This window comes from Urocitellus parryii, chromosome 1 (assembly GCF_045843805.1).
Source record: "Urocitellus parryii isolate mUroPar1 chromosome 1, mUroPar1.hap1, whole genome shotgun sequence".
Taxonomy (NCBI): Eukaryota; Metazoa; Chordata; class Mammalia; order Rodentia; family Sciuridae; genus Urocitellus; species Urocitellus parryii.
Genome location: NC_135531.1, coordinates 166,980,361 through 167,031,646, shown reverse-complemented (window position 1 = coordinate 167,031,646; position 51,286 = coordinate 166,980,361). Strand labels below are relative to the sequence as shown.

Below are 51,286 nucleotides of genomic sequence, written 5' to 3'. Positions count from 1 at the left end.
TTAGCTAGGCCACAAAGGAGCCAAAGTGCTCCTTTCACTGCAAAGATGAAAATTCTTGAATTAATTAGGAAAGACAAAATCAGATGCTGGAGTGGCTAAGATCTATGTGAATGCATAACTTGTGCTTAGTTGCAAAGAAGGAAGAGTTCTTTTCATTATTAGTTATTGTTCTTTATCACAATTACAGTGTTTATGAGCTGGACTTCATTGCAGGTGTATGACTGGGGGAAACAACCTGTGCAGGGGGTGGTCCAGTCTGCGGCTTCAGGCGGCATGGAGTCTGGGATGTGTTCCCTGAGGATGAGGCGCCGGTCAGGTCAGCTTTCCCCCATGGTGACATGCATTTAAAGGAGGGGAAAAGGGAAGGGAAAGAGAGAGGAAGGAAGGGGAGGGAGAGGGGTGCCGGGACCAGGGACCTGCGCCCTCCAACCAGGTCCCCTCCTGCACTTGCCAGCACCTCCCTGTAATGCCAGCAGCTACAAACCATCAACGGATCACTCCACGGTGAGGTCGGAGCCCTCACGATCCCACCACTTCCCAGGAGCCCACCTCTGCACAAGCCGCAGTGGGGACCAGCCTTCAATGTGCGTACCTTGGGGGACATTCCAGGTCCACACGCTGACACGGGCTACTGTGCATTCTCCAGGTCTCTCCTCAGGTCTCTCTTCAAAGTGCCTTGTGGAAACCCCACTTGGCCTTCTATCAGCTTAGACCCTGTCTCAGCCTGTAGCTCAGAACACACATCACAGGCTGAGGAAGTTGCCAGGGGCTTATTCAGCTCACGTTTATTTGGGCTGGTGTTTGGAGATCCAAGGAGGAGCGTCTACCTCTAGTGGGTGCCTTCTTGCTAATAGAGACCCAAGATGGTGCAGAAGGTTACACAAGATAATGTGTGTGGCTGTGTTGTCCCCTCTGATCTATCTCCCAGAGCCACCAGGCCTCCTCCTGGGGTGCCACTCTGATGACCTTGTCTGATCCTCTGGCCTCCCAAGGCTCCGCTTCTGAACACCACTGTCATTCAGTTTTCACCCTCTGAATACCTCCCAGCGGGGACTGAACTTGAGCCCAGGAGCCTTGGGGGACATGCAGTCCACGTCTGAGACTCAGCAGAGCCTGCGAAGCAGCCACGACCCTTGGGCAGCCCTCTCCTTGCTCAGGGTGAGTGGCACAGAATGAGGGGAGGAGGGCTGACCTTGGCCTCCACCTGCCCCCAGGTCCTTCCTGCTGGCTCTGAGACTCCTCTGTTCCTGGTCTGCACCTTGGATGCCATCCAGGGTCTGCCAACAAAGCCCTGCCACGTGGATGCCCCTTCAGACCAGGCGGCTGTGTGTCTCAGGTGGGCAGCCCTCGGTGCCACTGGAGGTCATGCCTGCTCCTCGGGTCTCCTGTGGTCACGCTCAGCTGCCTGGTTGCCCAGCCCGGCTCCACGGTGCTCAGCGCTTCCTCCAGGGCTCATCCCACAGGAGAAGCCTGCTCTCCTTCTGATTGCATGCAGGCTTAGCTGGAACCTGTTCTTCCTGGAGATGGGGACTGTGGAGGAAAAGATGGAAAGCTGAGTCACGGCTCCCACAGAGCTGAGAGAGCAGAGCAGTGGGCTCTTGGGATCTTGTAATTCTCTAAGCCGTGGACGGAGAGTCTTAGGACTGCAAGAAATGGGTTAGGGGTTGAAATGCACACACGTGTCACGGAGTTCTGGAGCTGTAGCCTGCGTCAGTGCCATGAGAACCTCCAATCAGTGGTGTGGTGTGGTGCTCTGGTTCCCTGGGTCAGTGTAAATGGGGTCCTTTGCTAGCCTGTCCTCGCAAAAATGGTAAGTTTTGCTCTGACCACGGCTGGCTAGGGTCATGTGTTCTGAGTAGCCGCCTGCTACTGGGCCAACACTGCCACCCTGTGGAGATGCTGGGAGTGAAGTGGCTTGGAAGGGACTCCATGTCCCTGTATCTGGAGGCAGTGTCCCTTTTGGGAACAATTGAGGACAGATTTGGTGACATTTCCTCCCCAGCCCTCAGCTTTGCTGTGGCCCGAGTGGGGTTTCACATGAGATGGGACAACTCATCTCCTGATAACGGTGGTGACCACCACAACTGCTTGCTGGATCCTGGGTTTCTTGTGACCCAGTGTAGGTCCCACCTGGGTGGTGGTACCACTACCCTTGAAGCATAAACTGGAGCTGGTACTCCACTCCTGGGCACGTATCCAAAGGAAACCAAATCAGCACATCACAGAGACACCAGAACTTCACGATCACTGCAGCACTGTTCACATTAGCCAAGACATGGACGCACCTGGGTTTCATCTAACAATGAGGATAGAGGAAATTGGTGCATAGTGTCAACAGAATGTCGCTCAGCCATGACAAAGGATGTCATCATGACAACCTGGTTGGACAGGGAGAACATCATGGGTACTGTCAGCTTTCATCACTGTGACAAACACCTGAGTGGACATCAAGGAAGAAAAGTTTATGTGGGCTCCAAGATTCAGAGGTTTCTGTCCATGGTTGGCTCAGCAGTTTGGGGCCCAAGGTGAGGTAGAACATCGTGGAGGGAGTATGTGGCAGAGAAGGATGCTCACTGCATGGCTGCAGGAAGCAGAACAAGAGCTCCCCAAACTCACTGAGCTCCGAATCCATACATGGTGGACCCACCTGGAGGCAGAGCCCTCATGACCCTGTTCCCTCCCGGAGCCCTGCTCTGAGTACTGCGGCACTGGACACCAGCCTTCAGCACCGGAGGCTCTGGGGGACGCTCCAGGTGTGAACTACATGCGTTAAACCATGTGAGCCAGACCTGGAAAGGCAGACATGGGACGTGCTCTCCCACACAGCAGCCGGGGGCGCTGAGCCCAGAGTGGAAGGGAACAGAGTGCCACCAGAGGCCGGCAGGGCTGGGCTGGGCACTGGAGGTGGCAATGGCAGGCTCAGGAGCACAGCCAGCAGGTAGATGATCTTGCATTCCAGGGGCTGCAGCTCAGGACGACCCCGAATGGGAGGGAGGAGCTCAGAGGTTCCAGGGAGTGTCGGACAGGGAGGTGCTGCTCTGCTGGCCTGGGTTGAAATACCGCACCACAGCCACAGTCAGCACAGTCACTATGTGTTAATTATAAGAAAAAGAGCACGGCTCAGGGTGGCTGAGAACAAGATGGTGGGGCTGCTGTCCAAGCACAGGCAGGGTGGCTCCAAGGCCACCCTCTGGTCCAGGATCAGGATTCTTGGGCTCTCTCAGCACCGGACACCCTCTCCTCTACTCTGGACCCCCTGGCCTCACTCTTGGTGCCTCCCATTGCCCTGAACTGCCCCACCTAGTGCAGGCTCAACTCTAGGAACGTTTTGGGGTTCCCTGGGCTTGGGATAAATGCTCTTGTGCCAGTAGATTTTGTGGGAATGTGGCCCTAGGGAACAGCAGAATGGGGAGCTATGGCAAGGAGAAGGGGACCCAGGGACTGTCTATTGGCCACCATCTTGCCTGGCCAAGGGGGACTGGGACATCACTCCCTCGGGCCTCTTTCCAGTCCCATGGACCAGCCATTCGCTGGCCAGGGGAGATGAGGTCTTGTGTGCAGGGCCAGGTCCCCATCCATCCACCCCTGTCACCCTGGTTCCCAGGAGAGGGAATGCTTTGTTTCCTACAAGGCCATGTGCTCTCCCAGTAACCCACCTCCCTGCACACCCCCTACTACAGTAGCCCCTGCTATCCTGCTTACTGAGGGAAACCGAGGCCCCCAGCTTCTGCTGTAGCAACCTGCAGACAAACCATCACCTCCCCTGCCTCAGAGGGTGAGAGTTCCCATTTGTCACCTGCCAGTCTGGCGGGTACAGAAGGTCTGGAAAGTCCTGCTCTCCCTAGGGCCCTCTGGTACCTGCTAAGAGCCTTCCTTGTCTCTCCTGAATCTTCTATCCAACTCTTGTGCCAGCACTTCCCCTTGGTCCCAAAGTCCTTGGGCTGTTTTAAATGGTGGTGTTTCTTTCCATCTCTGTGTCTTGTTACTAGTTCAGGTGGTCCCCAACAGCAGAGGCTCAACTTGGACTCCATGATGTATTTGTCAGGGTATTAAATGCATTTCCAGTTTATGAGACTTCAACTTGTGGTGGGTTTGTTGGGAGGCAACCCCATTACAAGTTGAGAAGCAGCTGTACTGACTTTGGTATATCCATCTTCTATCCTCCACCCTTCCTGAGTCCACTCACTCACTCCAGTGGATTGTTCTTTTTCATAGATTAGGTAGGATCTTTGCACAAAAATATGTGTCACCTGTAATCAAAGATAGGTTTTCCCTTCCCTTCCAGATCTGGAGAACTTTCTTTTTCATGTCTTATTGCACTGGTTAGGAACTCCAGAACAATGTGCAGTAAAATCTGTGAAGGTTGGATATCTTTGGCCTTGGATGAAGCTTGGTGGTACATGCTTGCCTAGCATACTTGGAGTGGGTTCCATGCCCAGGAGAGAGAGAGAGAGAGAGAGAGAGAGAGAGAGAGAGAGAGAGAGAGAGAGAACAAAAAAGAATGGCCATTGCTTTGTTCTTGACATTAGGGCACCAAGCGTGCAGTGTGTCATGAAGACATCAAGCCCTTCATCAGGCTGAGGAAGGTCCCTGCTATTCCTAGCTTGCTGAGAGTTTGTAACCAAATGTCAGAAATTGTCAAATGACTTTTCTGCATCTATTGAGACAATTTCATGGCTTTTGTTTTTAGTTTATTGATTTACTGTATCTATAGTCTCTCCATCATTCACCAACACACAACCTATGGTTCTATCATCTATTTAATCTGTCATCTGTCTCGATCATCTGTTTTTCCATCTGCCACATATCTATCCTATCTGAACTTTTATCTATCTACTCACCATCTTTTTGCTTATCTATCTAATCATCCATCTATCATCCATCTGCCATTGATAATATCCATCTGATTTACTATATCCCTCCCTGTAGCAGAATCCAAGTTTGATGAGGGCAAACCTCTTGCCTAGCTTCCTGTGTGCCCAGTACCTAGAACAGGTCACAGCCCTTAGTATTTAAGAAACATCTGTCACTAAAATGCACAAGTCTGTCTACATTGGCACCGCCCCACAGGCACTTCTATGGAGGCAGGAGTGCGGAAGCCACCCCTGATGGCTACAGGTGGCTCCTGTGATTGGGACCTCCGTGCTAGGTTCTAGTTCATCTTAGTCAATGTATGGGCAACGACTCCCCTTGGTTTCTGCTGTGGACGGCCTGGCCTCTAGCAGTATGGCCTGTCATATGTGCTCTGCCTCTAGACTGTCCCATCTGCACAGTCTGGGAAGCGCCACGCTCAGGGTGTTGGCCAGAGCCTGTGAGCCCCCTGCCCTTCCCAGGGTGTGCCTCCAGTTTCAACTTTCCTCCTTTGCCCAGTTGCTCTACCAGAATCTCAGAGCCACACCGCCTCCGCCTGGCCCACCTCTCACCACAGACCAGAGTCTGGGGTCAGCCCGGGCGTCCATACAGGTTTGGGTGGAGGAAGCACCTTCTAGTTCTTGTTTACTGAGGGATGTTTGATTTTGTCCAGTGATTTTTCTTCTTCAGTTGAAATGTTCAGTTTTCCATTCTTCATCTTGCTAACATGGTCTTAGGTTGATTGCTTTGGGTAAGAATAAATCCCACCTGAACAGGTGTAAATCCTTTTAATTGTTGCAGAATTCATTATGTTATCATTTAACTTTTTTTTTTTTCAGTACAAGAGATTGAATCAGGGGCACTGAGCTTCATCCCCAGCCATTTTAATTTTGAGACAGGTCTTGCTAATTTTGCCTAGGCTGGCCTCAAACCTGTGGTCCTCCTGCCTCAGCCTCCCAGTTGGTGGGACGACAGGTGTGGCCATCTCCCGTTTTTTGCACCAGTTTCCACAGGGATGTTGGTCTGTGGTTTTCCCTGCAGTGTCTTTGTTCAGCCCTCGTGTTGGGGTAATGCTGGCCTCATGAAATGAGCTGGCGGGTGTTCCCTCCCCTCGGTCTCCTGAAGGTCTGAGGGTGTGCTGCTGGCTCTCTTCAGAGTGTGTGGCAGTGCCCTTTGGTGAAGCCCTCCTGCCCTGGCTTCTTTGTGGGCAGGTTTGTGATGACTGACTCAGCCTCCTGCTGGCTACGCCCCTCACCCCTCAGGAGTCAGTGTCAGCGCTGGGTTTGTTTCTGGGAGCTTCTGTCTTGGCTGAGTTGTGCAGTTTCTGGGGAGAACCACTGGGAGTGCTCAGCTGCAGGCGAGATGAGCTGGGTTCAAAGGAGCTGGCTTCGGCAATAAAGTGAGAAAATAGCGAAGAAACCATGCAAAACATGAACGAGGAGGGGGGCTGGGATTGTGGCTCAGCGGTAGAGCACTCGCCTAGCAAGGGCGGGACCCGGGTTGGATCCTTAGCACCACATAAAAAATAAAGACATTGTGTTGTGTCCATCTACACCTAAAAAAAAAAATAAATAAATATAAAGAAAATTGTGAGCATTTAAAAAAAAAAAACAAAAACAGAAACGTGGGTTTCGAGGGTGAGACTGCTTCGCGACCTCAAGGGTCAGCTCCATGTTGGATAGCTCTAGACAGAGCAAGAGAGCAAGAGTGCACCTGGAATGCCCCACCCCTCCCCTATTTATTGGGGAAAAGACATTCGATAGAATATTCCAACCCAAAGAGGCAAGGGGTAGGGTTTTGAAGGGTGGAGTCCTGTGGTCAGCAGATTAATTGACTTCTTGGCAGGCCCTGCCCATCTCAGGTGCTGTGTAGGATCACAGGCAGAGCTAGAGGAGAGGAGACATGTGTCCACAGCCCAATCAGCATGCAATGCCAGACCTGTCCCCTCGTAGGCTCAAATGTGCACAGCTCACACACATAGCCCACGGATGGCTTGTGATGCTCAGCCTGGCAGTTCTGCAGTGTGTCACCTGCCAAGCCCACTCCGGTCCCAGGGACCCGGGTCCTCTTTCTGGCTGCAGCTCGTCACTTTCCCTGTCCTCTGCTCTACCTGACTGTCGCCTTTCCTCTTCCAGGCTCCCTGTCTCTGGTCAGATCTTCACTTTGCACCTTGTGGCCAGCTTGGGGTCCCTTGCTCTTCTTTCCCCACACTCCAGGCTGCGCGGGCAGCGTGACTGGACCCTCTGCCTGGCTTTGTGCTGGTGTCTGGAGCTGGGAGTTCTCTGCTGGTTTTCAGTGGGCTGCTGCCTTTCCATGTGTTTTGCTTCTGGTTTTGTATGCTTCAAGGTTTTTCCTGATTTCCCTCGTGATTTCTTCTTTGATCATTGGTTACCTGAGGGTGTTGATTAATTTCCATATATTTGCAAATTTCCCCATTTTCCTTCTATCATTGATTTATACTTTCATTGCACTGTGATCAGAAAAGTTGCTTTGTATGATTTAAATCTGTTCAGATTGACCCAGAACTGTTCCGCGGTTGAAGGATGATCCATGCTGGCGCCTGTTCTGCATGCCCCGGGCCCTGGGGCTGCTGCGGCTCTGTGCGGGGCTGGGTGAGGCCGCTCTGCTTAGGCTGTGTTCCAGATTCTCTGCTTCCTTCCCACTCTCCTCTCTGCGTTTTCTATCATCTTACAGTGGAGCACTGAAGTCTCCGGCTGTTACTGTAGAACTGATTCTCCTTCAATGCTGTCAACGTCTGCTTCACGCATGTCGGGGCTCCGCTGTTAGATGCATGTATTTTGCAACTGTTGCATTTCCTTACTGCTTAAGACTTTTATTATCAACATAGATTATTTTTGTCTGGCTCTTGTAAAGTCTATTTAGAGTCTGCAGCTCTTTTGGTTACTGTTTAGATGGACTACCATTTTCCATTCTTTGATTTTCAACCTTTCTGCATCCTTCTATCCAATGTGTGCCTTATAGACAGTACACAGGTGGGTGCGGCTTTTTTTTTTTTTTTAATTAAATTCAGTTCACCAATCCCTACCTTTTCTTTTTGGTACCAGGAATTGAACCCAGGGTGCTTAATCACTGAGCCACATCCCCAGTCCTTTTTTATATTTTATTTAGAGACAGGGTCCCGCTGAGTTCCTTAGTGCCTTGCTAATCTTCTGAGGCTGGCTTTGAACTCTCGTTCCTCCTGCCCCAGCCTCCTGAGTTGTCTTTTAAGAAGACAGTTTCTGCACTTACAATGGATGTGATTAGTGATGGAAAGGATTTACTTCTGCCATCTGTCTATTGTTTTCTGTGTCTTCTGTGATTGTTATTCCTTAACTACTGTATTTTTTTTTATTTAGCTCATTTTTTTATAGTGTATAATTTTTGGTCTGATCTTTCCTTTTCTGTGTATTTTTTTTTTCTTTTTCGGGGAGTGGCTGGGTGGGGTGCAGGGGATCAACCCTGGCCTATGCATGCTTGGTGAGTGCTCCAGGCTGAGCTGTCCCCAGCCCTGTCCTAGGTTTTCCTCTCAGTGGTTCCCTTGGGGCATTGGCTGGCAGCGAGCCCGGCTCATGTGGAGGTGAGATCAGTCCAGGAGGGAGCCAGGCTCTGCCCAGGCTCTCCACATAGCTTCTGGTCCTTGTGAAGTTCTTGCTTCTTTCTGGGTGCTTGAGCCTAGGCTCTTCTGAGAACCTGGCTTCCTAAGGATGTTCGCCAGCTCCTGTCCCCGGGCCTACTGTGCTCTGCGGGTCTCCACCACCACCTGGTGCCTGCGGCTCGTCTGCTCTGAGGTAACAAAGCCTGCTGCTTGTCCAGCCTGTGTTCTGGACAGTGAGCACCTGCGTCCGTCCTCAGTGCCCCAGACAGGTCAGGACCAATGGGCACAGTTGTGTGCAGATGAGGGTGCTGCTAGGTTGGTGGGGCCAAGCCCCTGCTGGCCACGTGGGGTCCCTCCTCTGGCTGCTGTGCCGGGGAGAGGGCAGCAGCAGGCAGGCTGACATCCCACGCCAGGTGCTCTTTCCCCACCTCGGCCTCCCTGGCTGCTGCAAACCAGCCACTGTCTGACCGCCTTTGCCTGATTCTGAGGTTTCTGTGAGATACCAGGACTGCTGGCTCCTCTGTTTCCCTCTCAGGTTGGTCTTTCCTGTGTTTTTTTTCCTCTGGCAGTTTATTGGCCTTGAATATGTGGGTTTATATTTGTCATAAAATTTGGAAAAATTCAGCCATTCTTCCCCTTTAAACCTTCCCTACTCCTCTCCTGTGGGGACACCAGCTCCTCATGTGTGAACTTGTTGCATGGCTCTCGGTGGCTCTCTCTGGTCTCTGCACTCTCTGAGGTCTCTGTGGCTCTCTGAGCTCTCTGTGGCTCTCTGGGTTCTCTATGGTCTCCGTAGTCTCTGTAGCTCTCTAGGGTCTCTGTGGTTCTCTGGGGTCTCTGTGGTCTCGGTGGCTCTCTGCACTCTTGGTGGCTCTCTATGGTCTCTGTGGCTCTCTGAGCTCTCTGTGGCTCTCTGCACTGTTTGTGGCTCTCTATGGTCTCTGTGGCTCTCTGAGCTCTCTGTGTCTCTCTGTGGTCTCTGTGGCTCTCCGTGGCCTGTGTGGCTCTCTGCACTCTGGGTGGCTCTCTGTGCTCTCGGGGGCTCTCTGGCTCTCTGTGGTCCCTGAGGCTCCCTCCTACTCTCACTCTTCTCAATGCGTTGTCTGGAGAGTTCCCATTGCTCTGCCCTCCAATCACTGGTTCTTTCTTCTTCAGTGTCTTAATTTACGGTTGATCCCATCCAGGGATCTTCTTTATCTCTATGATTTCCAATTGAGCCTTTAAAGGTATTTCCTAAGTCTCTCCTCAACGAGCTCTCGCTTTCCTCTGCTCTCTGGAGCCCATGGGGTATATTAAGAAAGTCAAGCTGATTAAGTCCACCACCTCTGTGTTTCTGGGCCGGGACTTTGGAACTGTGGTGTCTTGCATTCCTGGTCATATTTGATTGGATGTCAGATATTGGGCTTTTTATTTTGTGGGTGTTGGAATTTTGTTGTCTGTTTACAAGGCTTCAAGCTCTGAAACTGGCCACACATTGATCCTTTCAAAGGCTGCTTTTCATTATTGTCCTACAGGAGTGGTGGCACACATAAAAATTTAGTGACTGACAACTCTGTGCCCTGGGGACCTGTCCCCAGACTCCCAGTGTGACGATCTCCCACCTGGGTGTGGTGGTTAGTCCCAGGCCCTCTGTGCCCTGGGTGCCCTTCCCCAGACTCCCTGTGTGGTGGGCTCCCACCTGGATGTTGGTGGCTGGTCTCAGGCCCTCTGTGCCCTGGGTGCCCTCCCTCAGACTCCCTGTGTGGTGGGCTCCCACCTGGATGTTGGTGGCTGGTCTCAGGCCCTCTGTGCCCTGGGGGCCCTTCCCCAGACTCCCTGTGTGGTGGGCTCCCACCTGGGTGTTGGTGGCTGGTCTCAGGCCCTCTGTGCCCTGGGTGCCCTCCCCCAGACTCCCTGTGTGGTGGGCTCCCACCTGGATGTTGGTGGCTGGTCTCAGGCCCTCTGTGCCCTGGGTGCCCTCCCCCAGACTCCCTGTGTGGTGGGCTCCCACCTGGGTGTTGGTGGCTGGTCCCAGGCCATGAGCTCCATGGGCCTTCCTCCTGTCCCCTCCCAGTGTTTCTTAGGAGGGGACACAGGGAGGTCCTTGCCGATCCCCAGAGTGCTCTCCCCGTCCTCTCCGCGGGCAGCTTGGCCTCAGAGGAGTTGGCTCCAGCTGTCATAACAACATGCACAGCAGGGTAAAGGAAAGTCCGTGGTCCTTTTCAAGGTCCCAGGGTGCAGGTTTTGGGGCAGTCCTCCCAGGCCTCTCCTTTTTGCCTTCGGTCTTGCTGTGTCCCCCCGTGGCCTGCCTCTGTGTGTGTCCCTTGAATCTCCGTGTGTCCACATCTGATCTTGTTAGGACAGCAGTCCTATTTGATTAGGACCCGTCCTACTCTCCTGAGGTGCCTTGGTCACCTCTTCAGAGGCCCCATCACCAAATGCAGCCCCATCCCAAGTCCTGGGGTAGAGCCCAGCATGTGAGTCAGGGAACAACAGGACCCAAAGCAACCCCTTGTGCCCCAGAAATGCCTGACTCCCACCGTGGCTGGAGGAGCCTAGGCCCACCCACCCTCCCTTCTCTGGGCTGGCCATCCTGACTTCCCATCGCACAGGTCCAGTCTAGTTTCTTGGGTTGTGGGGAAGGAGGTGAGTCTGGTCCTGTCATTTTGTCTTGGCTGGATGTGGTCTCCCCAGTGTGGACGTTTGTCCCTGATTCCTGCCCCATCTTGCCCCAGCCCTGGCCAGCCCTGGCACTTCCCTCGACGTGGCCCAGAGAGCCCTCCTGTTCTTAGGTTGTAGCTGTCCCTGCCAACCAGCCACCCACGTCCCCTGCTTTGTCTATGCACATGGGCTTCCCCTGTCCCTCCGCCCTCATGGGCCTTCTTTATTTTTATAAATTCATCTTGATAAGCTCTTGGGAGGAAGAAGGGAGTCACGTGTGGGATCCCCAGCAGCTTTAGCTGAATGCGTCCGCCAGCCTCGAAGCAGCGAGCTTTGCTTGGACACACTGTTGGAAAGCAGGTGTCCTCGGGGAACGCTCTGGCGATGGCCTGGCCTGGCGTGCTCTTCGCATCTGTTATTTTTCTTTTCTTCTTTTTAAAAATTGTTTTTAAAGTTGGTGATAGACCTTTATTTTATTCATTTCTATGTGGTGCTGAGAATCAAACCCAGTGCCCCACCCGTGACAGGCAAGTGCACCACCACTGAGCCCCAGCCCCAGGCCCAGCGCACCTTTTACTTCTCCAGCATAAACACTTGGAGCCTTGGGAACACGTTGGGGTACGTGGCCTAAGAGATGGCGCCATCTTACTCTTCCTGTGCTTACAAAGAGCTTTCTTGCCCAGCAGTCAACTCAACAATTCTAGATTTTAGCCCCCTTAATGCACCCGAGAACTGTGTGCAGCGTAGGCTGGGAGCCTGCACTGAGGAGTCAGGAGGGCACTCGCTCTCTCCAGAACAGCTCAACGGGCACATCCGTGCTGAGTGTCCAAAGGTTTTTACTTGGCACATAATAGTGGCATGTGCTTTCCGGGTGCAATGTGAGGCGTCAACGCATGTGTGCAGTGTGCACTGATGGAATCAGGGAGGTTTGCACATGTGTCCCTTCTCTGTGCTGGGAGCACATGAAACCTGCTTTCCTCAACAGGCTACAGTCACCCCACTGTGCCACAGGCTGGGCTTGTGCCCGCCTAACTGCCTTCAAGCCTGGCAGGGCGCCTCTAACCCCTTCCCAGGCTCTGCTCACCTCTCTTCCTCCCTATTGCAGTTGTTGTTTTAGACAGTCTCACCTTGTTGCCCTCGGCCTCCCACCTGCTGGGCTTGGGGCTGGCCTCCCTGTTCCACTCTCCACCTCCCCAAGCTCATCACGCAAGCTGAGCACGTCTGCTTCCTTCCGCTCCTCAAATTGGGCCAAGGGCTGGATCCAAGTCCCTGGGAGAAGGCTCAGGTCTGGCTGGTGGGTTGAGGTCCTATCTGGCCCGGGAGGTGTCCCCCAGGACCTTGTTTCTCAGAGCCCGGGGCTCTGCCCTGAGCATGCTGGCAGCTCTGCTGCGGTATGTGGATGCCAGCACCCCCGCACTGAGGCCGTTCTGTGATCACTGCCCAGGCTCTCGGCTGGGGCTGGATGGGAGACGTGAATGCAGAGATGTGTGAACACTGATTGTGAGATGGCCTCACACTGCTTGGGGCTTGCTATGCATCTCTAGTGAGCTGCAGTCTATGTGGCTGTGGCTTTGGAGGCTGGCAGCCCAGGAGCTCAGCGCTGGCACCTGGAAATGGCATGTTGGAGACTGCAGTGTGCAGCTCCTCTTACGGGACTCCGCTCACCTCACCCTGAGCCTGAGCTCGATGCACTCAGAGGGAGCAGCCCACAAGGCTCAGTCACCTCCCGCAGGACCCTACAGATACCTGAACACATGACCTTGGGGATTAAGCTCCCAACACACAGATTCTCAGGGACACTCCTGAACCACAAAGACGTCTGTGTGTGGGTAGACGGGACCAAGGTGGATGTGAGGTGGCTGTGAAGTCCCTTGGGGTGGATCTGGAGCCCAAGTGTTCTCTAACGCTTTCTAGCCTCTGCCATGATGAGGGGCCTGGGAAGGAGAGGTGACTGTCTTCGGCTCTGTGTGGCACACACCCTGGCCAGCTAGGGGCAAGGAGCCTGGCAGGAGTCTCAGAGCCTCACCACTACCTCCCGGCGTGGACGCTAGGGGCACCACACCTTTCCTGCCCTGGCCGTGGTGTAGGTAGTGTTCCCACCAAGGTCCACGGCTGAAGGTTGGCCCCAGAGAGCTGTGGGACCTTTAGATGGCAGGGCTGGGGGGGAGGTCCTGAGGTGACTGTGGATGTGCCCTTGAAGGTTTCAGAGGCCCAGCCCTCTCCTGTCTCTCCTTTACTCCAGGCTCATGATATGAGCAGTTTTGATCTTTCTGCCTCACCCTCCTGCCAAGACGTCGTGCCTTTGCCAGAGTCCTGATCTTCACCTGGAAACTCCAAAACTGTGAGCCAAATACACCTTTCTTTTTGTGGGCTCGTGACCTCAGGCATTTCACTGTATGGGAAGCTGGCTGGCACAAGGGGCTCTGAGATGCACAGAGGTACAGGGTTTCCTCCATCCACACAGGAGGCAAAACCCACCTGGGCTCCCGACACATGTGATTCAAGTTCAGCAAGCTGGTGTAATCCAACAGAGGGGTTAGAGGTGGAGAGGCTGCTTACAGTCCCTTGGCTCAAGCCCCTGGCCTTCTCTTCCCCAGACCTTCGAGGATGAGCCTGCCAAACTCTGTGGGGAGCTGTAAGGCCAGGCCAGTCCTTCCCAGAGACATGCTGGTGACCTTAGCCAGGAGTTCGGCATCCATGCCAGCTGCCTTGGATTGGCAAACCTGTGGATATGGGCTGCCTCTGGGACCTGGAGGGACAGGGACTCAGGGCAGGGAGACCCTGGGGCAGGAATCTGAGCTCTGGAGGTCCACCAGGGAGCCTGCAGTCCAGGGGCATCAGGGCAGAAAGGTCCTCTTGGTTAGATGCTGGTCAGAGCTCCTTTGGGACAGAGGAGGGGCACACAGAGGTGCATCTCTTGGATGTGTGACCAGTGAGGGCAGGAAGGGCTGAAAACCCTGTGGGAAAGCCAGCAGCAGGCCCTGCACTCCCAGCCTGGTGCCTAGCCCCTACACCCAGCCCTGCCAGGAGAGGCCCTTCTTCCAGGCCCTGAGGATGTTCCGAGCACAGGTGTGGTGTCCTCCAGAGGAAGCTTCTGCCCTCTGCTGCCCTGTGGTTCCCACACTTCCAGGGTGCCCCTGAGAACAGCACCCGTTGTCAGTAGTGGGTAGACATAGGGAGGAAAAGAAGCTAGTTTAAAAACTATCTGGGAAGAAAATAAAAATAACAACCTTTTTCAAATCAGGCATTAATGTCCAATTACGGGGTGGAATCTTTCTGCTTCAATAGTCTAAAGCCAATTGGGTCTAAGATCCCAATTCAAGAAACTAGAAACATAGGAGAGGGAAACAGAGAGAGAAAGCAAGGAGAGGGAAGGAAATAAGAAGAGCAGAAATAGGTGAAAATAGGAAAATGATGGAGAAAAGTAATAAAAGAAAACCTGATGCTTCCAAAAATCAATGTGTGCAAACCTCTAGCAAGACCAGAAAGGGTGAAAAAGAAAAGACACAAGCTTCCAATGTCAGATGAAACAGGGAATATCTCTAAATTCCTTGAAGCCTCAAAAGAAAAATGAGATAGGAATACAATCACCCTCACACTTGTAGATTCAATGACTTGGAAGAAATGAACCAGTTCCCTCAAACCATAGACCACAAAAACTCACCCAAGATGTGAGCAGTCCCATCTCTTAAAAAAAAAAAAAAAAAAAAAAAAGAAGCTGATGTAAGTGAAAAGCTCTCAAGAAAGAAATATCCATGCTCAAACAGTTTCACTGGAGACTTCTAACAACCATTTAAAGAAGAAATAACACCAATTTAATACATGGACTCAAATAACAAAGATGCCAATTTAATACAATTTCTTCTAGAAAATAGAAGAGATGAGAATAGATCCCAACTCATTCCATGAAACTGTTATTACCCAGATACCCAAAACAAAGACAACACAAATACAATACAAATACAAAATCACAAAACTATAGACTAACATCCCATAGGAAATTAGAAGCAAGAAATGCTAAACAAAATATTAGCAAATTGAATCCAACAGTAGATAAAAAGAATTACATACCACAGCTAAGTAGGACTCACTTTGGTTTGGCAAGGATGGGCTCACATTTGAAAATCAATCAATGTCATCTATCATATCAACAGGCTAAGCAAGAAAGAGATATAGTAATATCAATTGATGCATAAATAGCATTTGGGAAAACCCATTAATGACAAAAATGCTCAGCAGACTATCAAAATAAGGGAATTTTCTCTAATGATAAGTACATCTGTGACCCCTAGCATCATATTTAATGGTGAAAAGAGGCACTTTCCCCAAAAGATCAGTAGGAAGACAAAGATATCAGCTCCTACCCACTCTGGAACCTCAACCTAGCACTGGGACTTCTAGCCAGTTAATAAGGCAAGAAAAGGGAATAGAAGGAACACAGAGAGGAAGAAATGCACACAGAGATAAGGAAGAAATAAAACTGTTCCTACTGCAGATGACTTGATTGTGTGTAGGAAAATTCCAATGGATCTCCCAAAGAAACTAAAACTAGTGAGTGAGTTCCACAGGACTGCAGGTACAAGGTTAGCATACATGCCAGGTGTGAGATATGCACCTGCAGGCCCAGCTGCTCAGAGGCTGAGGTGGGATGACCATTTGTGAATAGGAGTTTCAGGCCAGCCTGGGCAACACAGCAAGAGTCTTAAAAAAAAAAAAGAAAAGAAAGGAAAATTCAATAACATTTCTAGTTTTAAGTCTCATCAAATATGTATAGGATCTGTATGTTGGAATTACAAATGATACTGAAATAAGTCAAAGAAATCCTAAACTGATAGGTATACCATGTTCATGGACTCAAGTAGCAAAGATGCCAATTCTCCCCAAATTGATCTATAGGTTAATGGAATTCCTATCAAAATCTCAGCAAGTTTTTTCTATATAGGTACAGACAAACTTATTCTAAAATGTATATGGGAAGGCATGATCCTAAACTACCCAAAATAATCTGGAACAAAGAATAATTAAGCAGGAGAAATCAGGCTTACCGTAAGGCTATAGAAAACAAGACAATATGCTGTTGGCTAGGGATAGACCCACATATAGATGGAACATGACACAGACCCCAGAAAAAGCCCCACTCAGTTATGCACAACTGGTTTTTAAAAATGAAAATACAAACACAATTTGATGGACAAAAGACAGCCTTTTTGACAAAGGGCTCAGGAGCAACTTGACATCCACATGATGGATGTTAAGAATAGATCTCAACTCACATCTCACACCTTCCAAAAAATCAACTCAAAACTGACCACAGACTTAAATTTAAACTGTGACTTATATAAAAGTAGGAGACAACTTCAGAATTCATGGCTAGGTCAAGAGTTCTGTCTTGACACCAAAAGCATGATCCATAAAAGGAAATATTGGTAAACTGGAATTAAATTAGGAAGTTTTGCTCTACAGAAGTCCAGGCAAAGAGAAAGACATGTGAAGATGAATTATGTGTTGAGAGAATATTTTTGCAATCTGTATTTGCAAGGGAACTTTATTTCCAATATAGAAATAACTTTCAAAACTCAACCTTGCAGAAAATCCAATTACAAGTAAAGAGGAGATATAGATTGCAAATAAAAATCATTATGGTCAATGCCACTAGCCATTAGGGAAATACAAATTGAAACCCCAGTGCACCCGCAGAATGGTAAAGGGCAACAATGACCCCAGCTGCTGCAAGAATGCAGAGAAACCCTTTGCTCCCAGGGACACAGCCACTCTGCAAGACAGCTTGCAGTTCCTCTCAAAACCAAAGTTGTTAGTGCCCTATGATTCAGCTGTTACTGTCCTGGGCATTTATCCCAGAGGAAGGAAACTACGTTCACATAAAACCTGTATGTCAGTGTTTACAGCCAATTTATGTGTAATAGCTGGAACCTGGAAATGATCCTGGTGGGCCTCAGTGGTGCCCAGTTAGGCAGACAGTGAGCATCCAGAGTGGATGCTGTGGTTTGAAAGTGTCCCTGAAGATCTTGTGTTGGACACCAGATCCCCAGGGCATATGTTAATGGTAGTTGGAGTTGGAACCTTGGGAGGTGACTGGCTCTTCAGGGCTGTGCCTTAGTGAACTGAAGAGCTCGTGCATGGATTAATGGATTGACAGGGTCTGGTGGGATGGTGGCTTTGTGACACAATGAAGCTCTCTTTAGCACACTTGCTCTGTCTTGCCATGTGATGTCCTGTGCCACCTCTGGCCTCTGCAGAGTCCCCACCAGCAAGAAGTCCTCATCAGATGCAGCCCCCAATCTTGGACCTCCCAGCCTCCAGAACTGTAAGAAATAAATGTCTTTTATTTACAAATTACCTAGTCCTAGGTACTCAATTATAGTGACAGAAAACAGACTCAGGGAGTGGAATATTGTTGTCTCCTTATCTGTAGTTCTGTATCCTCAGGCTCAACCAACTGAGGATCCAAAGCATTAGAAAAATTGCATCCATATGACACATGTACAGCCTCATTGCCTTATTGTTATGCCCTAAACAATGCACTACAGCAATCATTTACAGTGCTTTAGGTATTTAAGTCATCTAGAGACTATTTAAAGGATAACACTGAGTATTGCATATAATCCTTAATATTATAGCCTCGTATATAGATTATTTTTTTAAATATTTATTTTTTAGTTGTAGTTGGACACAATACCTTTACTTTATTTATTTATTTTTATGTGGTGCTGAAGATCTAATCCAGTGCCTTGCACGTGCTAGGTGAACATTCTACCACAGAGTCACAACCCCAGTCCTCAGATATAGATTATGTGAGAGTCTGTGGAGGCTGTGTATGAATGTTATTCCACTTAATCTAAAAGACTTAAACTTATCTGAGGATTTGGGTGCCCATGGGGGATCCTGGGACCAATCTCTCTATAGATACCAAGGGATGGCTGTACTGGGAAGAAATCAAAAGGAACAAACTATTGACATATGTAACAATTTGGGTAGATCTCAGGAGAGCCATGCTGAACGAATAAGATCATTCAAAAGGCCACGTACTATATGATTCCATTTAGATAGTGTCCTTGAAATGTCAAAATGGCAGGTGGAGAGCAAATCAGTGGTGGCCCATCTATCCAGCAATGGGGATGTTGACCACCTGTGCTGTGGGGTGGACACATGAACCACCATGCCTGGTGGAACTGTACCACACATGAGTGTATATAGGAAGGTACTCAATGGTCTCCACCCAACCTCCTGCTGCATGCTGCCCATCAGTTTGCCTGGGAGAAAATGGGTGCAGGGTCCAAGGTTTCTCTGTGTTCTTTCTATTTAGATCTCTGACACATCTCACAGTGGACAGAGTGTATATGTGGTTTTCTCACTGTGAACAATAAGCTCCATGTCTATTGAGCATCTGCCCTAGGCCTTGAGCTAGGTGCTGCTCAGAGGGTGTGTGCATGCTAGATAAGACCCTGACTAGGCTGGTGGTCAGGACGGTCATTGGGATGGCAGCCAGGATGATCACTGGGATGGTTGTCAGGATGGTGGTTGGGATAGTCATTGGGATGGTAGTTGGGATGGTCACTGGGTTGGTGGTCAGAATGATTATTGGTATGGTCATTGGGATGTGGTCAGGATGGTTGTCAGGATGATCATTGGGATGGCCACTGGTATGGTAGTTGGGATGGTTGCTGGGATGGTGGTTGGGATGGTCACTGGGATGGTAATTGGGATGGTCACTGGGATGGTGGTTGGGATGGTCACTGGGATGGTTGCTGGGATGGTGGTTGAGATGGTCACTGGGATGGTAGTTGGGATGGTTGCTGGGATGGTGGTTGAGATGGTCACTGGGATGGTAGTTGGGATGGTTGCTGGGATGGTGGTTGAGATGGTCACTGGGATGGTAGTTGGGATGGTTGCTGGGATGGTGGTTGAGATGGTCACTGGGATGGTGGTTGGGATGGTCGCTGGGATGGTGGTTAGGATGCTGGCTTTCTCCCTTGACCTGCAGGGGGCAGCCTGGCTGTGCAGGGACTTGGGTTGGCTAAATTAGTTGGATGGGGCTCAGCTGTCCAGGCCTGACCAGGTGGGCCCTGGGGTTCCCTCTCCCCACCTCTCTGCTGTCTCCCTTTCTCTCCTCCCCTGTCAGCTTTCCCTCCCCTTTTCTCTGGAGTCTGTCTCCTCTGCTCCCTTGTCCCCCCCCCAACCCTGTCACAGCCCAAGCTCAGCCCACCCACGCTGGCAGTCTGGGTGGGATCATGTCTCCTTGGGCTCTCTGTCCAGCTCCATTTCAAATGACTCATGCACGGTTTCTGTGTCTCCCCCAGGGAGACCCCCTGCCTGGCCTCATAAACCCTCCCAGTTAGGCAGTGTTTCCTGGTAAGTGGCCCCAGGCCCCTGCTCCCGACCACCTGACTCTGCTTCCCCTCCCAGTCAGCAGCCCACCCCTCTCCAGGCCTCCAGAAGCCCCAGCAGGGAGCGCAGAGCCCTGGAGCCCAGCCCTCTCTCTCGCTTCCAGGTGCTTGGAGACCCAGGCCCAGAGGGTGCACAGCTGGGGGACCTGTGCTGCCTCCTGGCTCACCTCTCTCTTCAGTCGGTCCTCTGCAGTCCGCACTCTCTTCCTCCCTTTCACCTGATGTGCCTCCTCCCCCTCCTCCCACACTTGGCCCCTTTTTGTCAGTCTCTCCGATGATGATGATGATGATTCTCTTTCTTTCTTTTTCTTTCCTTCACTCTCTGAGCCTCTGTCCGACAGGGAATCCTGGCTTCGGAGAGGGGCCCATTGCTGGGGTCACAGGAGCCTCCTCGCCCACGTAGCCTCCACGGTTACCCTATGCTGTCCGGAATCCAGACAGGTCTGGCAGAGATGTGTGGTGGGCCTGACCAAGGGAGGCAGCTGCCCTCCTCTGCCTGGGGTCCTGGTGGGCCCAAATGCCGCAGGGCTTATGCAAAGTGTGAACTGACCAGGCCCCACAGCCTCCCCCAGATGCCCTGGCTGTCATCCTCAGTTACTGAGTCCAGCCCCTCACGGGCAGGGGTCTCCAAGGCTGGAAGTGTGGAGGACTCAGGTGGGGGTGCCCACTCCCACCGGTTTTCCTTTCAGGAGCAGGATTCATTGTGGGGCTCCTCCCTCCCTTCAGCAAGACTGGGGCTATGCCCTCGGGCCCTTGCTCCCCTGCTCCCAATGCCAGGCATCCTGGGCAGGGACACACCAGCCTGGCCTTACCCATGCTCACTCTCCCTCACATCCTGGGGAGTCTGCCAGCTGCTGAACGTCTATTCCTGCAATGACCACGAAATGGACTTGGGGACCCATGGTGAGGAGTCTCCGACTGCAGAGATCAGCCACCCCCACAAGCCTGTGTTCTCACTGGAGGGCCCAGGGGATGTTGTGGGTCCTTAGAAGTAGGCCAGAGCCAGTGTCCCCCGGTCTCTGAAGGTCTGATGGCCTTCCAGCAGGTGGTCCCTTGGTAAGGGGCCCTGCGCAGCAGGAAGAATGGTCATGGGGTCCTCCTCTCCTCAGGGGCTCTGGCCTGCAAGCTGGATGAGTCAGGATCAGCTGAGCAGCTGTGAGTGCATATCTAGGATCTGAATGGAACTTTGCTCTTGACCATGGACCCAGTGGATCTTGTCCAGCCCCCTGCCCCCTTATTTGGATGACTTCAGAGGCCTGGATGATTGAAGTGGGGGATGGCAGGCCTCCCATCCAAGGAAGGCTATGGCCCCAACAGAAATAAGGGGGGCACTTGGCCATCAGCCAGAGCATAGAACACTAGATGAGGAGAGTCTGTTTGCCTGGAGAACAGCCCCTTCACACACTGCCCAGAGCCAGGGAAACCCCGGCACGTGGCCGAGCAGGGGCCGTTTTTCCTCCCTGGCTTTCCAAGTACCTTTGGTGAATTCTGCCAAACCTCTGGGGCTCAGTTTAGACCCCACAGAGGTAGCCTGGCAGGTGCCTGTCAATACCTCTCCCCCGAGAATTCACTTCTGCCTCCTCAGTGGCCCTGATGGGTCCCCCATTCTGTCCAGCATCAGAAAAACCAAAATTGCAACAGTTGTCTCCCCTGGTGCAGCCCCATGGCCCTTTCCCTCAGCTTCACGCCCTCTGCACCTACCTTCAGGGACTGGAACTGGCTGTGCAGGTACGACTACATCTCCAAGGAGCAGCTGCCTTCCACCCTGGTGTGGGCCACTGGCGACAGCTGGGCAGATGCCAAGGGCCCACAAGCCACAGTGTTCCCAGTGGACAAGGGTGCGCAGGGCAGGCTGGGTGAGGTAGAAGTGAGCAGGGGCATGCAGCACCCTGGGCCTATCTGAAGTCTGGGTTCCACAAGCACCTTAAGGGCCTGTGAGGGAGAGGGAACTGCTTCAAGCTTGTCCTGCTCTGAGGAAAGCCCACCTCTGCCGTGGGTAGGGTGGAGCAGGCAATTCCTGGGCAATGGTGGCCTGACGAGGTGTGAAGCCTGAGGCTCACAGGGCAAGGAGGGTCTACTGGGGCCCACTTAGGGTGAGGACAGTGGTGGCATCTCCCCAGGAATGGGCAGTTGAGAGCTGGGGTGGTCTCCCAGGCCCTCAGGTAGCTCTGGCATTACCCTACACTGGGCACAGGCCCTGCCACCCACGTACCCTGGGCCCAGTCACCCACATGCTCTGGTTCCCTGGGGTGTCTGATATGTTCTTGCTTGGAGCTGGGCCAGGGCTTCAAGTGGGAGTTTGGTTAGGCAGCTCCCCTCTCTCAGCTCTCTAACCCTATCCCACCACCACCAAAGAAAGCAAAGCTCTTCCTGAGTGCATGAATCCTTGCCAGAACCCCTCACACCCAGTGTGGCCCAGGGGTCCAGGGAGCTCTCTGCTCCTTGGCTGGCCAGCTGCCTCCTTCAGCAGGGACTCACTGGGTGGCCAATGTGACAGAACTCCACTCTGGCTGGAAGGGAGCTTTGTAACACCCGCAGTGCCCTGTGACACACATTTACAATCTCACACGTCATTTTTCTTGGAAGCAATCTCATGCCTTTAAACATGTCATCGCTCTGGGTCTCCCGTCCCCTGCTTCCTACGGCTGCCCCTCCACTGCCTCTCTTCCCTGACTGCAGCCAGGCCTTCAGGTGGAAGGAAGTCCTGGGAGCCACACTGGGCACTGCAGCTGGGGTGAGCCGGGGCTGCTTTCTGTGCTTCTTTGCTGCAAGTGCCCTATGGGGGGCCTGGCAAAGTGTGAGCAGAAGAGGGCAGGGGAGGGGTCCTGGGAATGGGAATGATGTGAAGCTGGTCACACCTAACAAAAAGGCAGACCCTGGGCTACAAGGTGACATCACAAGTTGGAAAGAGCCACCATTCACTGGAGTTAGATGAGTCTCAGATGAGAGAAGGGGGCTCAGAGAGGAAGTGACCTGCCCAAGCGGCTGCTCTCTGCCCACCTCTACCCAGCCACACAGCCAGCGTGAGCTCCTCTGGTAGGACACAGCATGCTCACATGGCAGGCCAGCCTGCCAAGGCTTGGCTTGGACCATGGAATGGGTGCAGGTTCTGCTCCTGTCTCCTCCTTTATTTTTGCCTTGCCACAGAAAGCGAGTGGTAGGTTTTCACAGCTGAAGAGCCTACGCCTCCAGAGGAGCTCCTACTCAGACTGGGAGGTCGAAGGCCAGAATTAGCTCAGAGGGTGTTGGCCCACACTAGGGCCAGCAGCAGAGCGCACCCTGGTGGGCCCAGGGCTCTGAGACCCATACTCTGTGTCTCAGGCTCTGACAGTGGCTTCAGTATGGGGTGCTTCAGGCACTGAAGGTGTCCAGGTGAGGAAGCTGGCATTGCCAGGGCACCTACATGCCTGGACCAGGCAGCTTTGATCCCCAGTCCCTTGCTTTATGGTCACAAACATACACAATGCAGAGGCCTCCTGTCCAGGGGACTTTTTCTGAGCCTTCTCAATGCCAAGGTCCATCCATTGGTCAATCTAGTAACTGTATCTGTTTTAATTTAGGCTTTGAATTCTCTGACACCATCTTGCTCTTGCTCCAGAAACGGATCTGAATGAGGCACTGGTAGTCCATGCTTCCATACTCCAGCACCTTGATCCCCAAGAGTCACCCTTCATTCACCATCCTCATGGATGGTGAGGACATGGGCTCTGGAACGGCTGCTTGATGGTCAGTGCTGGCGGTGACGTCAGGTGCTAGCTCTTCTTGCTCAACGTAACGATGGAGAGTCAGAAGTCCTAAGGGACCAGATTGCACCGGAGTGGACCCAGGCCCAAATCGTCCACGGTGACCACTATGGGGAACAGCCTCTTGGGTCTTCTTCCTTGGAAGTCCCATTTCCATTTCCTCTTCCTACTTGGTTGCCTGGGTTCCCAACTCCGCGCAGGCAGCAGCGGCCCCAGACTCAACACCCTTCGAGAGTCCTGGACTCGCGCCCGCGTTTTTGTCCACCCCCGCCCCCGCCCGCACAGCGGTCCAAGTTTCCTCGCAGACGCACCCGGCTCTCCAGCCTTTCCCATCCCCGCCCCTGGCCTTCTAGCCCCTGGCTGCCGACACTCATCCCGCCCCAAATTCTCCCTGAGCTCCAGTTTCTGCTCTGCTCCGGGCTGTCCCGTTGCGGATACCAGATTCTGGCCCTCCGGGATCCGGCCCCCACACTACCTCCCGCCGAGGACCCTCTGCCGGGTCCCACCGCTCCGGCGGGCCCTTCCCTCCCTTCCCGGCGGGCGCGCCCCAGACTCGTCCCGGGAGCTGCCAGGCCGAGCGGGCGGCAGGCGGGGCGCGCGGCTCGGGTTTCGGCCCGCCCCCGGCGCCGGCGTGACCCCTCCTCCCGGGCGCAGGGCGGGCCTGGCCAGCTGGCTGGCGCCCCGCCCCGCGGCCGCGGCTGCGGGCGCTATAAGAGGGCGGCGGCCGCGGCGCACCCTGCGCGGAGCCGGGAGCGCGATGGTCCGCCGCCGCGGCGCGGCAAGATGCTGGATGGGTCCCTGCTGGCGCGCTGGCTGGCCGCGGCCTTCGGGCTGACGCTGCTGCTCGCTGCGCTGCGCCCTTCGGCCGCCTACTTCGGGTAGGTGCCCTGGGCGGGCGACCGCGCGCGCAGGCGGGCGGGGACGGCGGGGCCGGGGCGGGGGTGCCCGGAGCCCCGGGGCTCGCGCGGTCTGGGTGCCCGGGCCAGCGCTCAGCGGGGCCCCCGGGTTGCTTGGAGCTGTTTGTTTGCGGCTCGCGCGTCGCTCGATCCGTGGGTCGGTGTCCCCCGCTGCGCACTGGGGGTAGAGAGGCCGGCATACCCGACGGGTTTGCGCAGGGTCGAGGTCTTCCGTGACCCCAGAGTCGTCGCCGTCGGCGCCTTAGGCCGCGGTGTTCCTGCCAAAAGGCTGGAGCCTCCCGGCCCTTGCCCACCCACCCCCCTTTCTCTCCTCGAGAAGTTAATTTAACAACAACAAAAAAATACGTACAAAATCCAGATGTTCCTTGCACTGAGCCCCAAAGGGGGAAAAGAAAACCCTCCAAGCCAGAGAAATTTATTTTTCTTGCGCGTTGCTTTTGACGCCCGCCCGGGCCCCAACCCTGGCCCTTGGGAGCGCGTCTGTGAGACCTGGCCAGGGCAGAGGACGCTGCTGTCCCGCGGGTCGCTACCCACAGTTTTGAGTCTCTGACAGCAGTTTGCGGCACTGTCGGCGCGTCAGTCCCCCCCCCCCCTTTCTTTTCCCCCCTTTTCCCCATCTCCTCCCTTTCTCAGGTCTGGGATGCCTGAACCCAGCGACCTTTAGAAGGACCCACGCTGCGCTTTGGGCATGCGGAGGTCCAGGGTGTGAGGCAGCGCCCCAGCTCTCTCCCGCCTCAGCGGGCGCCGCCCCTGGGAGCCCTGGCTAGCTCCTTGGGTCCTCGTCGGCCTCCTGGGCGCCCTGGGCCGCTCCAGGGCCGCCGCCCTCCGCGGTCACCTGTTCCCTCGCCTCTGGCCCAGGCGCGGGCGCTTGCAGCGGCCTCGCCGGCAGAGGGCCCCGTTGGTCCAAGAATCTGGCACCCGCCAGGGCAGGGAGAGGCCGGCCTGGGCCGAGGAGCCCTGCAGGTGTATCCTGTTCTCAAAGAAAATAAAATATTTTCATGGGAAACTTTCCCTTTGTGTTTTTCTTTCTCCTCCTTTTCTGTCTGTTCCTTTCTCCAGGGTTGTCTTCCAGGGTCAGCTTCGTGTCTTGGTTCCCCTGGGGTCCCCACCCTGGCCCTCTCCTGGCTTGGACTGTGGGTATAGCTCCTGCCTGCCATCTGTGCAGCCCTGAGCCTCACCCCCGGGGCAGGAGGCAGGAGGGAGGGCCGGAGAATGGCCGTCTGGCCACAGGTCCACCGTGAGTCACAGCCTTATCCGCCAGCTGTGCCTTACTCTCCAGCTTGGCCAAGAGGCTCTGCTCACCAGGCTCTTGACACACCCTGGGCTTGTCTGGGCAGCAGGTTTGCTTTGCCTGGGATCTCTCAGACCCACGAAGATGGGGAGGATGGGATCCTGGGCCTCCATCCCAAGCTTTGCAGTTTTAGCTGTGCCTGTGTGTTAGAGCTCCCTAATAATCCTGGCTGCTGGCCATGTGCAGGTAGTAATGGTTTCAGTGCCACTGTGTCTCTCCTGGTCAGCCACTCTGCCCAGTTGTGTGGCCTCAAAGGACCCCTCAAGGGAGTCCCCTCTGAGTGCTGCTCAAGTATAGCTCTCCTGGTAGCTGTCCTGTAAGGGGGGCTGAGAGCAGATGTGCTCGGTAGGGGCACAAAGTAGGGGGACACTGGACTCTAGTGGACTGAGAGTGGGCTCCTCCCTGAGCCAGGGGACAGGCTAGGTGCCTTGAGCCTTCCCTTGAGTTGATTCCTAATATGCTGTGGAGGAAGGCAGGCTGGGGGCTGAAGGTCTGCTCCTAGCCCAGCCAAGGGAAGAGATAGGTTCCCAAGTGCTGAGAGACTCCACTGGGCCTGAGTTGCGGGAGGAGCCTGGGGGAATCTCCCTGAAGGTGTGGGTGTTCTGGACATCCCTCCCCAGCTTGGAGTGGACAGGGAGCAGGGAGAAGAAACTGGAATCTAGGGCTCTTTTCTCCCTTCCCCCTCTCCAAAGCTCTGCCTGGCACGAGGCTCCCAGGCAGGAACGCAGCTCCAGTTACAGCCCAGGAACCCGGAGAGGAGAGGCTGGCCCCGGGGAGGGTCACGTGGCCAGCAGGAGCCCTCCCTGCCCCCTCCCTGAGCTGCAACCCAACCTTAGGCTGCCCTTCCCTTCTCCAGGCCTCTGGCCACCCCACTGCTGGACCCCTCCAGATTGGCCCCTGGCTGTGCAGAAGGGGCTCTCCTCTTTCCCCCTTGGACCAGCTCTGCATCTTAGCCTGATTAGCAGGTGGCATTCCCATCTGGCTCTCCTAGGGCTGTCAACATGCCTGTGCTCCTGGGCCTGGCTGCCCAGCCCCAAGTCACAGACCCCGGTCCTCCCCTGGTGGCCGTGGGGGTGGGTTTCAGACTTTGACTCCCTTGTCCCCTGCCCATCTCCCGGAATTCTCAGGTGAGGGGATGAATCTGAAGGGCCCAGTGGGTGAAAGTCTAGAACAGATTGGGGTGCCCTCCCCCCTTCCACTGGGATGTTTTGTATTTTGAAGGGTATAGAGTCTAGATCTCTAGTCTAGGTCTTGGGGCTATTCCTGGCAGGCCTGGGCAGCTTGCAACCCTCCTCTCAGGGGTGCTGTGCAGGGGAGAGCCAGCCCCCTGCAGGGCCCTCGGAGCAAGGGACTTTCCATTTGATTTCTTAGAAGACACAGAAGGCCTATCATACACCTGGGGCTAGGTTTGGGTTTGACCCCTTGCATTCTGTATCACTCAGGGAACATTTGCAGGCCACTTTGGGAGACAGAGGTGGGAAGCTGGGCCCTGATGGAATTCTGCAAGCCAGGTTCTGCCTCTCTCTTGCCTGCTGCAGGTCTGATGTCCCCAGCCACATCCCCACAGCAGGCCAGACATCAGCATGAGTTGATGGTCTTGGAACCAGCACAAGCAGCAAAGTTTGGGTGCTTCAGGCCAAGAGGGGTCGTAGGGGCCCAGTGGTGCAGGGCTGCTGAGACTGGGCTGGATATAACCCCCATCCCGTCGAGTTCTTCAACTGGGAGCCTTTGGTCCACCCATAGCCATCACTAATTCCAGAACCTTGCCCTCAGGGTTGAAAAAACTCATCCTGTCCAACACTCAGCCCCCCTCTTCTTCCTCTGGCCCCATGGCCACTGCTCTGCTGTCCCTGTGGATTTTCCTGCTCTGGACACCTCCCATCAACAGAAGCACATGCCGCATGACCTTCCTGGTCTGGCTCCTCCCCCGTGTCATTTCCAGGGTCCTCCACCTCGAGCTTGGCTGGTGCTTGCCCCTTGTCTGACTTCCTCCGTGGGATGAACAGACAGGTGTTCCAAAGCACTGTCAGCTGACACATAGTTGGGCTATTTCGGCTGTCTGGTTGTTTGGACAGTGTTGCTGTGAACAGGGGAGTGTGAGCATTGCTTTTCCTTGAGCAGACCTGTGTCTTCAGCTCTTTGGGGGTTTGCACCTAGAAGTGGGGCTCCTGGGTCCTTTGGTCATCTGTGCCTCACTTTCTGAGGAGCTGCCAGACTGTCTTCCTAAGTGGCTGTGCTGTTTGGCATCCTGCAGCATGCACATGGCTGCAGTTGGCAGCTTTCTCTCCAACACTTATTTTATATTTTCCTGGTTCTAGGCACCCTGGAGGGTGTGAAGGGGCGTCTCTTTGTGGTATTGACATACACGTACAAGGTGGCTAATGGTGTTGAGCAACTTTCTGTGGCTTTTGGCCCTGTATATAATCTTCTTTGGAGAAGCATCTATTGTGTTCCTTGCCTGTTTTAGTGGGGTTGTTTGTCTTTGTTGTTGAGTTGTAAGAGCTCTTTACTTATTCTGGCTTTCTTCTTGGGTAGAGAACCTTGTCTTTTGATCCCCGAGCAGGCAGACACTTGTCCCTACACATGGAGGTGGTGGTTCCCCCAGGTGCTTCCACATCCTAGCATGTGGTGGGTGTCTGGGGGGGTCTCCCCCTGTTCACAAGAACCTTCTGTGAGGGCCTGTTCTCACAGAGGAGGCTGCTGTTATGGGGGTGGAGGATACTGATGAGGATACAGGCCCCTCAGGGTAAAGGGCAGGGGCTGCCCACCCCTCGCCCCCGCCTGCCAGTGTGTTTATCCCGCTCCTGGCTGGGGATGCCTTGGGGCCATGCGCCCAGGTCTGACAGCTGCTTGGTCTGGGGGTACTCAGCTGGCCCCTGGAGGGGGCATAAGGCAGGAGGGGCCTGGATCACCGGACTTTGTGATGCTTGAGAACCATGTGGTGGGAGCACAGCAGGTAGGGGGTGGGGGGCTGGCGGGCGGGGGTGTCTAGGCCTGGGCTCCTGCTGTGAGCAGAGTGGACAGAGCAGGGAAGTCTGAAGGGGGGGTTGGGCTGACCTGATTAGGAGGGGCTGTCATGCTGTGGACAAATGCTGTCCATGGAGACCCCAGGTTCCACCCCAGGAAAGCATGGGAGCCGAGGGTGGGAGGGATCCAGGACAGGGCAGTGAGGGAGCTGTGGGGAGACTGGGCCAGCCTCTTTGAGGCCGCCCTGGAAGTGAGGCTGGCAGTGGTCTTGAGGGAGACCAGGGTCTGGCCAGAGGAGGAGCGCTCCCTTGGCTGGGGAGGTGGGTATGGAGATGGCGTCCATCCTTGGCTCATGAGGGCCTGTGTGACCAGCAGAAGGAGTGATGGGCCTGTGCAGGCAGGCTTGGGGTGCGGGTGGGAGGAGCCCCTGCATGGAGCACAGAGGACCGAGGGCCTCCATGCAGCCTCAGCCTGCCCAGTGTCTCCATCCCTGGCAGGGGTCTTCCCTGGCCCCCAACGTGGGCTAAGACCAGACCCCAGGGTGAGAGTTCTCAGGCTCCCTGGAGCTCTCTCTAGGAGAGGGGTGTAGGGCACCCCCGAGGCAGATCTGAGGTGAGGCGGAAGTGTCGGCCACCTGGTCCCCTCAGCTGTGTGCACAGATGTCCTGCCCACAGCCGGCCGTCTGGACAGGGCGTCAGCTGCCTAATCCCATTCCCATCCTCACCCCACGTGCTGCCTCCTCCTGCGGCGGCTCGGATCTTGCCCTGGGCAGGGCCTGGTGGGTGCCAGTCAGCGTCCAGATGCCCCAAGGACAGGGGCCACTCCTGTCAGTCCGGCCCCACCCCCGCCCTGGAGCGTGGCCATCACAGGACAGCATGTGGGTAGTTTTTACCCCAGAAGAGAGTACATGCATACAGATCCCTCCCCAGAGGCCCAGGCTCCAGGGAGGAGAGATAAGTGTGGGTGACCGGGGAGTGGGACTGCCTGTTTCTCCTGCTGACTGCAGAAGAGTGGCACCTGGTGACAGGCCTCCTGCCCTCGCCCTCTTGATCCCAGCCTGCTGGGCACCCGGCCCCTTTGTGCACAGTGCTGGCAGGTTGCAGCAGGCTTGGGACCAGGCCCAGACATCGGGGACCAGGCCCGTGCCTCGCATGAACCCTGGGGTGACCACGGGTGAAACCAGGCCCCTGAACCACGGGAGGTGGGCATTCGGGGACTCTCTTCTGACTGGTGTCCGACTCTGCAGAGTTAGGGTGAAGGGTGCCATGTGTCCCTGCAGCCCTCAGCTGCCGCCCGAGACCTCCCCTGTCCGGGAGGCTCTGCCTGGGTTGCCCTCTCTTCCAGAAGCCCCTAACAGCCCCACTGTGTTTAATTCTCCTGGGTAGCCAAACCCAGGGCAAGCAGGAGGGACTGTGAGTCTCCCCTAGTGGGCACTGTCCCCTGCCCAAAGGCTCTGAGGCCATAGGGTCCCTCTGCTACCTTACGGGGCTCATGGCACTCATTCCTTAGGCAGTCTGGCCTGGCCCACTGTCTTGGCTGGCCTTGACCAGATGTGCTGTGTCCACACCTGGTCGTGGCCAGGGTCTATGCCCCTAGCTGCCAGGCCACCTGACCTTCTAATGCATGGATGGTGGCCCAGGTACAGTGTGCCTACACCACTGTGAGGAGGGATCCCGGGTGTGGATGGCCACAGGGGCAGCCATCAGAGCCTGGCCCATCAGGGACTGGCAACCTGCTGGTTTTCCTGTGGAGGTTAATCTGGAAGTACATCTGTGGGCCAGGCCCAGCCCAGTGGCAGGTGTTGGGGGACAGCCTCACTGTACCCGTCGGTCTGGGTGGCACTGGGCTGCCCCTGCTCTGGGCCCCATGGGTCTACCCCTCCTGCAAGGTCCCTGCTGGCCGAGTGCCGCTGCCCACAGGAGGAAACCCCGCCGCCCAGCTGGCAGCCCCAGTGCCTTGGGCTGGGCAGCCGGACGAGGTGAGGGAGAGGCAAGCCACAAGCCGCGTTGGCTTCCTCCACGATGCTGGGCCCGGAGCCACCAGGGCCAGTGGGTGGGAAGCCTGGCGACCATGAGGTGCTGCCAGAGGCGTCCAGGCCCTAGATCTCCAGGACATGCTCTGTCCTGGCAAATGGCAATGGTGGGGCTGAAGCCCCAGGCCACAGCCTTGGCACAGTGCTAGGCCCTGGGGGACATGCCATCTCTGGGAGGAAGTGATACGGGGGTCCCATGCTGCCCCTGCCTTCCCTGTGGTCAGGCTGCTGGTGAGGACCACAGGGGCCAAGGTCACTAGCAGAGGTGGCTCCTCCAGGAAGCCACCACTCCCCTCTTCTCCCCAGGAGTCCAGTGCGCAGCCCTGGAGCCTGGGGCTGTGGGACTCAGCTGGCTGCACTGAGGGTGGACAGGACCGTTTCTGGTAGGCTCCAGGACATGGGCCTGCTGAATGACGCTGGGTCTTGGGCCCGTGCTGCCTTGCAGCTCCTGTCCCCAGCCTGGGCCTGGGCACGTCTGGGTACCGAGTGTCTTTGCTGCCCTGCACGATGCCCCTGGGCTTGGGTTGGAAGCTAGGCCGAGCAGGGCTGCACTGCAGGCCTTGGGGCGGGTGGAGGGTAACCTCAGCCCCATGCTCTCAGTGCTGGAATTTGTTTTGATTTTGTTTCACATGGAAATTAAAGCTGTCTGGCCAGCGGAGGTTCACGGGGCGGGCGGGGCTCTGTGGCTCCTGGGGTGCAGCCTTGGCTCAACCGCCCTGGCTGGGGGAGCGCTGGGTCCCGGCAGGGTGGCCGTCAGGGTGGCCGGGCCTGCTGGCAGGAGAGGGCTGTCAGGGGCAGCAGTGGGGGCCTGGCCTCCCTCCCTCTGCCCTGAGGGGAAAGAGCTCACAGTTCAGGTGACCAGGCACGTTGCCAGCCTGGTCAGCCTGGGGAGGGACCTGCTCTCCAGCTCTCACCTGAGGACAGGGATCACCGGGCTTGTCAGATGGGCAGCCATGGCATGGCAGCCTCAGGCCCAGCCCCAGAAGCTGGGATGGGGTGGGGTTTGTCCTCAGAGTGCCTCTCACTGCCCTGGGCTGCTGCCGGACAGGTCTGGATGGTGGGCTGCCAGGCCCCTGCCTTTCAGCACTGGGTTCCCTGCTCTGGCCAGTCTCCAGGGCCCAGGGAAGCCATCCTATGACCCTTCCAAGGGTCACACCTCCAAGGCAGAGGCCTGGGCGCCCTGGAACTTTGTGTGTGCTGTCATTAGGCAGCCCCGTCCCAAGGACACCGCCCCCCCATGCCCGTCTGTATGACCACTGTCCCCAGTGCCCTGCCCATCCCCACGACCATCGCCCCCCTGTGCCCATCTGCACAACCACCTCCCCCCCCCTCTGCACGACCACCTCTCCCCCGTGCCTGTCTGCATGGCCACACCCCCATCCCCCCCCCCGTGCCCATCTGTACAACCACCGCCACCCCCATGCCTGTCTGCATGAATACCCCCCATGCTGCCCTGTCCCCACAACCACCCCCCCCACCCATGCACGATCACCACCCCAGTGCTGGTCTGCACGATCACTGGCCCCTCGTGCCATGTCTGCATGACCCCCCCCTCCCTGCATGACCTCCTCCCTGTACAACCCCCCCCCCCGCAGGCCCACTGCCCCCCAAGCCCTGTCTGCATGACCACCCTCCCTGCTCCGTCTGAAAGACCACCCCCCGGGCCCTGTGTGCAAGAACCACCCCTATGCCCTGTCCACATGACCACTGCCCCTGTGGCCTGTCTGCATGACCATCCCCCCCCCCGTCCCGTCTGCACAACCACTACCTGCCTGTGCCCCATCTGCACGACCATCTCTCTAGCCCTAGAAGCTGGGACGGAGTGGGGTTTGTCCTCAGAGTGCCTCTCACCACCCCCGTGCCCTGTCCACATGACCACCTCCCCCCACCCCGTCTGCACGACCACCCCTATGCACCGTCCGCCCGACCACCACCCACCCCCGTGCCAGAGCAGCTTCCCTTCCTGGAAGGCAACACATCTTCCACAGCTGCAGCTTGAACCATGGGGACAGGATGATGGGGTGGGAGCTGGCTCAGGTTGCCTGGGGCCCAGGGCTGCGGGCACCCCCTGGAGACTGCAGGGACTCCTCCCTGGGAAAGCAGCATGAGTGGGTGCTGGCTGTGGCCTTGGGCCAGGGCTGCAGACTCTCACTGGGGAGCTGATGGCAGTCTGGCCTCTCTCCTCTGGTGGCCGTGCAGCCTTGGCCACAGCACTTGAGCCTGACCCTCAGTGTCCTGCCTCTGTGCAGCTGACAGCACCCAGCAGGCCAGGCACTGAGGGTGGCCTGAAGGTGCACAGGGCGCTTGTGCAGACACCTCTTCCAGTGAGGAGGTCCATCACCAGGAGTCACAGCTTCACCCTGTGCAGTGTGGAGTCTGTACATACGTGGGCACGTTTGTACACGTGTGCTACGTGTGTGCATTTGTGTATGTATATTGCATGTGCACATATGTGAGTGCATGTGTGTGTATTTCACAGCGTGGATTTGATGTGTGCATGCAGGAGTGAGAGTATTATGTGTGTGTGTGTGAGCATGTGGGGGTATGTATATGTGTGTGTGAGCGTGTGGGGGTATGTGTGTGGGTATGTGAGTGGGGGTAAGTCTGTGAGTGTATAAGTGTGTGGTTGTGGTATGGTAAGTGTGTGTGGGAATTTTGGTTATATCTGTGTGTGTGTATCTGTGTGTGTCTATGGGTGTGTGTATGGTATGTCTGTGTGTGCCTGTGGGTGTGTATATATTATGTCTGAGTGTCTCTGTGTGTATATGGTATGTCTGTGTGTCTGTATAAGTGTGTATGTATGGTATGTCTGTGTGTCTGTGTATATGGTATGTTTGTGTGTCTGTATAGGTGTGTGTGTATGGTATGTCTGTGTATCTGTGTAGGTGTGTGTGGTATATCTGTGTGTGTATGGCATGTCTGTGTGTGTGTGTGTATGATATATCTGTGTGTGTATGGTATATCGTGTGAGTGTATGGTATGTCTGTGTGGGTGTGTGTGTGTGGTATGTCTGTATGAGCATGTATGGACATGTTTATGTGTGTGTGCAGGTGTGTGTGTGTGTGTGGTATATCTGTGTGTGTGTATTGTATGTGTGTGTGTCTGTGTGTGGGGGGTGTGTGTATGGTATGTCTGTGTGTCTGCAAATGTGTGTGTATGGTATGTATGTATGAGCATATGTGGGTATGTCTGTGTGTGTGTGTGTGTATGGTATGTCTGTGTGTGTATGGTATGTCTGTGTGTGTGTCTGTATATGTGTGTGTGTGTATGGTATGTCTGTGTGTGTGTCTGTGCAGGTGTGTGTGTATGGTATATCTGTGTGTGTGTGTATGGTATGTCTCTGTGTGTGTCTGTGCAGGTGTGTGTGTATGGTATATCTCTATGTGTGTGTATGTGCATAGTATGTCTGAGCAAGTGTGGGTATGTGTGTGTGTCTGTGCAGGTGTGTGTGTATAGTATATCTGTGTGTGTGTATGGTATGTCTTTGTGTGGGGGTGTGTGTGGTATGTCTGTGTGAGCAAGTGTGGATATGTCTGTGTGTGCAGTGTGCTGGTGGGGAGGTATGGTGCCCGTAGGGTGTTTGTGGGTGTGCATGAAGGTGTATCTGAGGCCGTGTGCACACACAGTGCATTTCTCTTTGAGTCTGCCCAAGAGCTGACGAGCTGAAGGGAAGCTGAGAGCCATGGGAACAGCACTGCCCTAAAGGTGGGGGCCGAGCAGAGCCCAGGGCCTGCTGCAGGTCGGGGTACTTGGAGGACAGCCTTGGAGCCCGTGGGAACCCCAAGACCACCATCTTTGGGCCCCCAGGGCAGGCCAGGTGACGTGCAGGGTGCTGGCCTGAGTTGCTGGTGTGGCCCAGGCACAGCCTGGCCTTGGCCTTGGGTGTTCTGGGTGTGGGACCTGTGTGGCTGGGGACCTGGCTGGCTGGCTGGCCCCCTCCCTGAGGAGGCTTCCTGAGACCAGCATCAGCATCCTGGGTCAGCTGTAGCAAGGCACCTGGAGCTGGGCACCCTGGAGCAAGAGGATTTGCATTCCTGAGCCTGGAGGATGTCTGAAACAGACCTGGGCTCCCTCTAAAGGCCGCAGCCAGGGTCCCCTGCCCTCCAGCTGCTGTCCTGCTAGGGCCCGAGGTGTCCTGGGCAGCATCTCCCGAACACCTGCCCCTTTGCACGCAGCATCCCTGTCCTGTGCTCACCTTTCCTTACAAGGACACTGGCTCTAGCCCTGTTGTGACCTTGCCTTGAGGGTCGCCCTTCCCTACTTCTGCAGGACCCCTGATCCAAAGGAGGCTCCTCCAGAGGCCTGTGACCAAACTCTCTGTGCACTGTGGTGACTCAGCTTGACCCACACAGTGTCTCGTCCTCTGCTTCAGACTCTACCTGTTCAATTTCTTAAATTTGGTGACCAGTGTGTGGTGAGGGATAAGGAGGCCTGCGGGGCCGTGTGGCTGGGACCTCAGAGATGACAATCCAGACCCATCGCTAGATCCCAGGCAGAGTGGGACAGCCCTTCTCACGTCCCAAGAAGGCCGATGACAACAGCAGGAGACCAAGAATGAAGAAAAGAAAGGCAACCAAAGCAGTTAAGCTCAGAATGTTTAGGAGGAGCAAGCGCCACAGGAACTGGCCCAGAGGTGGAAATGCCAGGCAGGACAGGGTCAGCAACAGACTCAGATGCCATCAGAGACTACGGAGGGAGGTCAGGAAGCTGGGAGCCTGGTCAGAAGAACCGCCAGTGCAGCCGGAGATGGGAAACTGGGGAGGGAACAGGCCTGGGCTGAGGCTGAAGGGAAAGGAGGCGAGGTCTCTGAAGCCCAGTAAAGCCATGAAGAAAACTCAAGCGGCCCAGCGTCTTCCCAGGTGGGGAACAAAAATACATGTGCACAAGAATGTGACACGCTAGGATTAAAGGACACCAGAGCCAAAGACTGTAAGAGCAGTTGAAAAAACCCGGTCCAGGTGGTGTTCCCCAGAGCCGCTGGGCGCCATGGGCTGACCCAGCTCTAAAGGCAGAAGGCCCTGTGGAGAGTGAGGTCCCTGTGAAGGGCCAGTGCAGACCCAGGAAACAGCCTTCTTGGGCCCGAGATGGAACCACTATGCCCAACATCATGACCCCGGGCGGGGCAGGGGGTGCCACCAGTGCCCCAGGGCAGCCGAGAACCAGGGAGCAGGTCAGACCTGGTGCTGAGGACAGCCGAGGACCAGGGGGCAGGTGAGCAGACTTCTAATGAACAAAGGGAAAACTTCAGGCAGACAGAAAAGAAGGCAAAGTTCAGGGCAGCGTGGTCAGCGGCCCAGATGGACCCAGAGAGCACACCAGGACCCCAGACCTGAGAGTGCAATGCACGAGGTAAGGTGTTGGGGTCTGTGCCCGCGCCTATGGCGCTGTCTGCTGCCCGGGTCTGTGACTGGTCACCTGAGTGCTGCCTGGGTCTGTGACTAGGCCCCTGAGTACCACCTGGGTCTGTGACCGGTCCCCTGAGTGCCGCCCAGGTCTGTGACCAGTCCCCTGAGTGCTGCGCTGGTCTGTGACTGGTCACGGGAGTGCTGTCCTGGTCTGTGACTGGGACCCTGAGTGCTGCACGGGTCTGTGTGCCTCCCTGGTGCTGGGACTAGACTACAGGTCAGGAGTCACTGGAAGGATGATAGTTTGTGCCTTCTGTGCCCATTTTGAGGAGGAGTGTGACTTGAAAGCACGGAGCTGATACCTGGGAGCCAGTGAAGCTCTTCTTGCGGACCCCAGGGCACGTGGCGGAGGACAGTGCAGACTGTGTGCCCCTCACGTACCTGGAGCAGCAGCAACGGCAGGTCACCTGATCCAGTAAAGGGGAAGTCCAGAGCACACGTCCCCTGCCTAAAGATGGACAGCGCTGTGCAGCCACTTGGGAGGATACGCTGACAGTTCTCCAAAGTCTAAGCGTGTAGCTTGGCGTTGACTGGCATGCCCATTCCCAAGTTATGTACCCAAGAGAAGTGAAGACACTTCCTCAAACATGTGCATTCCCAGAGGCTTCAGGCATAGTTGTTGGAAAGTGGGACCAACCCAAGTGTCCATCCCTAACAGACAGAGAAGCAGAATGTGGCGTGCACTGGTGGGAGGCCTTCCTCTTGAAGGCAGTTCTGACATGTGCTCTGATGGAGGTGACCTGGACAGTCCTGGGGCAGGTGAAGCACACTGGGCATAGGCACTGCTGCTTCCGACCTCCTCAGACTGTCCAGAGCAGGTGCGTCCACTGAGACGGGAGGCTGCCTCATGACATGAGTGCAAGTGGATTCTTTTTGAGGTGATGAGAGGGTTCCAAGTTGGCTGTGATGGTCCCACATACTGTGAATACACAGCTGTGGACACATGGTCTGTGCCTTAAATCGCAACCATTCAGAGTGAAGGGAGAAAGGGGGTTGGAATGGAAATTATTCCACCAAGAGAAGCTCAGGTGTAGGTGGCTTTATGGCAAGTTCTTCCAGATAGTGAAGAGGACGTGATTGTCCTAGTCCAGACCTTCAGGAGACTCAGAGCACCCTCCAGGCACCAGAACTTGACAGGAAGAGCAAAGGCAAAGAAAAGGGCCAAAAATGGTGAGCAACCTCCATCAAGTGCTGTTGGAGACCGTCTGTCAGGGTATCAGCAGGATGGAACCCTCTGACTAGGTAGGTTGGTCTCTCCAGATCACCACAGACATGTAGAGCTCTGTGTGACAGTGCTACGGCTAAGGAGTTTTTTGTTACACTGGGGATTGAACCTAGAGGTGCTTTGCCACTGAGCTGTGTCCCCAGCCCTTTTATTTTTTGAGACAGGGTCTCACCAAGTTACTTTTGGCATCACTAAATTGCTGACTGGCCTTAAACTTGCAATCCTCCTCCCAAGTTACTAGGATTCCAGGTGTGCACAAGCACACCCAGCCCACTTAAGGATTTTGAAAGGTTCTTTGGTAAGAACCACAGGGAACGGCAGCATGATCCTGGGTGACCAAGAGGCATCCCACAGAAGTTCAAGTGTAAGATGGGGGTGGCTATGCTCACTCTTCATAAATAAGTGACCGGCTTATACCCATTAGAGCCTCTCCAGGAAGCCCACAGAGCCGCGCATGGAGTGGTGGGCACCAGGGCTGGGCGGAGATGCCAGTTAGGTGTAGGGAGTGCTCCACCACACAAAGAGCGAGCTTGCGGTGTGGCGGATGGGCTGCCCAGCTCAACCGGATCACCATGCAGCAGACATGTTTCAAAATACCATGTTGTGCACTTGTGTGTGCACTGACAGACATACAGTCACGTATGCAGTCGTCCAACTGTGAACCTTACAAAGAAGCCAAGCCCATCTCTGAACACGTGTGGTCGTGTGCAGAGAACATGGAAGACCTCCAGTGGTGGTGAGGGCATGCGGAGGCAGCAGAGCCTGGTCAGCACAGGAGCCCACTCATCATTTGTGTGTCAGCAGTGGGCCCAGTGAACCTTGTAAAGACAGGTTGGAGTCCAGGACAGAAGTTTTCAGAGTAGACAGGAAGGGACCCCCTGCAAGTCCAGGGAGTGAAAAGGAAGGGACCCCAAGTCCATGCCCGCAGACCCTGGAGCCCAGTGTGGCGGTCAGCTGGCTCGCCACAGACGGCCCTGCCTGCCTAGGGAGCTCTTGAGGAAGTCCTAGCAAGAACTGGGCTATGGGAAGGCGGGAATGGCTGTGGCGCTGCAGGCATGAGGCCGGCTTCTCGACCGTCATGCAGGGACGGTCGTGTTCCCTAGGGACATCGGGCCTCCCAGAGATGGTGTGCTCCGGCTGGTATGGCTCGCTGGGAGCTGCCTGAGGTCAGCAGGCGGAGGGCTTTTGGAAGGTCCTTCGTGATGTGAGAGCAGGTGGGCTCATTTTTAAAAAGTGTTTTCTACATTTCTACTTTGAAATGACAGGTCCCATCGCCTGTGTCTGTCGGCACTGCATGGTCCACTGTGGAAGGGCTGCTGGGGCGAGTTCTCGCCTGCACAGCCTCATGGGGCTGCGTGCCTGCAGCAAGGAAGCGTTGCTTCTCTGCATCTTTCAGGAACGCAGTAGTCGCCATGCTGTGTGACTGACATCCTGAGCCTATTCTTCTGCTTAGCAGAAACCATGCGCCTTGACCAACCCTCTGGCCCTGGTGACGAGCATCGACTGCTGCAGCGTTTGGCTTTCTCAGCTGCAGAGTGTAAGGGAGCTCGCGTGGCCCTTGTCTCAGAGCCTGATTCACTCCATGGACCTGACAATCCCCTGCTCGAGTGTGCGGCCTCTTGAACTCTGTAGCATGAACTGTCAACGGGGCCTCAGTGGGTGCTATCAGTGGGTGGACGGGCTGTTCCTGTGTCTTGGCTGCTGGGCAGGGGGCTGTGGTGAGGGGCAGTTCTGGTGCCTCTTGGACACGCTGACCCACGTCCTCCACAGGTGCCCCATGTGTTGCACATGATTGGACGGGCAGTTTCCACATTCTCCTCCACAGTGGCGCACATGTCCCTCTCCTCTGCCCCTACCTGCTGTCCTTGCTATTTGTGACAGTAGCCATTCTTCCTGGAGTGAGCAGGTGTCTCCTTGTGATTCTGATGGACATTTCCCTGATGATTAGCTTTCTTTCATGTACCTGTTAGCTATTTCTTCATCCTCATTTGAGACATGTCTGTTTAGATCTCTTGCTCATTTATTAAATGATTTATTTCTTGCTACTGAGTTGACTTCCTTCTATGTTTTGGATACTAACCTCTTATCAGAGGTATGATTCTGAGCCAGGTATGATAGCACACGCCTATAGTCCCGGCTACTTGGGAGGTTGAGGCAGGAGGACCACAAATTTGAGGCCAACCTCAGCAACCTGGAGAGACCTGTCTCCAGGCTGTGTGCATGTGGTTTGCGGGTGCCCTCTCCCACTCTCCATCCCGTGGCCTCTTCTCCTGTTGGCCGGCTCCTCTGCTGTGTAGCTCTTCAGCTCCATGCCACCCCATGTGCTCTCTTTGTTGATGTTGCTTGTACTTTTGGGTCACGTCCAAGAAATCTCGCCAAGACCAACATCGTGTGCATTTCCTGTTTTCACCGGTGGTTTCATGGTTTCAGGCGTAGGTTTCAACTCCCTGACCTACTCCAAGTGGATTTTTGTGTATGTCATGACATGAGACTTCCAAAATTGGAAATAAGAACATCTAAACAAGGTGGAGCCCGTTGTGCCATCGAACTGCCAGCTCTGAGCAGAAGATGGCACAGGGTGGGCAAAAGGGCCTGTGCCCCAGAGGAACTGCTGTCCCTGCCAGGAGGTGGCTGTGCTGGGTTTTGCAGCCGGCCTGTCTGCCCCCTCTCGGCAGGTTGCCTGCTGGGGACTGGGTGGCAGCTGCATTAAGCCTGGCAGCAGGTGGTCCGTGTGAGGTGGGCAGCTGGTTCTGTTGGCGGGGACCTGTGCGGTGCGTGCCAGCCTGCCTGGGACTCTGCAAGGCAGAAGCCTCGAGGTGGCAGCCCCGTGGGCAGAGCCAGCCACCCAGGCTGGTGTGCAGGGTGGGCAGGCACAGGGATGGCTTTCAGCCGCATGGAGAGGGTAGGCTTCCCCTGCCCCAGGTCACCTGTTGTGGGCCTTTCCCTGTCCTGTGCATCTGCACATGGCTTCTGTCCTGTGCTCAGTGCCCCTTGTCTACTGAGTGGGGCTGGGGCTGGGTCGGGGGTGCACCGTGGCTGCCGCTGCTTTAATGGCAACTCAACACCCATGGCCACGTGGGTCTGACATACCGGCCACACTCCTGTTCCCTCCCTGAGTCCACTCAGCCATCCTGTGTTGTGAGCATGGTCTGCAGGATCCGGTGTCCTCGGCCCATCATCAGGCCACCTGCCTGTTGGCCCATGAGATATCGTGACCAGAGCTGCTTTGAGCTCACTCCCCCTCTGGCACCTCGGAGCTCAGCCAGCCCAGCTCGAAGGCACCCAGGGCACCCAGGTGGCCTTTGTCAGGCAGAGCCGTCCAGTGTGAAGCCTGTTCTGTGGCACTGCTCCCACTCCTGGAGCCCTAGGGCACGGTGTGGAGCATCTGGCTGCCCATCTTGCCACGTCCTCACATGGTGGAGGGGCAGAGGCTCCCTGGGGTCCTTTAGTCAGGACACTGATCCCATCACGAGGCTCCCACCTTGTGACCTCGTCATGTCCCAAAGGCCCCACCTCCTGACACTGTGGCCTGGGGTGAGGACAAACATTCCGACCAGGTTGGTGGATGAATCGTGGAATTTTATAGGCACACTGTTCTGGAGTTCCCGCCAGGGAGAGCCTGTCTTTCCCTGTCCTGGCGCACAGTCTGCTCCCAGGTTTGATGCGTGTTCCTCTGATAGAGACAGAACAGTGCTGTTTGGTGGTGGAGTGTCCCACGTCCCAACAGCTGGCTGTTTCCTTCCTCTGAACTGCATGTTTGTCCCCTTTGTCCATTTCTGTTATTGTTTGTCTTTATTTTTGTTTTTTAAACTGATACGTAAAACGTACACCTGTGCATTGGTGTTCTGATGTGTAGACTGCTTGTTGTGTAACTCGGGTGAAGCTATCTTATCTCCTCCGACACTTATCAGTTGTTCATGGTGGGAAGGTCTGAGGTCCTCTCCTAGCGTCAGGCACGCTGCGTGATCGCCACCTGTGGTCCCACTACTGTGCAATGGCACACAAGGTTCTTATTCCTGTCCACCCTGTCTACTTCAATGGACTCCTGGGGTTCATTTATAGAAAACAGATGTCCACAGACACACACCCACGCATGGCACGCATACACAGTTAGTTCTCGCTCAGGGATGTAAGTTGCACACTGATAATATTTCCCCATATGTCACTTGTCTGCTGGTCTTTAAGTCTCTTCTTTTGCTCCCTCTACAGAGATTTTTAGAAATACCTTAATCATTGCTTCTGTAACACCCGCTGGGTTCAGAGTCACAGAGACAGCGCTCCTATTCTAGGTTATTGTGTGACCTCCTCATCTTCCCCCAGGGCTTCCAAGGGTCATTCTTGGCTTTGAGGTTGGTATGGTGGGAGCCCTGACCTAGTAGACAGCATGCCACCTCCTCACCCTGGGCCTCCCCGTCGTGTGCCACAGCCCCAGTCCTCTCCCCTGTGTACCCTCCTTGGTCCTCACATGGCATTGGCTTGGGACAGGAGCCTGTAGGACAGTTGTCCCTGAGGCTATGCATAGAGCTAAGGCAGGGTCAGCCATGGGCAGAGGGTGGGGAGCACAGGCTGGCCAGGTGGAGACCCGACCTCCCGGGTCCCTACTTATAGTGGGACAGGCTGGCCCACTGGAGTGGAGGGAGTGTCCCCCAGGCACAGACACATGTGGAGTGTCATTGTCTTAACACCCCCGACTGGCTGTGTGTCAGGAAGTGTCCTTGGCCTGCAAGTCCCTCCCCTGTCCCCATTTCCTCTTTGTCTCCCTTGATCCTCCTCTGCCTGCCCCTCGTGCCCCCTTCCACAACTCCATGTGCACTTTGTGCCCCCATGAGACCCCCATGAGGGTCTGGGCCACAGAGCTTCCCTGGACACGGGAGCATCTTGGCAAGTCCAGGCCGTGGCACATGGAGTGGACGCTGAGGCCTTTCTGGTGCTTCTGTCCTGAACCTGGTTGTGACATTCTTATCTGGGGACAGAGGTCTTCGGTGAGAGCTGCCTTTGAGTTTGGGGTGTGGCTCTGCCTGCCTTGGTTTTCTCTGGTGGGCAGCCACCAGGCTCTGCCCCAGCCTGCCTCCACCCCTGCCCCTGGTGGGCAGCTCTCCTGGGGCCTGGTCTGGAGCCATCATTGAGCTCAGCCACCTGGCAAGGCTGGAGTCCACCGGTGGCCTTTGGTCCTCCCGGAGGCCCTCTGCTCAGATGGAGCTTTGGAGGTGAAGCCCAGACCTTGGTGGGGCTCTGGCCCTGGCCCTCCAGTCAGCTTCCTCCCAACCCAGAGCCTCTCTCCAACCTGGGAGCTCCCAGGAGACCCTGCCTCTGCCCTGCTGTGCCCTCCTGCACCCCTCTGCTCTCCTGGAGGCCCCACCCCACTCCATGTTCCCAGGGCCCTACCCCTGCTGTGGGGCTGACACATCCCCTTTGCGACCTCTTGGCCCTGCTCCCGCCCCAGCCCTCGTGTAGACCACCCTTAGGCAGGTGAGTCCACAGTCCCCTGCGAGGGATTCGGGTGAGGGCAGTGTTCCAAAGCTACCCCCGATCATTCCCAGAGGAGCCTGGGCACAACAGCATTGCCCCTGCTGAGGGGCAAAGGGGACTATTTCCTGTGGTGTTTGAGGCAGGGAACTTAGTTCTGCCCACGTGCAGACAGATGCCTCCTCGTCCAAGGATGAAGGCCTGGGCATGGCGGGAAGTGCGTGTGCCTGCGGGCTCCATGTGCAGTCTTCCCACATGGGGTGCTGAGGCCTGTGGGTGACGCATAGAGGTGGCAGGACTCGGGTGTCAGTCCTGGGATGGAGCAGGGTGCAGAGCTGCCGGGTTAGGGCTGAGGCACTGAGGCTGGGAGCCTCGCTCAGTGTGCACAGCCTATGCCTGCACAGATATGTACTGGCCAGGGCCTGCTGGAGTGTCCAGGGGTTGCCATCTGCTGTGGGGACATGGGGGTCTAGCAGGCTTGAATTCGGAGGAAGGAGGTACAGGAGCCTGGGGCAGGAGGGTACATGACTGGAAGGCAAGGAGGGGAGGGCGAATCCCTCCTTGGTCGGCCATTAGGCTGGGGGATGAGCTCTTTGGTCACCTGTGAAGAGCTGGGCCCTGGGGTGTCTTCACTGGGAACTGTCCTTTCACTCTGGTGGCCAGTCCTGTCCTTCTAAGACTGAAAGACCCTGCCCAGTCACCAGGCTGCAGAGGCAGGCAGGGAGGAACAAGCCAAGGCCTGCCCCTGAAGCCACAGACCCATGGGACACCCCCAGCTGGTGGCATCAGAGGGAAGTGGTCTCTAAGCTGGGGAGGGGAGCAGAGTGTGGTAGGGACACCAGGGAGCTGTAGTCCTGGATTTGGCCCTTTCCCCTGCTGCAGCTTGAGCCTGGCCGTGCTCGTGGGGGTGGTATGTGTCGGGGAAGGGGCTCCATGTGTCTGGGCAGTGTGGCTGGTGTGGACTGGACTCCCTGAAATGGCTGGGCTCCTCCTGCTTGGCTCTGTGGGATGGTTCTTCTGTCCCCAGCTCCCGAGGTCCTGGCTGGAGCTGGGGCTCACTCTTGCCTCTCCATCCCCAGGCTGACTGGCAGTGAGCCCCTGACCATCCTCCCACTGACTCTGGAGCCTGAGGCGGCTGCCCAGGCTCACTATAAGGCCTGTGACCGGCTGAAATTAGAGCGCAAGCAAAGGCGCATGTGCCGGCGGGACCCGGGCGTGGCGGAGACGCTGGTGGAGGCAGTGAGCATGAGTGCGCTCGAGTGCCAGTACCAGTTCCGCTTTGAGCGCTGGAACTGCACCCTGGAGGGCCGCTACCGTGCCAGCCTGCTCAAGAGAGGTGAGTGCCAAGGCCCTGCCCAGATCTGGCCAAAGAGCCCAGGTGGCAAAGGTAGGACTGCAGGGCTGTGGGTATATCCCTCCTGCATGCTCTCTTCCTCTGGGTCCAGGTGACCTGAAGCCTGGCTTCTGGCAGTGGCTGGGGCCTGGACAGGGCAGCCTCTCACCTCCCTCCACCCATCCCCTCCATCACACACACTCATGGAGGGCCTGGTGGCATAGGACGTCTTTGCTCAGTCTTTGACAGGTCCCGGGGCTATCTGTGAGTGCTTGACTCATGCCAGGTATCTGAGTGCCCAGACACCTCCACCCAAGGAGAAGCCCTCCTCTCCTCCTTCCTGCACCTGGGGCACAGAGGTCGGGGCCCCTCCACAGCCTTGCCCCAGCTGAGGGCTGGGGTGCTGCGTGGATGATCAGCGGTAGATGCTTAGGGAGGTCCTCCACGGAGAAGGCCCTGGATTCCATCCTGAGCACGGCCAAAACAAAACCAAAGGAAACCAAGCATAGGGGACTTGAGGCCAGGGCAGGGCCACACCCTGAGTTCCAGCACCCAGGACGTGCCCTGCACCCCAGGCAGGCAGCACCACACACCTGCCCACCTGAGGGGATGGTTTAGAACCCCCAGCTGTGGTTTGGCTGCAACACGTGTGAAATGGGAACCTCCAGGTGGGCTGCAGGGTCCTGGGGCCTACCTGGCTACCTGGCCTCACTGACCTGCCCCTGCTGACCCCAGGCTTCAAGGAGACCGCCTTCCTCTATGCTATCTCCTCCGCCGGCCTGACACACGCCCTGGCCAAGGCGTGCAGCGCGGGGCGCATGGAGCGCTGCACGTGTGACGAGGCACCGGACCTGGAGAACAGAGAGGCCTGGCAGTGGGGCGGCTGCGGGGACAACCTCAAGTACAGCAGCAAGTTCGTTAAGGAGTTCCTGGGCAGGCGGTCAAGCAAGGACCTGCGAGCCCGAGTGGACTTCCACAACAACCTCGTGGGTGTGAAGGCAAGCAGAGCGGGGCAGGGCGCAGGGTGGGTCTGTTGAAGGCCCCGGAAGGGACAGGGGCAGGTGGGCGGGGTACAGAGTGAGTAGGTGTGGCAAGACATGGTGGGTTGGGTACAGGATCTGTGGAGAGGCAAGGCGCAGGGTGGGTGGAGCTGGGCATGCAGTGGGCGGGGCCCAGAGTGAGGGGAAGGGGCTGGGTGCAGGCCTCCGGTTGAATGTGGATGAGTAGACATAGGAAGGGAGGGGCTTGCTAGACGGAGGCTACTTCCTGTAGAGCTTGTTAACCACAGGACAGATGGGGGGCACTAGCCATGGAGGGGTGCCCCGTCGTGCCCCAGTGAGACATCCCCTGCATCCCCTGTGGAGAAGAGGAGCTGGAAGCCCCACGATAGTCTGGGAGGGACAGCTGGATGGGCCCCTCTGGCCTGCCACTGCTGGTCTAGAGCCCAGAAGGGTTCCTGGGTTGTCGTCTAACCAGGGGTCGGCGGGATGTGCCCCTTCTGCCAGGGTAGCCCTCAGGCTTGTCACCAAGACTGTTGAGAGCAGCCATAGAGGGAATGTGTCGCCTGGGGGTCCTGGGAAGAGTCTGGGAGTGCAGAACCCACTCACCCAACTCAGGGCTGTCCATGCCTCTTCTGCTGGCCCCTCTATAGCCAGACTCCAAGCAGAGCTAGCTACAAGAGACCCAACTAAAAAGACTCAAGTTTCAGAAAGAGAAATTTCCAAGCTCTCCAGTGGGCCCTTTGGGAGGCCTTGGGCTGCAGCCTGGGTGAACCTGGCTCTCTGGCTGTCCTTCCCTCCCCGAGTCACCAGAGCTCCAGATGCTGGCTCCTGCAAGGGAGGGGCAGATCCCTAACTCTAAGACACCCGACCCCAGTCCCCAACCAGCCCTGACCACCAAAGGCTGACTCCAGGCCCAGCCTGGGCCTCAGGAGGGCAGAGGCAGCACGCCTCCAGGGGCAGCACGCCTCTTTATGAGAAGGCAGAGTTCTGGCCACGCACTTGTTAAGCACTCAGTCTCCCTGTCCATCAGTGCTCTGCTGCCTCCTCCTGCCTTCCTGAGCCGGCTGGCAGGCGGGTGAAACTGGAGGGCAGATTAAATCCCCTGGCTAGGCCCTGGTTTTCCTTTGTGTTGACCCCTCCTTCCCCTGTCGCCCTTTTGTGAGCTATTAATGAAGAGTCAGAATGTGAAAAGCCCTGGACCTGGGGCAGCCACATTTTAATTAAACCCGTCTAGGTTTCTCAGCAAAGCATCACTAAGTGGAGTCTCCTTGGCCGCAGGAGGGGGCAGGTGGCTGCATTTCTTAACCCCCCCACCCAGCCTGCCCTCCTGGGGCCATGGTGGGAACTCGTGGTCTGGCTCAGGGCCCACCTGGGAAAGGGCTAGTCCCCTCCCCACTTGCTTCTGCCCCAGGGAAGAGATCCCAGGCTGGAGATCCCAAGGGAAAGCCAGCCCCTCTTGGGACCCCAACCTCCTCCCAGTGTGGACCATGGGTGCTCAGCTGGGGCTGCTCCTGGAGAGGCAGAGGAGCACCCCGCTCGGGAAGCTCTTCCAGCAGTAGAATTCTCTCGCTGTCAGGAGTGGGCTTCTGCCCTTCTGCAGCACCTGACCTACAACAGCAGCTGGGTCTCAGGGCCGTGCCTGTGGGTCCCCAGTACTTAGGTAGGGACCGGTCAGCCCAGGTGCAGACCCTGGGTCAGGGCACGGTTGTCCAGCTTGTCCAGTGAGTGACATAGCAGACTTCAGTGGGGCTAGGGTTGTTGAAGGGGAAGAGGGGTGGACATCCAGGCAGGAAAGGGTGTCTCAGCAGGGTGGGGGGTGTCTGCTCACAGAGGTTTGGGGAAGTGTCCTGGAAGCTAAGGTGCAGTTATAGGACCTCTGTCCTGGGTAGTCCCTGGCTTGGAGGGAGAGGGACCTGCACAGGGACTAGGGAGTGGAGCCTCCATGTCAGAGAGATGGTGATGACCCCTGCTGGCCAGGTCTGGGTCTGTCCAGCCCTGGGTGGGTGGTTGGGCTACCTGGCAGGTGCTCTCATGTCCACACCTTCTGCAGGTGATCAAGGCCGGGGTGGAGACCACGTGCAAGTGCCATGGCGTGTCAGGCTCCTGCACCGTGCGGACTTGCTGGCGGCAGCTGGCGCCCTTCCACGAGGTGGGCAAGCACCTAAAGCACAAGTACGAGACAGCGCTCAAGGTGGGCAGCACCACCAACGAGGCCACGGGTGAGGCAGGTGCCATCTCCCCACCACGAGGCCGGGCCTCAGGGGTGGGCAGTGCTGACCCGCTGCCCCGCACACCCGAGCTCGTGCACCTGGACGACTCACCCAGTTTCTGCCTGGCCGGCCGCTTCTCCCCAGGCACAGCTGGCCGCAGGTGCCACCGTGAGAAGAACTGTGAGAGTATCTGCTGTGGCCGTGGCCACAACACGCAGAGCCGGGTGGTGACAAGGCCCTGCCAGTGCCAGGTACGCTGGTGCTGCTATGTGGAGTGCCGGCAGTGCACACAGCGCGAAGAGGTCTACACCTGCAAAGGCTGAGCCCAGGCCCTCCAGCCCTGCAGTGTGCACACAGTGAGAGGAGGTCTACACCCACAGGGGCTGAGCCCAGGCCCTCCAGCCCTGCCGTGTGCACACAGTGAGAGGAGGTCTACACCCGCAGGGGCTGAGCCCAGGCCCTCCAGCCCTGCCGTGTGGGGTGTAGGCAATGCACACAGTGAGAGGAGGTCTACACCTACAGAGGCTGAGCCCAGGCCCGCCCTCCAGCCCTGCCTGGGGTGTAGGAAATGCACGGAGTGCAGGGTTCACACCTGCAAGGACTGAACCCCAGCTGTGGCAGGCATTGTGCAGCAGGAGGCAGCTCTAGCTGCAAGGGCTGAGCCCAGGGCCCCAAGGTTGGTGTCTGGGTCAGCTGTGGAGGCCAGCTTCTGTCTGGCCTCCCCAACCCCTGTGCTCCTGCCCAAGGCCTGAGCTTTCTCCCATGACCCGAGAGCGTTGCAGCAATGCTTTCTCAGCTGTCTCCATCCCTGACACCAGTCCCCCATCTGGGCCCCAGTCTGTTGGCTGCCCCTCCCTGCCTCCGGACTCCCTCTGAGGCTTGGAGGGCAGGTGCACCTTTGTGACCACAAGGCCGCCATGGGGCACGGGCCTGTCCCGGCACCCAGCACCAGCACTGTCTTCAGAGAGCCAAACCACTAGGAGAGTGCACAGCCCTCCATCTCCAGGGCCCTGCTGCCCAGGCGCCCGGGCGGGGAGGACTCTGCCTTCCCTCTCTGACATCGAGCACTTCTCTTTGGAGTATCAGTAACTTTAAGTTATTATATTATATTATATTATATTATATATTATTATTATTATTATTTAACTAATATAATAATTATTATTTTCTCCATCCCCTTTGCCTCTTGGGCTGACTCTGTCTTGCCCTGAGCTGGGCAGGGAGGGCTCCTCTGTCCCTGTGCTCCAGTCTTCCTCCCGACCTGTTTGCCCTGTCTTTTGAAACCACTAAATTGAGATGATATTGTTAAATGAAGCAAGTGGCCTACAGAGCTTCTTGGAAGCCGGCCCCCCACCCCATGCCAAGGGGCCAGTGCCACTTGGTGGCTGTGCTCTGTACCTTATGGGCAGAAAGTCAACACCAGGGTCTCTTGCAGATTCTGGGCCTTGGGGTGGCAGAGGGGTGGGCTTGGTGAAAGAGGCAAGGCCATCCTTTGAAGGTTCATGCCATGGAGAGACCACACTTGCTCGTGTGTCACAGGGGTGGGGGCAGGCAGGGACAGACGCACTTGGAGAGTCTCTGGCTGGCCTCTGACAGTGGCACACCCTTCTTTGGGGCCATGCTGTTGTTTTTTCAGGGGGAGGGGTGACCGACACTGACCTAGTTTGGTTTGAGCATGTGTGTGGGGGGTGTGTGTGTTGCGTGAGTGTAGGTCGTGTGTGCATACTGTGCTGGTGTGGTCAGCGGTCACTTGGGTTGTCCCACCTCCTTGGTGTACCACATAGTGGCCCTTTGGCTCGCAGAGGTCTGGCCTGCAGCTTTTTTGGGTGGGTGGCCTCATGTAGGATGGGGTCTAGGAGGAGGCAGGTGTGGAACTACTGAGCAAGGAGTGGGCTCCTCAGAGCCCGGTGTCCAGGAAGCAAAGGGGAAACTGTTTTTGAAAGGAAGCCTGTTTATGTGGCTGCAGGTCTCTGGTCCTTCTGAATGGTGTCAGTACCGTTTATTCTCCTGGGTTCAGATGGTAGCCCTTGGTCAAGGCCCCGTCCCAGCAAGTGAGTGTGGGTGGGCTGTGTGAGGGCTGCATCGAGGTGACCAGAGGGGCAGAGTGGCTGGCAGGCCCGGGTGCCTGTCCTCCCAGGTGTCCACACCTGTCAGGGTCCCAAGCATCAGGCCTGGCCACTCTGCCCCTGAGACTGGAGCTCAGTCGTGTGATTCGTGGAAGGACACCCAAGGGCCAGGGTCTTCTTACCCAATACCAGTTGAGCTCTGCCCTCAACATTCAGAACAGGCTCTTCACCCGAGGCGGCCTGCAGAGGTCTGTTGGTGGTTTTGTTTCTCTCTAAAGACACACAGAGCGTCCTGCTCAGTGAGGAGGCCACCGTGCCGGCTGCGGCCTCTGACCTTGTGGGACAGCGTGGAAGGAGCTGTTCTGTGGGGCGCAGAGCCAGTGGTCTCCCTCTGCCCCATCCACCTGCTCCCACCAGCCCAGCGGGGGCCTGACCTGAGGCCTGCTTCTGGCCGGGTGGGTGGCCCAGGAGGGAGGGGCGTCCCTGTGCTGAGGCTCCCGGGAGCCTGTTGATTTCTCTACCTCATCTGTAGCCCGTGGGTGTGAACCCGAGTGACTGTGGAGAATGTATTTATTTAACAGCTTTGTATAACAGAACCAGAAACAAATGGAGTACTAAATAAATGTATTTTAAGTTATGCCCACTTGAGTCTGCCACCTTCACAGGGGCCCTGGGGGTTGGGGCAGGCAAAGGAGGTGGCTGCAGGGGAGTGGGGAATGTGAGGAGGACTGGGGAGGAAGATGTGGGCCCAGGACGAGGAGCCGTTGCTCGTGGTGGGCCTGTGTCCCCATGCCATGTGGCTGCCCAGGCCCCACTGGTCTCTCTACCTCCTGTGTCCTCTGGGCAGGGGCTTACTCACCCACTCCCACCCAGTTCCCTCCCTTCCTCCCAGGCTGTCCAGGGGACGGCCCCCAACAGGCCAAGCCCTCCTACTCAAGTCCACCATGGTCCCCACCCCCTGACACATCCTGCTGGAACCCCTGATGGATCCTGCTCGTGCCCTGACTCCCCTGAGTCGCTGCCCTCTCAGCCTTCCACCTGTTCCCTGGGCCTCGGGGAGCATCGGGGACAGGCCTCCATGGAGAAATTCAAATCTGCCTAATTTGAATTCCAAATTCTCTTTCCTGACCCTGGGACTCTCCTGGAAAGGGAGGATGGCCCCCAATGCTGAGTCCTCGCCTCCAGCCTCTGGCCTCTACTGGGCTGAAGTCCCCCTCTCAGGATCTCCACAGAATACCTTTAGCTCCCAGGCCTCTGCCCAGCAGGCCAGGCCTGAGTGGGCCTGTTCTTGAATGTTGGAGGCAGAACTGTCCAGCCTGGGTGAGAATCTGGCCGGGTCAGTTTCCCATGGCCTGCCCCACTGAGGAACCCTGACTGGTCTTCTCCGGTGGGTCCTGGGTCCCAGCTGTGCAGCTAGGGTTCCCGTGTGGGGTGGATCGTCCAGTGTTCAGGGTCTGTACCTGCAAGCGTGCATACAGGTGGCGTTGTGGCTGTGTGCAGTTGCGTCTGCGTGTCCACGTGTGTGTACGTATGTGTTCAGAGGGGCTAGGTCCATGCATCTGTTATACATGCATGTCTATGGCTGGGACCATGTTTGTTCACATGTACCAAGTGTGTGTGTGCACACATACATGGCCCACATATCTGTGTGCTCACCCATGGCTGGCTCCACAGTCTGCATGCTGTGTGTGTGCATGTGTGTTGTTCATGTTTTTCTGCATGCGTGTGCATGTGTGAGTGCTGTGGGGACTAGTGCTGGGCTGTAGCTTGCCGCCTTGCCCTGTGCAGTAAGGGGGGCCTGCCTCCAGAACCCCCTGACCCTCTCTCTGGCCTCTTCAGCTCTGAGCTCCAACAGGTCCATAGCCTGAGGCAGGAAGGAAAACCTCTCCTGACCAACCGCTTCTGCCAGGTGGGTAGAGACACCCTGTAGGCTGCCAGGTGCTCCCCACCTATTAGGGCAGAGGAGAAGCTTCTAGGCAGTTCTGGAGCACAAGGCACCTGGAGCTGCCATCCTGGAGGTGGGACTGAGGGTCACAGCCCCTTCCTGGTAGCCCAGAGCTCTGGGCTGGGGTCTCTGTCCTGGCCAGTGTGGGGGCTGGGAGGGTGGTGGCCTGACTGGCAGCTTTGCTGGATGCCTGT

At 56.2% G+C, this 51,286-nt stretch overlaps 1 protein-coding gene across 1 annotated transcript; it reads left to right on the top strand.

Moving 5' to 3' along the window:
• Nucleotides 1-23,930: 23,930 nt before the first annotated feature.
• Wnt9a (Wnt family member 9A) lies at nucleotides 23,931-49,784 on the top strand. Its single transcript, XM_026379953.2, has 4 exons — nucleotides 23,931-24,112; nucleotides 43,617-43,873; nucleotides 44,606-44,868; nucleotides 46,922-49,784. The coding sequence occupies exons 1-4, from the start codon at nucleotides 24,018-24,020 to the stop codon at nucleotides 47,402-47,404; spliced, it is 1,098 nt and encodes a 365-aa protein (XP_026235738.1). The 5' UTR covers nucleotides 23,931-24,017; the 3' UTR covers nucleotides 47,405-49,784.
• Nucleotides 49,785-51,286: the final 1,502 nt, after the last annotated feature.

What these genes read in the sequence shown, in the direction of transcription:
- Wnt9a (XM_026379953.2), top strand. Translation starts at nt 24,018, where the DNA reads ATGCTGGATGGGTCCCTGCTGGCGCGCTGGCTGGCCGCGGCCTTCGGG. An exon ending in CCTTCGGCCGCCTACTTCGG is followed by an intron (nt 24,113 to 43,616) that starts GTAGGTGCCCTG and finishes CTCCATCCCCAG; the next exon opens with GCTGACTGGCAGTGAGCCCC. An exon ending in ACAACCTCGTGGGTGTGAAG is followed by an intron (nt 44,869 to 46,921) that starts GCAAGCAGAGCG and finishes CACCTTCTGCAG; the next exon opens with GTGATCAAGGCCGGGGTGGA.